The following is a 72,089-nucleotide window of genomic DNA, read 5'->3' on the forward strand; positions in this document are numbered from 1 at the left end:
AGACCCCTCACCTGAAGACTTGGTTGGGAGGTCAAGGGATCTCCAATTACTTTGCATCAGTCGGCCGACCCCAAGCAAACGGCCAAGTTGAAGCCTTCAACAAGTTAATCTCAAACGGCATAAAAAAGAAAATTGAGAGAGATGGCGGTCTATGGGCGGATGAATTACCACACGTCCTACGGGCTATCAGAACAACAGAAAAAGGGGCAACTGGAGAAGCCCCATTCCTCATGGTGTATGGGGCAGAAGCTGTCTTGCCCATTGAACACTATGAGCCGACTCTTCGGATTGTGCTATATGATGAAGATGCAAACTGGGAGGCCATGCACCTGGCATTGGACTCACTCCCAGAGCGCAGGGGCAATGCTGCCTTGCACCATGAGATCTACCGCCTGAGAATGACTCGAGCTTATAACAAAAGAGTACACAAGCGCCCTTTAAAAGTTGGGGACTTTGTGTTACGGAAAATGGAGGCAATCGGTAGGGCGAATGAGCAAGGGAAGTTAACCCCAAATTGGGAAAGCCCCTACCGAATCTATGAAGAAGTAAGAGGCGGCACCTACCGCCTGGAAACACGAGACGGCAGGAGGCTACCCAGAACTTGGAATGTAGATAACCTGAAGAAGTATTACTTCTGAAATTTTGTAAAGTTTTTTTGACTTGTTAATGAAATTTTGCCTTCATTTCCTACTTATCTTTATTTTAAGCACCGACTGCACGAAGTGCAGAAGGACCATGCTCATAGCAATGAAGGATGCTGCTTGCACTATGTGCTGGCAGATCCTACTAATGACAACGTTGGAGTATCTATGGTACCGCCTGTATAACGTGCAGGCGGACTAAATTTTTTACTAATGACGACGTTGGAGTATCGCGTGCACAATGTGTAGACGGCCAACGTCGAGATTTTACGAGCTATCGCTTGCACAATATGCAGACGACTAAGCACACTCTTAAACTTAATATAATCTAGGGACCGTCTGCCCCAGCAGCAGATGCCCAAGAAAGGACCCGACTGCACCAAAACAGTCGTCCTAAAACCTATCCTTACGCCAAGTTAATAACTTAGCAGCTAATTATTCTTTATTCAAAGCTAAGTCAATGACTTCGTGGCTATTTATTCGTTAAGTGAGGCCAATGGCCGGATGAACATTATTTAAACTACCTTCTGCTCCAACATGAGTACGACTGTCTGCTCCAACATGAGTCAGACAACCGGCGACGTCCATTAGGGCGAATTCGTCGAGGAGAAGCATCTCCCATTTGGGTGGCACATTGCTCTACGAATACAACAAGCGACCCTACCGAATGCGCTAAGGCAGCGTTCGCAGTCGTTTGATTTAATCTAACTTGAAATCTAAAAAGCACTAAGTTTTCCGACTGTTCTAGTACAGACGGATGATGGTTACTGTTTCAGGATTGGAGGCTACTTTTTCCGCCTGTCCTTGTTATGGGGCAAGGCAGCCGAACCAATTCATTTTCAATCAATATGTTAAGATAAACGACTTAGCAATTTTCCTATACTACTCGAGGCCTTTGGCCGGATGCATTTAAGAAACTATCTGCTCTTTGTGGCCGCCTGTCGCTTAGTTTGGGGCAATCACCATAGTGATTGATTGACTTAGAAACCATTCATACTCTTTAAAGTATAAAAATTTCTATGTCAATCAATCCATGCAACTGAAACCAAACGACATCCGGCCAGGGGCAAGAACATTCGCATACTATACAGGTTAAAATACTTGGCCAAAATTGTATGCATAAAAATTGAAAGCTTTGAAAATTCTTAAAGCATAAACATCAAACTGAATAAAAACCAGTTAAACAAACCGGATGCTTCAATAAAAGGCGGCCGCCCAAAACGGGCGACTGCTAGAGTTAGCCGGCATTGCCTGAAGATTGTTGAATTACCCGAACCCTTGGTTGATAAAATACATGATTACTCGGCACGCAGGTCGGAAAAGCAGAATAATTGGCTCTTCGGCCGCAGAAAGAGAAAACTTAAAAGATCAGTGGAGCTTCTCAGCATCAGCATCCGCCCTGTTCTCTGGCGCATGCTCCTTCGACTCCTCATTCTCCTCCTGATCATCCTCCTCGTCCCTAGAAGACGATTCGCCTGACGAGCTGGACTCCTTGGGGGCATCCTTGGTAGCCGCCTCTTTCTCGGCCGCCTCTTGAGCTTCCCTAAGGAGTCGGTCATTGAACTCGTCATTTGCCTTATCAAACTGGACCTTCCATGTCTGATAATCGGCTGATGACTGCAAAGCTTCCCAGGCCGCGCCTCGTTGTCATCCATCATTTGTTTGACCAGGGCCTGTTTTTCCTCCTCCATCAAAAACCTATACTTGGTCCGGAGTTGGTTCTCCTGGTTTTGCAGCCGCCCTCGGAGTCTCTTGACCATCTCCCCAAGGTTAGTCACCTTGGTTTCCGCCTCCTTGAGGGTCTCCAGCTTCTCCTTAAGGCCCTTAACCTCGCCTTGGAGCTCCAGCACTCGCTGCTTAGCCGCGTCCAAGTTCTGCTGGACTTGCAGATTTGCTGACGCTTGGAAATACAACATATCAAGTGTCAGAATCTCATTTTGGGCAATCTCAAACTGAGCTTTGTCCAGGGTAGAGGCGGCCCGAGCATTCGCTGCCTTTACCTCCTTGGTCTTTTCGTTGAGTAGCCCTTTAAGACCACTCACTCGCAGCATAGCCTGCAGTCGTCAAAGCAAGAGAATTTATCAGAAACCATTCGGCAAAAACTATCAACCAAGTCATAAGATAAAGTCTTACCTCGCAAAGAAGCGCCAGTATGGCGTTGAGGTCAAGGGTGTTGACTCCTTTGACGGCAGCTTTATCCTCAGGATCAAGCGTCTTGAGCATCCGCCTGGCCATTTGAAGGACAGTTGGCCTCACTGGAGCATCTGTCAATACAAATACAATAAGTTGAGATTTTTGAAGACAGTTGCATTTTTTAAAATGTGTGGTCGGATGGTCGAATTGCTTACCTCCTTCTCCCCCTGCGGCTTCGCTGCCGCCTGTTGTGCCGCCAGCAGTGGTGAGTGGCTGCTTGCCACTCTTCGACGCTCGATGCTGAGCGTCCGGCTTTGTGGGAGTGTGAGTGGGGGAGGAGGCGCCCGTTCCCTTCTTTGGCTTGGAGGCAATGTGTTTCTTGCGACTCCGGGAAATGTCGCCAGCCGACTACTTGCGCAGTTTGGGATCCGGCTGAGAAGAGGGGGCAGGCTTTGATGAGCCACCCTACAAAGAACTCTAATGTGAGACTGAGAAAAATTACACCAAGTAACATTAAAGAAATCTCAAGGTTGAGCAGCTTGTTACCTGAGGAGTTCCGCTTGGCGGCTGCTCATCCGCTCGTTTGAGGTTCGAGCGGTAGAAGGCTGCAGGCAGCCGGCTTTTTATGAGAAGGAAGTTTGGCCATTGCTATGTCCGCAACAAACGACAAAAAGAGTTAGCAATGAAATGAATAAAAAACAATGCGAGTAACAAAGCTGATAAATTCAAGCGGCCATCTACCTCTCGGCTTCTTTGTACTAAGGCCACAGGCGGCCAAGTACGTCCCGTCCGAGAGCCACTCGAATCGGGGAATGTAACTTTGGGGAGTAACTTACTTGACCCCCGTTTCATTATTCGTTCGGACGGCCACAGTAAAAAGGCCCTGATTAAAAATTTCCTCCTGGGCCCACCTGGGAACAGGCAGAAGGGCTTTTTTCCCAGCCAGGAGGGGCGGATACTGAGTCCAGCGGTTGTACCGCTTGTTCTTTTGGAAATCTGGGGAAGAGACTATGTAAAACTTTGTTCTCCAGTCCTTCCATTTGTTCTCCTCCCCAGGGTCATCATATAATGGGTATTGCTGGTCAGAGTAAACCAGTCGATCCCGCTTGAATTTGGAGTTCTGCTCAAATAGTGCATGTGAGCAAACGCCTCGAAGCTAGGCTCCACCTCCAGCATCTCACAGGCAGCAACGTAGCCCAAAATGTTGACCCAAGAATTGGGGGCTAGTTGCCAGATACCCAGCTGGTATCCGTCCAAGATCCTCTCCACAACCGGATGGAGAGGGAAGCGTAGTCCTGCCTGGATGGCCGCCTCGTAGCAGCCGAAGCACTGGTCACCATAGCAGGCCATCTCAGGCCAGGTGACCGTGTCTATAGCATCCGGCACAGACAAAATGAACCCATGTCCCATGACATGGGTAAAAAGAAAATTTGCAAGATCATCTTTCATGATCTTCCGCCTGCCTTCGGCAACGTGCAGATAATAAGGAGCACGCTCATGCCGCCTGGAAGCAGACGGCTCCTCCCAACCCTCTCCTTTTTCAATGGAGAAGGACTCCCGGGCAGCCTTAAGATTTGACTGCGCCTCCTCCGAGTCAACGGAGATGCAGTTGGAGGATGATGACGCAGAGTCATCATCAGAGTTCTCTTTAGAGCTGGGGGCCTGCCGGCTGGTGCCAGCAGTGTCCTCCCCCAACTCAGCATCCGGCATCGATCCACTCGGCTCGGGGTTCTTATATTCTTCATCACACTCCTCCAAAAATGAGTCGCTGAGAGTGCTGACGTTGCTAGGAGGTTCCTTACTAATTTCGGAGACAAGCCCTAATGGAGCTGTCCGAAAAAACAGTCTCACTTTCCGAATGGTACCAAGAACCATCCGTCCTATATCTCCTCATCGTCTGCTTTGTTCTAGCCATCGTGTCCTGCATGGGCACAGACACTGTCGGATTTGGAGATGTACTCAAAGGAAAGTTCTTGAACGAGCATCCGGCACTCCTAGTTCTAGATTCAGCCGTCCCAGGTGACCGGCTGATCGCTAATCTAGGTCGTGCCGGGTGCGTTTGGGAAACCATTTTTAATAAAAGAAAAAATGCCAAGAAATAAGTAAAGAAAGGATCGGGCAGTTACCTTAGAAGAAGGTAACGAGAGGCGTCGGTCTAGGGCGTCTATTTGAGCAGGCGAACTATGCTGGCCGACTGTCGGATGCTGAAGAAGTCAAGAGTCTTTGCAAGTCAAAGTTCAAAGATTCTCCCAAAGATTCACGCAAATGTGAATCAAAGGGAGGTCAACCCCTCTATTTATAGAGGGGGTAAAATGTTCCAGGGTAAAACCCTAGAACTAAGTGAACAGTAAAAGTAAATTTTTGGCCATTTATAGCCTGACACTTGTCACAGGCGTCATGTGCCAAGCACGTGACCCCTGTGAGGGGCAAATGTTTTGGGTATTTTATACCCTGCCAAGTGGCCCAACCAGAGTCTGACATGTGTCACTGGAAGGGGCGCCAGCTTGGACCTTCCAGATGGTGACACGTGTCAGGCAGATATAGCTCCTGATTTGGGGTATTTAATAATCCAAGTGGACCAATGAGAGAGCGACACGTTTCTCCCTAGGAGGCGCCCAAATGGCCTCTCCAGATGCGTGACACTTGTCACTCAGATATCCCTTTTGAAAAGACGGCCTTCAAGGCCCAAACTTTGAGGCACCGCAAAACGGCGTGCCCTAATCCCTAGGTCATCAAATCCTAGGGAGGGCACACTTCCCAACGACCCTATAAATAGGGACACTTCCCTCATTTATGATGGGACGTTACATTGGCATTAATTACAGAGCTGTCGTTCTCAAGAAACAGACAGCACCTGAGCTTGGAATCCGAGCAGATAACTTAATTTCCGCACGTTTTACTCCGAATAACATACTAACTTAATCTTCGGAGGCGGACCACCGACCATTCGGTGCTCCGTTTGCTTTGCAGGTACAGGCGTCCTTGCAGAATCCAGTCTAGAGCTGTAACTCTCCCGAGGGACATAAAAAACCCCGAAACAGATATTGTAGGAGGTCTCTGCGCTTGCAAGACTTGGCTTTGAAGTAAGAGCTCCGGGTGTGAGCGAAGCACGCGACAAGGGTAAGATTGTCTTTTCTCTCTTTCTTGTTATTTATGTCATTTAGTTATATTAATTGTGAGCGGGTCTTGGGGTCGGGTTTTGTTCCGCGGTGAGTTAGACTTACCGAAACCCAACAGCGATATCGGAGCCTTGCTCATTTATTTTTGTAACTAAAAAATTTTCAAGGGTTTAAAAAATGGATTTAATTTCTGGTTGTGTTGCTAATTAGATTAGTAGCTCGATTTTATTAATTTTAATCTTGTTTTATTAAGAACTTTGGCTTCAGAACCCAGATTTTCGCCCAAGACTAGTGAGTTTTGGGTGGAATCGATATTCTGGAAACATTCTGATCTTTGTAGGGATGCGAAAAAGCCAAATTCTGCCCAGAAATGCCTGTTTTGAGGGATTTTTCGTTTTGACGAAAAATTTCAAATCTTTTAAACCTTGAATCTTAATGGCATATTAATTGTGATTATGCATTTGGTTCTTTCCTTAATGCTTCTGCAATTTTAGACCACTTTTGAGCATAATTACTTGGTAGTAATTGACGCTTAATAGTTGGCTCAAATTTTCACATAATTGCAAATAAATTGCTTTAAGTATGAAAAGTTTGTATCTTGAGGCTCATAAGTACTAAAGATTCAATCTTTAATTATTTTAAGTGATTGGAACTTTGTGTTACCAAATTCCATGTATGTTTATTGAACCTTTTTGATTTAATCATTTATTAAGTTGATTGGAATCATAAAATTTCAATCTTGTGATAGAATTTTAATTAATCTTCATATTAGAAGATATAATTTTTCAAGGATTCACACGTTAAAGTTGGAATCTTTATTTGAATGTTTATGTTCATTATTCCAACTCCCCTTTAATTTTGTCAAATCTCATGATTAATTTATTTTGGTTAAATTAATAGTGAGAAATAGCCCTTTCATTTTGTTGCATCAAGTTGAACCAAATTTTATTAAAGATTAGTTCTTGAAATTAATTTGGTTTTGTGCACTTAAATGAATTTAATTAAGTTAGACTTGTTTTATTTCATTTTTGCTCATTATATTAGTTCTAAAATTAATTTAGAATTAATTATATACGCCACACAAGATCGGGATAAAATCCCGAGGCAAAAGCACCCAAACCGAAGCACACAACCCACGCAAACCCCTCGGCCAGATGGGTTGCTCGTACAGCCCGCATGTGGCTGCCAAGGGCTACGGGGTGGTGCCTCGGGGAATGCGGTGCTCACACAATGAGTGTGTGCGTGGCTGGTGCAGTTTGGTGTGGAAAGGGGATGTGCGAGAGAGTATCATGGTGCGGCAGCAGCACAATAGTTGCAGTTTTGGCGCGCCGTGGTGTGCGGGCTACCAGGCAGCACCCAACAGCTCCTCGGCACACATGACTAGAGCTGCTAGGCAGTGCCCAGCACACACGTGCGTATGAGGACCGGGGTTGCTAGCCTTGGCCAACCCGGCACACTTTACAAACTTCTCTCGATTTTAATTTTACGATTTTAATAATTTAATTATGTTTATTCATTTTAATTAAATAGTTGGAGCTAGGCCTCGGGTTATGAGTGGCATTTGCAAAATATTTTATTTGGCAAAATTTTGGGTTTACCGGCTTAATTAAGTTGGATGCGGAATTTAGTGGGAGCTTCAATTTTTTTTTTTTTAAATTGCGCTTAATCACATAATCAGTTAAACAACTTTGAATAGTTTTAATTAGGCGTGTTAATCGGATTAACCACCTAAGTTAGTTACTAGTTTACGCGTGTTTATGCATTGTTAAATGTTCATCGTTGTAAAATGCATGAGCCATTCACATATAGTGAATGGATGAATGGAATGTATATTCTCTCACAGGTTTTATAAAATGGCCACTAGTGGGGCCCAATTAGGATAGAAAATACGGACTGCGTTCCGTCATGAATTTTTTGTAAATCTAAATACGGTATGCGAACCGTTGCGTACTTTTGTACCTTAATATTTAGATTAGTCCTAATCGTAGATACTAGTAGTTGCATTATTTTGGTTATGTCTTGAAGACGGAGTTTCTTGGAAGACAAAGACATGTAGTTGCAAATCAAGATCCTTGAAGGCTTGAAGACTCAAGGGGTCATGCTAGTTGCCAAATGCATCATTTACTTATGTTTTCGATACATATTTATGCTTATATATATGAATGATATGTTAGATGCATGTTTAGGATTTCGAATGTTGTGATGATTAATTAAGTTCACTTAAATCAACCAAAGTAGAAACCCTAGGTCCCTAAATATTGAGTAAAACTTTCCATTCCAAAACAACACTTACCGACCTAATGAGAGTAGTGATGGGCTACGCCAAAGCGAGGCATCACTATAACTCTTAGGAACGTAAGGTATGTTGATGGGTTTGCCAAAGCAAGACATTGCATACATGTTGGTTTTGGTTATACTCAATGATATGAGTGATGGAGTCCTAACATGTCGTGGCAAAGGGGATAAATTGTTGACAGAGCATTAGATGCGACGATTTATCTAACAAAGAGTGGCTTAAAGCTATTAGCAAAGAGTTGCTTACCTTAGAGTAATAAGTGTTAAGACAAGCCAAAGCATGCTTAATCACTCATTGATTCTTTGGATCTTGGAATCGCCTTATTCTCGCCAAATAGGGACAATTTTAATGCGTGGATAAGACGCTTAATAAGATTGAAAATTTGCATGAATGCTTTTAAATTTCAAAATTATTATGTAATTTTCTTGATAAATGGTTATACTTTGCACTTATATTTGTAGAATTCCAAATCAAACTATATTGTTTTTAATGATTGGTAAAGGAAATCTTGGAGAATAGTTCTCAAAGAAAGGAAATGCATTTCTAAAATACAATTCTCATAAATGACTTTTATAACTAAGTCCAAAAGGACGGTTAGACATCATGTATTCAAAATACTAGGTAGTTTTGATAAACATGAAGTATTGAATTGAAAACTCAAATTGTCAGAAGTTGACAACCAACATATCTTTTCGTTTCATACACTAATGAGTACAACTCATTGATGTAGTAATTCTAGTACGAATTAAAGGAAAAGATGAAACTTTGTTTTACAGCGCACTAGATGCTTAATCATGCCTAACAAAATATAAAATTCAAAGATACTTAAAGAAGCGGTTCTTAAAGATTATGAGATGAAGTATGATAAGAAATATAGGAAACAAGGAACTAAGAAAAGGAATAAGATTCCATTTCTACTAAAGAGTTCATGTTATAATAGTTAACTTAGCAACTTATTGTCTTCACAAGTATCAGGTACTCCTTGAGTGTTCCACTTTGAAAGTGACCTCAAACCATTAAAGTGAAGCTAAGTTATTGTCTTACAAGTTTTGAATGAAGCAAGTGGTGCTACATTAGTTGTAAGGTTGTATGCTTTGTTTAAAGACCTTTTAAAGCTAAGGTTGGAATAAAATGGTTATTATTATGTTCCATAATCAGCAAATAATCCGTTTACACACGCAAAGACTCAGATTCGAAGTAAAGAGCAATAGTTGCGAATTTATTTGAATGGCATGGTTATCTAAACCATGAGTCAAGAATGCTTAATTATGAACAAACATTTCCCTAACATGAAAACTCACAAAGTTCAAATCATAGGAATGATTTGTGTTCCGAACATCTTTAGCAATGTCATATTAATAAGAACGTACTCAAGGCTATATAGTCTCTTGACAGTTGATCGATTCGGAATCATTCTAAGACAAGCAAGTCTTACTTGTTGAAACCGACAAAGTAAAGAGCTATTGTTCTTGGTATAGACAATTGACTCCGAAAGCTAAAGAGGATTCAATTACTTTAACGTTTCACGAAGAATTTGACATAATATGGCTATATTCATCAAATGTGAACAAAACTTGACCTTGAGTAGCTTAAGAGTTCAATGAAGTACATAATCGACTTGGCAACATATCAAAACGTCTTGATTAGATCGAGCGATGTTTGATTGAGCCAAGCGTGACCATCTCAAAGTAATGAATGAAAATTTTCATATATAACTCTGCAAAGATCATAGTATGTCTTCACGGAGACATCGATGTCATTTGAAAATGACTCGAACGATGATGGATCATATCCCTTCCTATAAAGTTCTTAAAGATTTACACAAATGACAAAATGTTACACTAAATAAAATGTCGAAGCTAAGAAAGGACGCCATATTCAGTTATGGATAGAAATAACTTCTAAACGTCTTTTCAAGTATATGTCTAAAACTCTTAGCCACAGTGGGAGCTCACCAGCTTAGCAAGAGTTAGGTGACTCGGTGAGAGCTTAATGGCTCATTAAAGGCTAAGATAGCTCAAGTGGGAGCTAACTGTTTTTTTCACAACGAACTTTTACCTAAAGACAATATACATGTCTCTTTGTAAGAATTCAAGTGAGACTACGGGCATTACCTCCACAACCTAATTGAGAACATAATGTTTGTTGCTCTAAGTGGTGTCTTTCTGGAAAGTAACACATTTCCAAAACGACAAGTGGGAGAAAAATGAACTTGGTGACAATCGAGATTAGCAACAAACTAGAACTGAGAATCTCGGAAGACCTTAAAAGGGTTTCATGAGAATACTTGATCACAAAACCTCTTAAAAGACCTTACAAGTGCCTTAAAAGAGAATTCATTACTCACAAAACTTTTGAAAAGTTGGAGTAAGATCAACATAATCAAAGGGCTTTAAAAGCGCCTTGAAACTCAATGTTTGATGCAATTACCCCGTATAGGTATAGAATTCACCAAAGGCTTGCATTGAACTCTAGAAGTTTATATTAAGTTAGAAATAAACCTAAGACTTACAAGCATACTATTTACTTTTAGTTAGTAAGGGAATAAATATCTTGTAAGATAGCTACGAAAAATCCAAATTTCGAATAGTGGTTAGAGGCCATAAAATCCAAAATAGACTCCATGTTTGAAAATCATATTTAAAACTTGATTAATTTTCATGAAGGGTGAAAGACCCATCGATCGCAAATAAGTTTTCAAGGAGAAAACTAACAAATGTGGAAATGTATATGCATACATAGCTAGATTGGTTGAAAAGGATATAATTAAATTCATGGAGTTGATTTTAATAAAAACCTATTCACCAATCAGATGGCTCAAGTCTTTTCGTGATTATTCTAGTAAAATTGCACATATGAAATATGGCAAAATAGATACCAAAACCGCGTTCCTAAAATAGGATTTTTGGAAGTGACTATGAAAATAGTCTAAGGATTTTGAAAATCTAAATAATGTTATATTTGAAAGCAAGCTCAAGAAATCCATTATGATATTGAAGGTAGCATTGCATAAAGTAATTGGAACGTGCTTTCTCATAAAGTTAATAAAAAGGATTGGCTTATGAAGAAACATATAAATTCTTATGGATAAGAAGTTTAGTGGGAGCAAGAGTCAATCTTGTAAGGTCCAACAAGAAGTTTATGAATTCTATTGTAAATTAACTATCAAATTCTAAATGCTTAGATTTGAAAGTATTTTCAACAATGGATCAAGCTAATGACGATACTTAGTACATATTGGGAATTAAGATCTATTGTATAGACTTAATAAAATGTTTAAACGAGTAAAGGAATTTATCGTGTTAAACATGAATTGAAAGACTTTGAAAGGCTTTCGACCCATATGTATAAAACTATGTAAATGTTTGAATTAAGTTTAAGCTAAGCTAAATACTAAGTCAAACAAGAAAGATTCTAGTAGAGACTTTCAATAGTATCACATAGCAAACAGTTTAGCAAGACTCAGTGAAACTGGAAGAGCTAAAATGTAACATGGATGGAATAAGATTGAGAATCATTCTACAATTAAATCCATCATGTACACTACAATATGGAATCGTCACACGACTTTCTTGCTTAGAGCATGTGAAGTATGTATATAGTACCAATCAACTTGAATCTATGTAATAGATCGTTAGAATATGATTAAGAACATCCAAAGCACTTGGATGAGTATGAGGATGAGTTCTTGACGCATGGAAATAAATATAATCTGAGCATTGATGTTGCAAGCACAAACCTTAACAAGGATCATATCCTTAACAAGGATGCCATTTGTAAGGACGAGCTAAGAAGCGTCGTGCCTTGAGAATGGTAACATGGATGTGCATCCATGTGTAATGGGCGGAAATTTAAGGTAAATTTCCACGATCACAAGTGATTCGGGTATCCCAAATCATTGTGAGCCATTTGGAGTGAAACCCAAGCAAAGCATCATCAGGAAGTCTACTAAAATATATGCTGAGAATATTGTTGCCTTAAAGGCAATAATAAGGAAGATGTTAAATGGAAATTTCGTTGTTGAACGTTAATGATTGTTGGTTGTCAAGTTGAAGATCTCAATCATGAAAATGAGTGGGAGCCATCACTTGGACAATAAATCCTAAATCACAGATAATACATAACACTCTCAAATTTTATCATCTTATTATGAAAGTGATCAATAATGAAGATGTTAAGATTTGCAAAGTAATTATAACTAAACCTATGCAATAAGTGAACGACAACATTCACAATTGCACGAAAGAAATCAAACATATTAAAATATGGGTATGATTTCTGTTAATGTTTTGTAAAGAGTATTACTCTTAAAACCTTTGGAAAAACCATTTATCATAAGATGAAACTTTGAAAGGTTTCATAGTGGAATAAAAAATTATTACTAATTATTCCATAAAACTAATTAATTGTGGTTTAGAATTAAATTATGAGTCCATTCGATTTTGAGAATATTCAAAATAGGGTATCAAGATCAGTCTTGGATAAAGAAACACCTATTAAGTGAACATTGAATATTTTAATCGAAAAGTATCCCTAATCAAGGTCATTTAAATGATGGATGATTAATGACCACTTAAGATTAGTGTGTACGTAGTATGATTTATAGCACCATTTCTTGTGCTACAAGGACATGATTGTCATAAATCATTTGCACAGGTATTGGTTTAGAACCATGCCGGATCGACCTATGAGAGTACTTTAAGAGATTTAAAAATCGTCATAAGTCCACCTCTCATTATGGCTATCGGAACCTCTTTCCTTCACCATGAGTATTGTGAGTTCTCTTGTTTAAGTACTAGTTCGCTTTGATGTTCGTCAAATGTCTGCCGTACATGGGGATTATAACGGCAACACTCGGGCGGCTAGGTCCTCTTAGTAAGAAAAGCTGACAGTACAAGACTGGGAATGTCCCCCTACTAACCATAGGGAACATGTCTTTGTTGTTTACAAGGCCTCTCAAAGAGCGAGACTGTAAATGCATGGCCATGCTCAAATGGATTTTAAGAAATTATCTGCTTATTGACAGTCGAACTTGGATTTCGAGAAACACTTCTGGACGTAATAAGGATGACGAATAATGTTACCTTATAGTTTATGAAGAGACATTAAGTGACATAGGAAATAGGCTATACACAAAAACCGCACTTGTCCGGAATGACAAGTGGAAGATTGATAGGAATGGTGTCCTTCGAACAAGTGTATTATTCCGATAGTGGGTTCGGAATTATTAGAAAGCTAATTATTCAGTGAGGTCAAGTGATCGGAATTCCACGTTGGAGGCCGCTTCCGATCAGTGATATTAATGTATAATTAATATTACAGCTTAATCTTAACTGAACCCTTCGGATCACACCCAAGCAACTTTACGACCCAACACGACGAATCAATCCGGAAGGAATTAATGAGTCGCTCGAGTATTATGAACATAGACATTGGATATCGAGCTAGGAGCGTCGAGACCTAGCATTGCAAGTCAAGTCAAATTAATAAATCGACGAGACATAAAATAATCAAACGACACGACATATTAGGCTAACACGCACTTCCGCAAGCACCAAGCAGCTAGATAGGGCTTGCATACTTGCAAGGGCACTTGCGGGCAGCTAGCAAGGCATGCTGGCCAGCCCGCATCGGTAGCCAAGCAGCGCACAACAACCTTGCGGGCTTGCGGTACATGTTGGTTGGGCGAGGCCCAGCAGCGCACAAAGCAACCTTGTACGCTTGCGGTGCATGCTGGGTGGTTGAGGCCCAGCAGCGCACAAAGCAGCCTTGTGGTCTTGCGGTGCGTGCTGGCAAGCAAAGCCGAGAAGCGCACTAGCAGCCCGCGTGGCTTGCGTGTGGCTGCAAGGCCCAACCAAGTCAAGGAGGGCCTTGACCAGTTTTCCTTGGTGACCAAGGAGGTTGACCGGTCATGCCCTCTTATGATTGGTGGGTTTGGTGGCTTGGGGATCAAGGTGGACCAGTCCTACTTGTGGTCCTTACCTAACCACTCCCATGTGTGTGCCAAGTGTTGTTTGATTATTTGCCTTGCAATTTAATTAAATTAATTGCATTTTTCTCACACTATCATTTCTCCCACATGGAAAGATGATGGGAATTTTGGAGAGCCTTTGCCTTTAAATACAAACCTTAGGAGTTAGGATTATTCACTTGAGTAGGAGCTCAATAAGGCATCTCCACTTGAGAGAAAACCTTTAAGTTCATATAATACTCGAGTAGTGTTTTGGTCTGACTTGGCTAAACTCCAAATACGAGACCGGTTGGGTCGAGTTGCGGGTGGATACCCTAGGAGGTCTCCGCGCTTGCAAGACTTGGCTTTGAAGTAAAAGCTCCGGGTGTGAGCGAAGCACGCGACAAGGGTAAGATTGTCTTTTATCTCTTTCTTGTTATTTAATTATGTCATTTAGTTATATTAATTGTGAGCGGGTCTTGGGGTCGGGTTTTGTTCCGCGGTGAGTTAGACTTACTGAAACTCAACACTATTTCCCAATCGAAACCAACCCAAAGCCCAATTACCAATGTTCAAAGTAAGCCCAAACCAAAAACAATATTACCCAACAACAAAAATGATACAACAAATTTTGTTTAAAAAAAAATGATACAATTACAAAATTGTCAAACACTTCCACTTCAAATAATTTTACTCTTCTTGATCCCACTATTGATGGAAATATTAGTAAAATATTAAAAAACAATGATGAGTTAAACATTGAGATTTTAAAAAGAAATCCCACAATTTCATCTTCTCTAATCTCACACGTTTCCCCTTCTCCTTCCCTTTGCTTCTCCTTAGAAAAATGCAGCCATGGTATCGGCAACAATAATGGAAATTGAACCTTCCACCACCAATTCAAGCCTTTTAAACTCCCCTTCTCAGATTTTAAACTCACAGAAAAACAAAGCCAAAGACAAAAATACCTTAATTTTAACTTCCAATGGAGAAAAACAAAGGAAAACTAACCCCAATCCGACCTCCTCGACGCTCGGCGAGGATAATCAGATGGATATCCAACACTCCACCGTCTCAAACACTGTCCAATAACCTTTCATTCACTCTTAATCAACCCCTAAATCTCTTGGGAAATCCGATAATCAGGGCGGAACCTCTTTCAATGAGGCACGCATTCTCACCCTTCCCTTACCCACCAACTCCACCGCCTCACTTCCCTTTCAACCATTCTTTGACTCCAACCATGACCCCCTCTTAAATCCGTCAAATAGTCCAAACACCTCCACTAGTCCCGAACCCTCACTTATGGTCGTCGATCGAAACTCCGCCAACGCCGGAGAAAATTTCAATGATATACAACACCTTACTTCAAATTACCAAAACAATGAGCATCCAACAAATTCCAATTACACCTCCTCCATCTTAAACACTGACCCTCCGCCCTTGGTATCAACAATAGTAGCTTAGCTAAATTACCAACATCATGAACTAGTTCCACCCAATCCAAACCCTCAAATAATCTATCTATCATCAGCAATTAGCGAGCAAGACCTAGAAAACCCCGATCACCATATGAAAATATTCACAATCAAAAGGGAGTGGTGGGGCTCCAAATAGATGTGAATTTTTGGGAGATGATCAACACAATCAGGGAGTTAGATTCAATGGTGATTCCATTGAAGATGCACGACATAGTATTGATGGATCGCAGCAAAGCTTGGAAAGAGTGGGACAAATTTGACCCTTTGTTCTCAAACGATAAACTAGTTCCTCCTTATCCTGACCTCAATATGAAAATTGTATTGTGGAATGTTAGGGGAGCTTTTAGGAATGAATTTATCCCTCATGCATGGGATGTTAATTCTGCTCATAAGCCGAGTATCTTCATCATTCTTGAGACTAAGAGTGATGGAAATCGTGCTTCTCAAGTTTCCGAATTATTAGGTTTCGATGACTTTAAATTTGTTAAGCCTAATGGTCTTCGTGGGGGAATTTGGCTAATGTACAAGAAGCATACCAAGAACTATTTCCATGCTCTGTTTAAGTTCACCCCAGAGAGTAAGGAAGTGCTTTTTATTGCTGTGCATGCACCCTCTTCACCCTCTAAGAGACATAGACTTTGGAATGACCTCAAGTCTTCTCTACCACCTGATGACACTCCATGGTTATTTCTTGGAGATTTGAATGAGGTGACCAATCCATTTGAAAAATCTGGTGGGATTTGGTTTAGGCAAGCTCAATGTGCAGATTTAAATCGATTGGCAAACGCTGCATGCTTGGTGGATTTGGGATTTTCTGGTAACCCCTTTACTTGGCATAATGTTAGGGAGGGTTTAGACTTGCCGGGGAACCTGAGTTAGCTGAACACTTATCCTAACACTCAGGTATTACATCTTCCTCGTACTTATTCTAATCATAATCCTATTCTTATTTCTTTATTTGATAATCGAAAAGGAGGCCTCTTTTCCTTTAGATGTAAGGCTGCATGGTTGGAGCATCCTGATTTCAATAATTTTTTGTAAATAATTGGGATATGCATCATTCGGATTTCATAAAAGGTAGGGAAGAATTCTTATCTAATATAAAAAAGTGAAACCATGATATTTTTGGTAATATTTCTAATAAAAAAGGAGATTGATTGCTAGAATTGATGGTATCCAAATTGCCCTTTCTAAAAGTTATTCCCTTTTCCTTATTTCTTTAGAAAAAGATTTGGTTTTGATCTCAATCATATTTATAAAATTAAAAGAATTATATGGGCTCAAAAATCTGATTTGGATTAGAGAAAGAATGTAGATTGTAATACTAAATATTTTCACTTAATAGCTAATATCAAAAAGACTAGGAGTAAAGTTTTAACTTTACAAGATGATAATGGTTCTTGGATAACTGACTTAGCTATTCTTAAATAAAGGGCTAAAGACTATTATTTCAAAAGTGTTCCCATAGATGACACCCTTTTAAATTCTTATAGTTTTCCTAAACATATAGATCATTCTATTTTATCAGACTTTGATCTCCCTCCCTCTATGAATGATATTAAACAGGTTCTTTTCCAAATGGATCCAATTAAATCTCCTGGGCCTGATGGCATTCAACCTATATTTTTCCAAAGAAATTGGAATAGTCTTTCTTCCTCCATAACATCCTTTGTTCAGGACTGTTTTCAAAAAGGCTTTATTCCTAATAACATAAATGATTCCTATATCTCTTTAATCCCTAAATGTGATAATCCAATTACTATGAAAGACTTCAAACCTATTGGTCTTTGTAATACTATTTACAAAATCATTACTATATGCATCTCAAATCGCTTAAAAATCGATTATGAATGGCCTAATTAGCCCTTTTCAATCTAGTTTCATTCCTGATAGATCCATTGAGGAAAATATTATTATTATTAAATAAGTTACTCACCATTTCAATAAGGCCTCTAAGAAAGCTAATTTAATGGCTTTAAAAATTGCTCTTTCGAAAGCTTTTGATAGTTTAGAATGGAGTTTTATTAAGGATACTCTCCTAAATATTAATATCCCTCCTAACTTGGTTAATCTCATTCTTAGTTGTATTTGTATGTACTCCCTCCATTTCTCTTTTATGGAATAGGGAGATTACAAACTCCTTCTCTCCCTCGAGAGGAATCCTTCAAGGAGATCCTCTTTCACCTTATATCTTTGTTCTTTGCTTGGATCAACTTTCTCGTATGATCCAAGAAAAAGTCAATGATGGAAATTGGAAACCCTTGAAAATTGCTAAAAATATAAATATTTCCCATTTATGCTGATGATGTTTTTTTGTTCGAAAAGGCTACTAACTCTAATATTAATATTATGATGCAAGTCCTTGATCACTTCAAATGCATCTCAGGTTTATCCATAAATATTCAGAAATCTTCTGCTATTTTCCCTAGGAAATTGAATTATAATGTTAGGAAGTCCATTTGTAACATTTGTAATATTACCAATACTTCCAATTTTGGAAAGTATCTCGATATTATTATTAGTCATAAACGTCTAAGTCATTTAGATTATTTCCCTCTCCTTAATAAAACTTGTGCTAAAATTAAGGATTGGCAAGCTAAGCTTTTAAATATGGTAGGAAGATGCACTCTCATTAAATCCGTTTTAAATTCTTACCTTGTTTATGCCATGCAAACTAATATTCTTCCTGCTAGTGTCCTTAGGGATCTTCAAAAGAATTGTAAACAATTTCTTTGGAATCGTGTTAATAGATCTAGATATATCCCAAGAACTAATTGGAATGTGGTTTGTGATCCTATGGCCAAAGGTGGTCTAGGTATAAGAGACCTTAAAAGATGTAATTTATCTTTTATGGCCGAACTTGGGTGGAAGATTTTAACTTAACCTTCTAAATTATAGGTCTAGATTCTAACCAATAAGTATCTTAAATATAGCAACTTCCTAGACTATAATTTAAAATCTTCAGATTGGATTATATGGAAAGACATCCTTGTTGGTAGACAGACCCTTAAATCGAGAATAATAATTAATATTGGGGATGGTGAGGATACTTCCCTTTGGTATCATCACTGGATTGGGGACTTCCCTTTATATCTTTACCCCATGTAGACACCTGATTGTGTCTCCCCAAAAACCAAACCCAAGGATGAGTACTTTTCACGTCATTAATTATCGAACGAGGTAAAATGTGAAAGAGTCTCATGATTCCTTTGTTTTTAATAAAAATATTTCTTTCTGTTTTCGAAAATCTTTCTTTTCGTACTCTATTTATGAAAAACGTCCATCCCAGTTTAGTTTGGTCAATAATCAGGGTCCAATAATTGTGTAGTTGGATAGGAATTGAAAAGACCTTTCTGACGATATATTATAAGCCCAATTCCGAGTTATAACGAGGAAGTTATGGCTAAAATACTAAACTGGGCCTAAAACGAGTTTTATGTGCGACCTAATGACCATGTAGAGGGTCCATTAATCTTAGTTATATTCCTAAACCAATTAGAATTAATTAGAATCTTCTATAAGTTTCTAAAATAATTTAATTATCCTTTTTGAAAAGATATGATTAAAGAGTTTGAAATTGAATAAAACTCCTCTTTTTGAAAGTCCTAATTCTATTCGAAATGAAAGACGTTCAAAGATAGTCAAATATTATTTTCGTGCCTCCTAATTTTCATCCAAATCTGAAATGGTTGGATAGCTCTTGAAATTATCTTTCCAATGATATATTATAATATTAATTCCGAGTTATAACGAAAAAGATATGAAAGGAATACGAAACTCTATCCAAAACTGACACCCTCCCACTATTTCGGTCATATATTTTATTCTACAAAAGATTTTAATCTAAAATTCCAATTGGATTTGAAAGTAGACTTCAAGATCTTTCCAACTACATATTATATGTCTTATTTCAACATCTAGATCAAAAGATATGATAAAAACAAAATACGCAAAAAACTGTCTTATCGCGACGCAATAATTTTGTCGCACTGCGGTGATCCTATCGCGCCGCGACAGATCAGTTTTATTCCGATTTGAATTTTAATTCTTTTCTGATTGTTTTCGGTCGTTTTTCTCTATAAATAGGGTCTTTTTCCTCCGGTTTTGATCACCAACAATGACCAATAATCATCTATTCTATTCTTTCTCTCTCTAAGCTAGAAGCTTGTTCTTTCTCCCTTTTTCTAAGTCTTGCCTTTTCAAATACAATATTCCTCCATCACGAGACTTAGACACACCTATCCAAGCTCGAAATTGCCTTCGCCCTAGACGTGAAAGGTTGATAATTTCCGAGGGTTTGGTCCCAAATCCCTATTTCAATTATTTAAATTAATTGTGTGATTTAATATTTTTATTGAAGTTACTAACGTGTGTATTGTTTTGATAGAAAGAGATACGAGGCAACAAAGTAAGTAGTTTCGTTGTTCTATTTATTTAGAAAGCATGCTTAGATTATATTAATTCCTAGTATCATGTTAGGATTCTTTTATTGCTTTCTAGTATCATGATTAGGTTGCTTCCTATTTCTAATATCATGTATGTCTCTAGTAAAGTGTTAGGGCTAAAGTTTTGATCTTTATTGTTTAGTGACATGCTAGGGTTTGTTATTAATCATGTTAGTATCATGCCTAGGATCTTGCTAATATTATACTTTGATGAAAATATTATTATGATGATGATGATTTGTTGTTTCAATATTATTGCTTGATATTATTATTGTTATTGCTTGATCACACCCTCTCTTACAAGTTTAAAGAGAATTTGTACTTAAAATCACGCTTAATAAGATAATTAATAATTTTATTTAGGCTAATATGATTTTAATTCAAGTGATTGCCAATAATAGAATTGTTTGTGCATTAATATCAACCAACATAGATTAAACAGGTTTAGGGTCAATTTATTGATTGTATGTTAGTTAAAAAGCACACATGAATATGAGAAGAATAAAGTAGAGGCCTGTATTTAGGGGAAGTTCAATCTCTTTTAGGTAGGATTTGTACCTTCATCCCCGAATATCCAGTCATGGTTCCGGACGACTATGGAGTTAGCGATTTTATGGATTGCGAAGTGGTGTAATCTTCACCCTGTGAACGGTTTACAAGTTCCTAAAACTTGTTGGTGACTCTTTTTCTCTAGCTTCCTTCCCTTTGGACACCACCATGCTTAAGTGTATGATCACAGTGGAGCTCAAGTGTGGGATGCTTGAAATATTCCCTACAACCCAATATTAATATTCCTAATTCTAAAGGTTATTAGCGTGTTTCTAATATCATTAGGAATAACTATTGGTATTAGAATGATGTTAGACATTTAATACCTAATTCTATTTTCTCCATGATCCTAGCTCACCCTCTCCCCAAAGCTGGTCAAAGTGTCTGATAGATTGAAATGGGCTTTTGATAAAAATAGAATCTTTACGATCAAATCTGCTTACAACTCTACTTTACCCCCTTTTAATCTTAATACTTCTTTTCTTTCTTCTTTCTCCTGGAAAAACTTATGGAAAATCACTGCCCCTTATAAATATAAAATGTTACTTTGGAATCTAGTAAGAGATATTTTACCTTCTGGAACTACTTTAAAGAAAAAAGTAATTGCTTTTGACCCCATTTGCATCAGGTGTGCAGCCCCTTTAGAAGATTCGATTCAACATCTTTAGAAACTATTCAAACTCTTCACCTTTTCGGTTTTTGATCTTTGAAAAACTTAAGCCTGCTGGTTTTGATTTAATTTCCTTTTACAACACTAATCTTCAAGATTGGTTAACTTTAAATCTAAGTAGCAATAATACTTGGAAGTGTATTTTTGCTGTCGCGATTTGGCATTTTTGGAAAACTAGGAGTATGGCTATTATTGAGCAAAAAATGCTTTTCATTCAAACTACTTTTAACAAATTCCTAGTGGATTATTTCTTCTGTCTTAAATTAAAACAGGGACATTTGGATACTCCATCTTCTTCTGCTGCTACTCCTACAAGAATCTGGGCTTCTCCTCAAAGAGGTCACTTCAAATTGAACACCGATGGCTCTTGGCGTAACTTGGATAATGCAGGTGGGGGAGGTGTGATTAGGTGTGATAAAGGCATCTGGCAGGAAGGATTTGCGATCAATTTCAATGCTATGAGTGCTGTTGCCGCTGAACTTCTTGCAATTAGGGAGGGTCTGCTTATTGCTTGGAAGAGGGAGATAAAAATCCTTGATTTAGAAACGGATGCAGATGCTCTCACCAAAATGTTGAAAAGCCCAGAAACTTTCAAAGATTCTGATCTAGGGAACATAATTAGAGATGTTGCCTCTCTTTTGGGTAGAAACTGGGAAGTGACTATCTTTCATGCTAGAAGAAATGTTGACAATGTGGCTGATATGTTAGCTAACATTAGAAGGACCAAAGTTAGGAAGGGGAAGAAGGAAACATTTTATTACCCTCCTGTTGCATTCTTTGAAACTTAAGCTTTGGAGATTCCAGAGTAACATGCTGTGGTCTAGCTTCGTGGACTATGAAGATCAAGTAGCACCTTTTGCTCATCAGTTGCTTTGGATCGTTTATGTTAATATTTTGATTGCTACTTTTACTGCTTTCACTAGCTTATTTAGTATCTCTATAACTAATCTCCTAAGTAACTGTAGGAGGATAAACTTGCACTATGCTATCCTTATTTTGCTGAAGTGGTTAATGCCACTTTAATATAATATATATTTCCCCTTTTGCATAAAAAAAGGATTGTAGGCTTCAAGATTAAAGCCGAGTGTGAGCATTCAGGGAGTGCCAAGTGAATCTAAGTTAGGGACTTAGATTAGGTAGGATAGGGTCCCATCGAGTAGCAGGTTCAGTTAGGAACTTGTGAGAAAGGTTTGAATTATAATAGGTTGTAACTAGGATTGTTTTGGCTTATTATAGTGGATTGAGTTGGTGTGTGAAATCCCTTGGAGGGTCGAGATTTTACTTCCAGTTGGGCCTTGGAAGGTTTCCTCGTAAAATCTTGTGTGCTTTGCTAAGTTCCTTTTATATTTAGTTTTAATTCTACAAAAGTAGTCACTAGGAACTCAGATACAATTCACCCCTTCTCTTGTAGTGTTCGTCTCAACTAACAATTATTTTTTTCTAGCTTTTGGTTGGGGAGTTTTCTCTCTATTTTTATATTTAATTATTTTCTTAGATTTACATCATATGGGATTTCTTATGCTATAAATATTGCCTTAAAGATCGGTACTTCTTGAATACTTGATTGCTAGCTTTCTGGGAGCCATTATCAAGATTTGCAAAGGTGCGAACCTTTATACTGTAAACAAATTTGTTCAAGAGAAATAGGGTTACAAGTTTTTTCCTTTTTTTTTCCATATCTTAGGAGATGTTCATTGCATGGTAGTGCTAGTCCCCATACCACGTACATGTTCGCTTGATTAAATTTTGGGTTCATTTAAGCTAAGGAGTCTCTCTTCAAATTTGATATCTCCTTACTTATCTCTTTTTTGTTTTATTATAATAATTTTTATCTGTTCAAATCATCACTGACCTTTTCAAAGATCTCAGCTTTCCCAAAGGTTAAGTCTCCTCTATTAGAGTCTTTACATTCCTGTTATCTATCCCCAACACCAAAGAGCAATAGGGTATGCTTTTGTTTAGTTTAATCACACAAGTTGTAACGTTCAAAAGCCTCAAATGCAAATTTCTAGCTGGATCTTAGAGCAATATCAGAAACATTAATGCTCTACAAGTAGCAGAAATTGCAAAACTTATGTATATGTTTGCTTTGTATACTTTACAAAAGCATTACCAAAGCCATTCCCCTAAACTTACAACCCATATACTCCATACCTTGGAATATCTAGTTAGTAAACGAACCGGAACTGGTTCATTACCTAATTATTCAACATATATTAAACTTAATATATATTTAAAAAAACAAAAAAAAAATGTTGAATGTATCTAGTTAATAAAATAATAATTATATTATTAATGTGTAACATATAAATGTATGTATTATTCGCTAAAAAAATAGGTTAAAAGAGGTATTATAATTTGTATGATATTCTAATAATTATATACATAAGTGGGTACTGGTTAAAATAAGTATTATAATGTAAAAATAATTTCAAAAATAAATTGTAGTATAATTACATTTATTAATGGTCAACATGTGCATTGGTATATGTGCCGCTTAAAGTATTGCAATCTAATATATATATATATATATATATATATATATATATATATATATATATATATATATATATATATATATATATATATATATATATATAAAGGGGAGTATTTTCCCGAGTTTTTAGAGAGTCACGTAGGATTTAATTTTTTCAGCGTGCCATGTAGTATAATAAATTTTAGTGGTAGCCAATTAAATACGAGATTATTAATTTCTTTTAGAATCAAATAATTTAAATGACACATAAGCAAAATTGACGAATGAGATTTCCCATTTTAAATTAATTAAATATAAAATATTATCTTTTGATATGAAGAATTTTATCTAAATATATAACAAATTTTAGCAAATAAATATATATTTAAAAAAAGTTATTTAAAAAAGGGAAAATTCAAACAAACCGTGCGTCGCACGGTAGGGCTGGCAAATGAATCAGGTTGGGTCGGGTTCGGGTTCGGGTCAATTGATTTTCGGTCAGCTACCCCCAACCCGAACTTGATCCATTTAACTTTTCGGGTTGAAAACCCCAACGTGAACCTAATATTTTCGGGTTCGGGTCAACCCGATATTGACCTTATTTGACCTGATTTTTTGTTTGGTTTTGAATCAAGTTTCTTTAATTTGAAACTGACTTGATTTTTTTTTCTTCAAATATTAATCTAACATTAGGTTCAGTGATTCAAATAATAATCTGATATTAGGTAAATCATATATGAACAAGATAGTATAAATTTGGTAAACTGTAAAAAATTTTTCAAAAAAACAATAATAGAAATTAATAACAGAATTTTTAAGTGTATTTTCTTGCAATTTAACATGAACAAGAACCAAAATCTAAAAGCAAAACAATACAATAACATTTAAAAAATCGAAATCAGCAAATTACAATAAAAAATGATGAAGGCTATTGAAAACTAGCAACTTGAAGCTTGATGTCCATGAAGGAGAAGAAGACATGAAGGAGGAACACTTGCAACTTGCAAAGGATTTCAGGAATTGATTTCTTAAGAGTTGAAGAGAGAGAAAAAATGAAATATGAAAGAGAAACTGAATTCTAACGACTGATGAGTGATGAGAGGAGTGAGAGTTTGAAAGAATTTAGGGTTTTAGTTTTTATATGGACATATATGGCTATATATGGGCTTGGGTTGATTTTATTAGCTTTCTTTCAGATTTTTTACTTATCAAGGTTCGATTATCATGATTCAAAAATATTTTCGGGTTAAGTGGGTCTTTTTCGGGTTGGAATTTCCAACCTTAACCTAACCCATTTATTTATCAGGTCGGGTTCGTGTCAACCCATTTAACTTTTCGGGTCAAAAATCTCAACCATAACCTGCTATTTTAGTCGGGTTCATGTCGGGTTTTTAGGTCGGATCAGCTTTTGCCAGCCCTATCGCACTGGCTTGATCTAGTTATTATGAAATGAAACAACTAAAAAAAAAAAAAAATCCCACCTGACATGACCTGCATCCAAAATCAAACTGATTGAAAAACAAAAATACATCTACCCGATTAATCTGATCTAAATGACTCGATTGCCACCTGCACCGTAATACGAGTACTTGTATTACGGAGTACGGGAGTAATCTAGGAGTAGTAGAGAATCCTTTTCATTAAAAATTGTGCCATCTCAGGAACAAATACCAAACGAAACAAGAGAGAGAGAGAGAGTGATCAGTGATCATAAGAATCAACAAAAATGGAGACCTCCGGCAATCTGACACCGTTATCGGAGGAATCGGAAGAACAATCTCAACAATCTTCTTCACCTTCTTCAAATTCCGCTTTCTCTAACATTCCTCCTCGTCATCCGCTCCAGTAATTCTCTCTTTCTCCCTAAATTTTCAACACTTTAATACAGTATGATTTTTGTTTTAATTTGATTGTTCAATGCGAAGTTGCTTTAATCAAATTTCTTAATGTTTTTCGCATAAATTTGTTGGAAATATTGACTGTACTACTTAATTTTCGAAATTATTTTGATTTGATATACCTGCATATTTTTTTTTAGTGTTCAATAAAATTTTGATTTGTTAATATTAAAAAGAATTTATTTGTAGCATGGACGTATTTATTATTCTTGAATGTTAGTGATGATGTTATTGGCTTAGTTTAAAAATCTTTAGATGATTTAGGTTACTATTAATTTTTGAGGCATTGATAGTTTTAGGCGAAGATATAGAGTGTTGGTGATATTTAGTTAGAATTGAGTGCAAAGTTATTGTAATGGCTTGGTTTTCAATACTGTTACACATCGTCAAACCATTGTACTCCGTGGTTGTGTTTGTTATTAGGAGCTAAAGTTGGGTTCTTAACCGTGTCTGCATTGAAAGCGCTGACATATTCAGCTGTCTATGTTCGGATAACTGTTTTGCGTTACTGATTCGATTGTGTTATTACTTATTCAGCCACACAAATATTTTGCATTAATCTGCTTAAATAATGGATATACATATCTATACTATTTCTTAATGTAGGAGTAGTTTCCCAAAATACTCGCCGTTGGATTGGACAAGCTATTTTGATCATGAGGATGATATTTGCATACCAGACACCGAAAATGTATGAAATATCTTTTTTTTTTCTTTGTAAATATCGAGTTGAATAAAATCACTTCATTTCCTTTTAGTCATTTTTGATGTAGATTTTTCTACTTATGTGTATTTTTTTTGTTTGATAACAGGTCTTTCATGTATATAAGGCTGGTTCAGAAGGGCCAGTTATATTTTGTTTGCATGGAGGCGGATATTCTGGGTATCTAGAATTTCAGAATTTTTCTTATTGCAAAGATACTTATCAAGAAATTTTGCTTCTTTAATTTGTGATGTGTTGCTTCTGTTTTATGCTTCTATTATTTTTCTTATATTCATACAGACTTATAGTTCCTATTCTTTAGTTTGAACGAAACATATGAATGTAATTCTCATTTGGAGTTTAATACTTCATTCTTATTAGATAATAGGGCACATTTTTTTTTTTTATTTATTTAGTCTGTTCATAAAATATTGAGCCATTTTCTAAATAAATTAAGTCAAACTTTGGATAGTTATCAAGTATAATTTAGTTACATTTCATTTCTTAACATTTAAAACAAATCAGATGTTGCCTAACATTTGCTCTCTTGAATTCTTGGTTTTTGACACCTCATCTATTAAAAGACTTATGGAAGCAAATTATTGATTCCTAGTAACATTATTGCTGAAATACATGGATGAATATCTTTTGTTTTTCTCACTGTTTGTTAATATGAAAATCAAGCATGTGTAGAGAGGGAGAAATTGCAATTAGGAGGAGTCTTTATCTCCCTTAGCATATGCCTTTCTCCAGCATTTCAAATTCTCCTTTTTAATGTTGTTAAGTCGCATACTATAACTGGTGCTTTCCTTTACGTTGGCCTATCTAATTTATGATATACATTTGATCAGGCTTTCCTTTGCATTGTCAGCGAGTAAGATTAAGGAAAAAGCTCAGGTTGTGGCAATGGACTTGAGAGGGCATGGAAAATCAGTTACAGATAATGATTTGGACTTATCAATTGAGGTGATAAACTTGTTGCATATGATATACATTTCTTCTAATAGCAAAACTTCCTTGAAATAAGTTGCATATTGTCATCTGTAGACGTTATGCACGGATGTGTTGGCTGTTTTGAGCACCATGTATGGAGATTCACCTCCAGCAATCGTACTCATTGGCCACAGGTTTGTTTTTGATTGCAAACTTTGCTTCGTATCAATCTTTATATGTGCAAATTATAATTGTGTATATTCTATAATTGCGTGTTGACTTCTCTATCCTATGTATTGAGATTAATACTTGGCTCTTGCATTTTGTTAGACATTGAATTTTGGCTCATGCTACAAATTTTTATTTCCAATAGTGTAGGGGAGTATAGAGGACACAGGGAATTCATTTATGGGATGGATTTTTTATGACCAAAGGGGGAGGGATGAGAGATAAGTCAGATAACTCCATTAATTGCAAAGATGATATTACATTCTATTGTGTCAATTCAAAAATGGTGTTCTACTCTAACATCCTTGAACGTGGCTGTTGTAAAGAGCTGCCAACAGGCTAAGTGGTCAAATTAACGATTTAAGCATTGAACTCTGCTATGCCCTTTATTAGGACGGGGTCATTAGCATCTATGGAGTATCATCCCTGGTTTGTACAAATCTTGTAGTACATATATAAAGTATTTACTACAAGTTGATCAACTTACTACGGTTCTGAAACGTGTGGAGAGTAGTTATTGCCTCATCCAGACCTTCAATATTGGTGATGCATGCTAGATTTGGTTCTGGCCGCGGGGCAGGGGGGGGGGGGGAATTGAGAGTATGCTCTGAATTTCATTAGGGAGTGTGTGAAGTGGCTAGCTTGTAGGAGTAATGAATATGGTGATGATAATGTGATAAAAGGGGCTGGGTAGAGAAAAACATCCGGAGAATTTTATTCGATTTGTTGTTTAGCAGAGTTCAATTGTTCATGGCCTTTCAATTGTCTTGATTACCCGTTTCACCACTCACTGAATCTCAGCAAAAGACGTACCTCTCTCCTTTAATCTTCATTCTCTGTTTTATATTCATTTTCTTCGCCTTAAGTACTCTGGTTTTCCTGTTGCTAGCTTAGTTTACATGTATTTGTCTATATGAATTAAGGAAGAATTGCCGTGTAAGACTACCAACAGGTTTCCTGCTCCTTTATTTTAAGTGTTTTTGCTTAAAGAATTAATCAAAAATCAAGTAGGTTAATGTAGCCATAAGGTTCATAAGTTAGGATCATAATAGAGAAGAGATTTATAGATATCAGTTTGCTTGGAAAAACCAATTCTTGTTTCATAACCCTTACTCTCTGCAGGGCAAGTAGCACTTTTTAACTACTTAATTGAGGAACAAAACCAAGGAAAGGTACTAATTCAAGGCGTTGTCCCCCCTGTCCTTAATTGGCTTTGCCTCTGTTCCCTCCCCCCTCATGAGACATACATGAGCCTTTTTGTCACTCTCTTCCTCAAATTTCTTCCCTAATACATTCATTGATTATCCACTTTAAACCTCTATATTGTGATATTTTCCTCTTAGAATAGAATGTCCATCTCTCCTTCACTAGATTTCCATACCAGGATTCTAGGATCTTTGTTCTAAAATTTTAAATTTAAAATGAAGTTTCTAACTCATGACCCCTCTATTACAATTTTGCAATTACCTCACTAATTCTAAAAGATCCCACCTTTTTTTTTCTCAATTCCACAGAGTAAGCTTTCTATCAAGTTTAAAGCATCAAGCTGACGTGAATTTAATGGAGGAGTTAAATGTTTTTGGATTTTGATTCACAATACATAAGAAGAAATTTGATAGAGAATTTCCGTTGTCAATCAAGGCCCTCTTTTAGAGCATGTATAGGTGCTTCCGTGCTTGTGTATTTTAATCTTTGTTGGGTTTTTGTATAGATTACGTGCCTTTTTCAAGACATGATTCAAAATTGTGTTACTAATTTGGGGCTTCATTTACATATAGTTTTTAAATGTATTGAATAAGGAAAAGGTTGAAGGGAGTTGAGGCCTATGATGATTTCAAGTGATATTGTTGGAGAGGCCAAAACCATTAAAAGTGATGATTTCATCCTGACAGTTAGGATGTTTGAGAAAGCTGAGTAATTGCTTAGAAAAGTACTGATATAAGTTTGAACTAAGTGTACAATTATATGCTCCTTCCATCCCTGTTTATTTGACATACTTTGATTGGACTTGGCAATGCAAAGTTTCTTGCCATCTACATTTTTAATCATTTATTAATAATAGTTTAAAAAAAGCTAATATATTTAAAATATATATCAAGAGTATTCTAATTTTAATGTGTGTTTTCATAGAGATGGTGCAAAAATTCAAAGCGTGTCCACTAAAAAGGGATACAGGGAGGTGCTAGATATTAGAAATTTGATTTGATAGCTTTATAGAGATGGGTACCTTTCTGTTTCAATGTTTTTCTTACCTAAAAACATGTTAGCACTTGCCATCGATAATGTTAAAGTTGTAAGTCTTCCTTAGTACTCAATTGTTGTGGCTACTAAAATTATTAATCTATTTGTTTTTTTGCTTAATGTGATGTTCCGTATAATGTTAAGACATGTACTTTATGTTTTGCGGGTATGTACCTTATAGCTATGACACAAACCTTAAAATTTTGCAAAAACAAAAAAAAATTTATTCACAAACTTTGTTAAAAATATTAAAAAAATAATAAAATAAAATTGTAGGGCATGTAACTTATACTTTTCTGATATAACCTTGTATGTTTAGGACATGTATATCTTATACTTATTCTGATTTTAATTAGACGCATTAGTTTTTATAAATGGAAGTTTCAATTTAAATGCATCATTGTCCCTTTTAGTTAAGAAATTTCTCTATCTCTCTCCTATCACATGGGTGTCCTCTTTATTTTTTCTCCTTATCTTTCTCTACTCTAAAAATCGCCTAGGATTCTGCAATTACAAAAGTAACGCATCTAAAAAAATATAGAGGAAGTATATATGTGTAATTAATAGCCTACGTACCATGTACCTTATGTGGTTCTCACGGTTCTCATATTAAGATGGTGTATATATATTTTTCTTTTGTGTTTTTGTTCACGAAGCTAAATATGCTTGTTACTAGCTTTCTTTGGTACATATGCACTTGTTTGATACATAGACCTTTGGTCATGATACGATTATTGATGTCATGACAGCATGGGAGGTTCTGTTGCTGTGCATGTTGCTGCAAAGAAAACATTACGTAGCTTGGCTGGACTTATAGTTGTGGATGTTGTTGAGGTTTGACATATATATGCTGTATATTACTTTTGGTATTGCTCCTGAATATGTATTTATATCCAGCCTAAAATCATGTAAATTTCAGGGAACAGCCTTGGCTTCATTGGTCCACATGTGAAAAATTCTATCAAGCAGACCGAAGCATTTTGCAAGCGTGGAAAAAGCTGTAAGTAGATTTCCATTGTCAGAAGATCTACAATTTATACTTTAGATGCCGCCATTCTGTCTTAAATTATTTTCCTGAGCAGACCCATCTAATCAGATAATTATACTAAACTTTCATGATCCACTGAATTGAACTGTTATTGGTGAATGTGAAATGAACCTTCTTTTTCCTTATTCAATTCCTTTCCTGTTAGCAATCTTATTGTACCTACTGAATGCAAAAGGTGATTAATGTGTGGTTCAAAAATGGGTAGAGAAGAATAGAAAAAAGAGATATGGCTGAAGTCCTTTGCGGAAACAAACCATGGTAACTGGTGTTAATGTGATCGTCTATGACTCATTAGCTTGAAGGCATTATTGTATCCGTCTCTAGCAATTAATACTTTCTTTGTAGCTTGATGGTCTTTGTCTATACCTCTCTTGTATTTCCTCTGTTTTCTTTTTTAATGCAACACACGTTTTTGAAACGTGTATAAATTAGAGAAGGGTTAGGTACTACTCCCTCCATCCCATAATATAGTTTTTGTTTGTGTTTTGTCACAAGATTTTAAGAAATAGGAGGAGAAAAGATGAAGTACATTAATAAAAGTGAAAGTACAATTATAGACAAAAGTTAGAGAGAGAAAGTGGAATAAAGTACAAGTCATGTGCAAAATTCAAGGGTAGTTTAGAAAGTATAATAAATAAAGTTAAATAAGTGAAGGTATAATGATCTTTACTTACTATCCAAAAATAGAAACGGAAACAATATTTTGGATCTCCAACATAGGAAAATAGGAACTATATTATGGGACGTAAGGACCGAGGGAGTACTTGTAGTCTTGTATAAATTATTTTGAATAATTTATCCATTTACATTGCTCAATTTCTTTCTCAAAGTATGTTGCCTTTTTTGAGCTTGCTAGACAACCTTAATTTAAGGATGGTTTGCCTTTTACTTACCTGTTTCTTTTATTACGTTTGCCAATGCATACTTTTAACTATTAATAACTTTAATTATCAATAAGTAAAATTGTAAAAGTTAGATATTATAATAGTATTTTTTGACATGATTCTAACAAGATCCCGAGGGGATGTGAATAGTGTAAAAGTCAAACTAGGTCAAGTAAAAAAGAACAGAGGAAATATGTTCTTTTTAGTTTGTTGAGTGATAGTAGCCAAACCAGATATCCACTCCGATCTGAAAAATTGTATATTCGAAAATTTCGGAATGAGAAAAATCCGATTTGAATCTTGACCAGAAAAAAAATCGGATCTTCAATCCGCCATTTCCGAACATTGAAAAACTGGATCGGATATCTGTTTTCTTTACCAGATAATTTTGGATATCTGAATTTTTAAAAAGCGGTGGTTAAATTTTTATTTTAAGGAAAAAAAATTAAAATCGGATATTTCAAATATCCGAAAATTTCAAAAGCTGATCTGAATCTGATCCAAAAATTTCCCCTGAAACATAAAAAACTGGATTGGATGTCCAAAATTTTTGATCAGATCAATCCATTCATGGATTGGGTCAATCAGAATATCAGATTGGATTTTTTGCCCACCCTTATGGGTGTAGGATGCAGGTATGTTAAAGACAATGGATAGCTGGAAGTAAGGTAAAGTGTATCAGTATTGGGGATATATTTTGCTTATAATTACTGAAGATCCTGACCTAATGGAGGAAAGGTCCAAAAGTTAGGAGCTTAGGATACTTGTGCTGCTAAATGAAATCATTTAAAAGAAACAGATGGTATCCATGATTGCTGAGCATTGTGGAACACTGGCTTTAAGCTAGCTAGTAAAGCCTCAGTACAAATACTGCCTGTCAGAACAGTCGCATTGAAGTTTTGTGCAGCTTATGGTCCTTATAAAATTATATCACCTTGCTAGCTTTTCTGTTTGTCCTTATAAAGTTTCTTTTACTGCACACATCCCATTAAAGACCTCTTTAATATCTCTGTATTCCTATTCTGATTCACGATATATATTTGAGAGACACCTAAGATTGATTATTAAGTACAAATCCTCTGAGCCATAGCAGTCTCATGATTGAATTTTGTTACCATTTATGTCTGATCCTGATTTTAAGTGTTTATCTTCTGTTTTGCTCTATGTTGGACAGATTGAATGGAGCGTTAGAGGTGGATCTTTAAGAAATATTGATTCTGCCCGTGTGTCAATTCCTGCCACATTAAAGTATGATGAGTCAAAGCAATGGTAAGTATGATAAAGAACACTAACCCTTTTCCAAATAATTAATAGGTTTCTTTCCCTTGTTCCCTTTTCTTTCAATAGAAAACATGATTGCATGTCCTAGGATCAGGAAAAGACAGATATACACAATATTATGAATGAAAAGATACTGTAATTAATAATTTGTATGATATAGGTATGTGGCTATATATTTTACTGTCTTCCGGTTATGTGGTTGCTGGAGGGTCAAATAAAAGAAAATATTTCAAATCTTTTTGTATAGTCCTAGTATTTGTATGTGGCTGTGATAATGGTATGCTGTTATTAGGAATGAGTTGAATGCTTTGAAATCAAAGGCCGAGGATGGTTATCTCACTTGACATTTTCTTGCTTTATTGGGCTAATAGTGAATCCTACTCATATGTTTCCTTCACTGTGATATGATTCGTTATCTTTGGATATTCTCTTTGCGGTTTGTGTAGAGACTTGGGTCATGCTTTTGAAGTTACAGGAGTTTTAAAGCATCTTTGTAGGGTAGTGGGAAGAAAGAGAAGTTGCTTGGAGGAATGCGGTGATGGCTTTTTTTATATACTACGTATTTATTTATTTTATTTTTTCTGGTGTCTAACTGGAGCCGAATGGCCGTATGTTTAATGGTGCTGTTGTCTTGCATGATCACTTGTGAAATAGTGATTTGATGACTTTTTTAGCTTCTATATGGGGGCTAAGGCGACTGGAACTTCCTTATTTATTTATTTATTTTTTTTGAGGGAATCCAGAACTTTCCTTATTGTTCTCTTGATGTAGTTTATCTTCTACTTTCTGCAGTTTTAATAAAATATCTTGATTGTAAATTGAAAGAAAAAGAAAGAATTGGGGTTAATGGATTAATACAACAAAAAATTGTGAAAATCTACTTTAGTGTTGTGTATGTGTATCTGTTTCTTGGTTGGTAAATTTGTCTCGAAGAAAGTGTTTGTTTCACACCTAATGCTGTATGATGATCCGGTTATGATAGACAGATGCATGCTGGATGAAAGTCGTTTCCTTAATTGCCCATTATAGACGTAAGATAAGTGATAATTTGAGAACTGAAGCTTCTTTCATTTAAGTTGATATGCTTTCCATGACGATTCATGGTAGCCAACCCTAAATCGTTTTGGGACGAAGGCTTTGTTGTATACTTACCATGACTACAACCCTTAGCCCTGCTGCATTAGTGTCAGCCCAACCCTAGTATAGTCTCGAGAAAAGGTGGGGGATTCTGTGAAGCAAAATCAGACCTGGCATTTTTTCATTGACAAAGTAGACTTACCTCTTCTCTTCGAAGTATCATTTTTCCAATTTGTTACCCCTTTTTCTTTCTTTAACTCTATTTAAAAGGCTGTTGTATATTGAGATATGTAACATAATTGTCATACAAAATATTTCATTTGGAAATTCACTGTTAAACTGAATAATTTTGCGATTGAAGGCTTTGTCCTTTATCGGAATGACATGGATCTTGAATTTTTGTGATCTAATGGAGTCCTGCAATCAGAAATATAGGATAGGTCAAGGAAAGAGAAAGAGCAGAGAGTGTATATGCTACATGTTATAATATTCTTATAGCTCTTATTAACTGATTATTTGCTATATTTCAGTTATGTGCATCGAGCTTGTCTGGAAGAAACAGAACAATATTGGAGAAACTGGTATGCAATTTTTATGTTCTTTATTAATATGCATGTATGGATGAGCGTGGGCTTGTCAATATTAGAGAATAAGATGATATGGATTACTCTCATTTGACAGTTCATGTGCTGTGCTTGTCTTAGTTTTGTGGAGAAGTGTGCTGGTTTCCATGTCTTCAACCCAATGCATTATGCTTATTCTATGATGTTTAAATTCAAAAACCTCCTATGATAATATGGCTATCTCTATGGGAAGGGGAAAACTGTTTTTGCGCAGTCGTTGCTCTCATCTGTTCTCCAAATACCTCATTTTCCATGTCCCCAAGTGACTGACTTCTGACACACATCCGAACTTTGAAGAAGCAAAATTAATGACCCAGTACAGAAATGAAAAATTACTGCTTGAAGTTAATTATGACTGATTGGCAGCTGTGTTAGGCACACCTTTTATTAGTGATAAGACTGATTGGCAGCTGTGTTAGGCACACCTTTTATTAGTGAGGACAATTTCTTTTGGATGGAGGAAGTATATATTTATGTACAAATAGGGAACAAATCAGTGAGGTATACGAGAAGTTGTCCTGCTAAACAAATTGATTCTTCGGGACTGATAATTTCTTGTAAGTCTTCTCATGGTAGCTTAATCTTGCCATCCCCATACCCGCTTTTTGCTTCAGCCAATTTCCTTGAAAGACTGATATTCCTCTTGGGATTCGTTTGTTTGATGGAAAACCTATTCTAGGAAAATGACTTTCCACAGAAAACAATTTTCAATTAAAAAAGTTATTGTAAAAATATTATTTTGGTGGAATCCTTACGAGACATACTATAGAGCTGAAGAGGAAAATGAGAGTGCAAGGGAGAAAATTGATAACAGGAGAGGATAGGGATATTGGAAGTAGGGAAGAAAATGTGGCATTGATTTCTTTCCAAAGGAATATATTTTCTTCTATTGGAAATCTATTTTCCACCCTCGGGAAAATTGTTTTCTGCGCCCTTTACGAACCAAATAATAGAAATTGAGAAAATCAATTTCTTAAAAAAAAATTTCATTCCAAACTATCTTAAGGTGTAAGCTTTCATATGGATGCTAGCTTTGGGTAGGATTTTAATGATATGGTCCATAGATGGAGTCCAAGATCGGCAATCTTGTTGGATCTGTGTTTTCTTTGCTGTGTTAACTGTGAATCCTTGTATACATGCCTTTCCTCATTGTCTAATGGCTTATCAACTTTGTAGAAAGCTGTTTGTCTTGTGTAATGAGTCATGGGCTTTACAGGTTTTCTCCTTTTTAATGTGGAGTTGTTACATATGAGCTTTAGGGGGTTTTGGCCTTTTGGGTGGTCAGGAGAATTGTTAGGGTGCTTTCCTTTATGCAGATTTGTTATTTTATTTGATTACTGCAGAATTTTTTATTTTATTTTATTTTTATTTTTTGGTAAGTAAGAATAGTATATGTCAAAAAAACTGTACAAATATACAACTGTACAAGCCTAGCAAACCTAGGCCACTCCTAACACCACAAGACCCTAAGGCCAAACCCCACCTAGATTCTGGAACCCAAAGAAGCCACCTTCTAGGAAGGGTTCTCCTAGGGAACCAGAATCAAACCTGAGCACCAGAACCCCTGCTATCTTCCAGGAAGGGCACAGGGATCAGGAGACAATTACTGCAGAATTCCTATCTCTTCTTGAGGCCGTGTTTCATGTAATCAGCTTTGGCATAACGTTTTTTCTAGCCTCATTTTGAGATAGAGCTACTGGGGTTTGTAAGAGTTATTCAATTTGGTGTTTGAGAAACACTAACTCCGTTTCCCTAATATTGCAACAATTACTATTTTAGGTCACAAATATTGCAAAATTATCATATATGCACACGCTTTCTCTCTATTTTTCTCCTTATCACATGGGTCCCTATCTTTATTTCTCTTTTTCTCTCTCCCCTCATTTTAAATTCCGTGTCTTCCCCCCTTGTTGCAATATTAGGGGAACGAAGGAAGTATATAATATTGATGTGATGTTTGCTTTCAACTGAGGACAGCTCTTCCTGGCTTCCTGCTTTGTCAACTTATTCTTCATTCTTCATTCACATTACTATATTTTTATTTATTTTTTTCTTTATAAAGGGAAAAAAGTAGGTACTTCTTCATAAGTTAAGTAATTCACCTGTCTTTCATGTAATCAGGTGGTAAGTTAGCTAGTTAATTACTGTGTATTTTATTCCAACCAGTTAGTGGTAATTTTAAGTGAAAAATGGTTACGATTTGGTGATTTTTTGTCTCCATGAAATTTGAACACTCTTGGCGAATCCTTTTACGATTGCTTTCTCAACTAATCCTAAAACTACATAACTTATACCCATTCCAGTTTATAAATTCTTTTTTCATTATAAAAATCTAGAAAAGATATGTATCCTTCCAGCTCTACCTTGTCGCACTTCAGAGATTTTGTCAGGTTTTAGATATCTTCAAAACTGTTGGTGACATCTAGTTAGAAACGCAAATTCTAGGATGGTTGCATGGGATTTAATTTTTTGCACTGTTATGGCTCTATTCTAGAATGTTGGGCTTCTAAGAAGGAGCACATTAAAAAGATAGAGGTTATGGAAATGTGCATGCTAAGGTGGATGTGTGGGAACACTCTAAGAGATAGAATCAGAAATGAAGTTATTCGCAAGAAAGTAGGTGTGGCAAGCATTGCAGATAAACTAAGGGAAAATTGTCTGCGTTTGTTTGGGCATGTGAGACGGAGACCCGAGGGTGCATCGGTTCGAAGAGTGGAAGAGTGGGACCATGGAGGGATTAAACGAGGGAGAGGGAGACCGAAAATGACTTGGTTGGAAGGAGTTAGAAAGGATATGAAGTATATGGATTTGCACTATGTTAATCGGACACGGCTAAAATCATGAAGTGTCCGTGTCGACACGACATGACACGGACACAGATACGGAACACGTGTCCGACCCTTCACTCGGCCACTTCCATTAAGAGTAGAGAGGAAAAAAGAGGAGAAACATGAAAGAAAAACACATTTTGTTCCAAGACCACCATTGATATAGAGAAGATGGAGAGAAGAAGATTGCCATTTATTAGGAGAATTACTGAGGAAAGAATTAAAATTAAAAAAAAATAGGGGTGGGCATAATGAAAAATCTAAAGCTTTTGTAATATATAAGTTATTTACACAAAATTAAGTGACATATAGACGTGTCCCTGTACCCGTGTTTAGATATCGGACAAAGTCCCCGTGTCCTAAAATTTTGGAACTTGCCGGATCGGACACTTGGACATGTGTCCGTGTCCGACACCCGTTCCCGAGTCCATGTAACATAGGATTTGCATGAGGATGAAGCATTGGATCGTAAGGGATGGAGGAGAAACATGTATGTCAATGACTACATGGAATATGACTTGGTTGGAAGGAGTTAGGAAGGATATGAAGTATATGGATTTGCATGAGGATGAAGCATTGGATCGTAAGGGATGGAGGAGAAAGATTTATGTCGATGACTATACGGAATAATCAAATTTGGTTCATGTTAGCCGACCCCACTTATGGGATTAAGGCTTTGATTGATTGATTGAAAACCATATGAACCCAATTCTCTCCTCACTGATTTGTAGTTACTCTATTTCCTCCTTGAACCATGTGTCAAGGACAAATGTTGTGATCATAAAATATTGGAGTAATAAATAAAAAAAAAAAAGAAAGTTTAATTTAGGAAATTAGAGAACTGCCTGACATAAAAATAATTACTGTATTTTGGATACCCCACTATTAATATTTGCGGTGTTTGTTTTTTCAAAAAAAATAAATAAATAAAATAAATAAAATTGCATGCTAAATAAACCTGTAAATTTTGTTTATTCATATTCTGGTTTCTGGTTTGATTAAAAACTTTTGATCAAAATGAGATAAGTGATGAAGAAGCTATACAGTAATTAAAACTTGAAAGAGTAAGAACATGTAGTAGAGATACAAGAAATTTCCAAATCCATTGATGTCTACAATGGTGCATTCTAACTATAAAAGTTTTGGCGAATTAAAGTTTCATTGTATGCTATAAGCTTTCAACCTTCTGTGAAGACTGAGCTTGGCTCTAGATTCTAAAATGCATTAGCCAAACACTGCCAATACACCTTGCCAATCCCACTAATTATCACCAATTGCAATCCATTCACCTTGCCAAGCACAGCCAAAATGTTAGGTGGGGATGGGGATGGGAAGACCAACATCCGCCCCGCCCCATTGAAATCCCCATTTTTCACAATTTTTTTTTTTTTTTTTTTTTTTTTTTTTTTTTTTTTTTTTGTTGGTAAATGACCCATTAGATTTAGGCACACATATCAAGGAAGGGTGGAAATAATGCCAAGACAAATATTCCAATTGTCTGTTGTGATAAATCAATTTTTGACTTCTCTTTAATGTCTTGCAATACCAAATTGCTTGTAGCTCTTAATTAACTTGGTTTAAGGTTTATTTCTTGTGCCAAAAAACTTAGTATTCTTACAAGTCATTAAATTGAATGGATTTGTACTACAAGTCATTAAGTGAGTTCTTTTTGTCGTATCGTAGTGTTAAATAAAATTTTTCTAGACCTAGTTTTAGCCAATAATTAATGGCTGACATGTTTTTAGGTGTCTTGCTTTCCACTCTGTAGTTTAACACATTCGATTTAAGGCTTTGAAACTGTGATTTTGACAATTAGGCTGACCACCAAGTACATACCAATCAACGTTTTGCTATTGAATATAGTAATTCCTTTCCCCTAAGTTTCAGATTTTGAAAACTGCGCAACAAGATTGTGTGGAAAGAACATTCTTTGTTTGTCTTTCATATGTCATTGTCATCACAAACACTTTTTCGCTCTCCTGCATATTGAATATAGTAATTCCTTTCCCCTAAGTTTCAGATTTTAGTCTGAGATATTGATGTAATGTCAGGATAGTTTGTATATTATATTTCGTAAGTAAAGAGTGAATTTATTGTTCCTTTTCCTATTGCAGGTATGAAGGCCTTTCAGAAAAGTTTCTGTCATCTCCTGTTCCAAAGCTCCTGTTGTTGGCAGGAACTGACAGACTTGACAGGTTTAGCTGAACTTTTATATGTTGAACGATTTCAGAGTCACTTATAATATTTTAAATGGGTGATCATATCATCATTTACATGTCAACTTTCATTTCTATGCACCATAATTCTCAGTTTTTGGGTTCTTTTGAAGCCATGAATGACAATATAATTATGTGATTAGTTAGCTTTTGGATTAATAAATGTTTTTAAATGGTTTATTATTCTATGTTTCTTTTGTTGTAAGTCAAGGCTCAAGCCGCTTTGCTGTTGTAGGTGTAATGCTGTGTTCAACTTACCCCCTTACTGTGCCAACTAGACAAAATTAAATTTGAGGCTAACATCTGTTTTTAAAATTAGGCAGCGTCATATTCATATATACTCCATCCCTGTTAACTGCCACAAATGGATTTGGCATTAATATTTTAGGCACATAGACTTATGGAGTAGTACAAACGTGACCTTTATTATGAAATATCTTATTGTTAATTTATACGAAAGGGAGGAATTGAGCGTAGTTTGGTGTGTTAGATGGGTGTGTATGTGTAATTATACATGGGGATATTTATATTGGACCTTAAATTGGGAAATTTAGCACTTACAATGAGACGGAGTGAGTAATTATTAGAGCCAGTAAATCTTGAGCAAATATCTGACTTTCAAGAAATTATATCTTTTGGCGTAAGTTTGATTTATGAACCATTTATTATATGTAGATTGTTGTGGAGTACTTTTTTATTGGTTGGGTCAAAGGTATGCATACTTCATTATACCTTCTTGAGAATAAATTTGAAAGCAGGTTTTCTATTTTTTGGTCAACTGTATGAACTATGAAGTATGCTGACTTGGTTCCTCCATTTTCTGAACTTTTTACTGATAAACATACTGAAAATGTATTCTGATCTGCTATTACAGAACTCTCACTATTGGTCAAATGCAAGGCAAGTTTCAGATGGTGGTAGTCAGACACACAGGGCATGCCATACAGGTCTAATACATGTTATGGTGTTTATGTAATTTGACTACCATGTGAGAATTTTTTTGTAAAAAGTTGACTGTTATTGCAGGAAGATGTTCCTGATGAATTTGCAACACTCATCCTCAATTTTATCTCTAGAAACCGGATAGGCCCCCATGGCATTGAGGTCGGTATTTAAAACATATATGCTTCCATTGAAATTTTTAGAAAATTTATATGGCAGACCAATTATTTAAATAGATCCATTTATTCTTCAACCTCTATTCTCTAACCCCTTCTCAATATGAAAACCTAGTTTTTCTTTTATGTTCTAGGAAATTCTACATGGTGGTTTCTAGTTATTGTACATCTAGTCATCTATACAGTGGAACTTTTTTGGCCTTATTTTTTAAGTGATCCTCTATTTTTGCATGTATCTCCAATGTGTCTTTATAATTGTTATATGGCTAATTTTTAGTGTTTTATGGTAAACCTCTAGCTTAAATAACTAACTTTCCTCCTAATTATTTCAATCATCCCATCTAGCATGTACCACCGCCACCGCCACCACCACTGCTAGTAGTCATCCCCATTCCCTACCCATACCCAAAACCACCCAAACTCACCTCAAACCCATCCCACTCACCCATGTAACCAACCAACCACCAACCAACGAACCCAACCTCAAAACCACCGCCATCCACCCAAAACAACCCATCTCACCCCAAAACTACCCCCACTCACTTGAAACAACCCACCCTTACCCGAATGGTAGTACTTGTATATTATTTAACTTAAATTTTAACCATATAACACCAAAAGTTAGCCATAAAACAATTCTAAGGGTACGTTGGAGATACGAATGAATAATATACTCTTTCCATCCCTTAAAGATTGCCCCATCCTCAACTCACTTTATAAAAAATTGTATTGAGTGAGTAGGTAGATTTGTGTTTTTAGTGTGTGAGGTAATAAAAAAGTAGAGTGGAATTTTGGAGACTATGCTAACTAATGGAAATGGAACAATTTTGTAAGGACTACCCAAAAGGGAATATAGGGAAATATAAGGGGTAGAGGGAGTCGGTAGGAACGAAGGCTAATGACGTAATAGCGTCAATTTAATTATGTAATTAATCAGCAATCTCTTTTTCAGTTTGAGTGCTGATACAATAATATGGAGTAGCATTTTGCATCTTCTATTACATCATTGGGATGTACTGTGTATATCTTCTTCATGAACAGATGGTTTTCTTTTAATTTGATCTTTAATTGGTTCTCATGCAGATACCTGGTCTTCGTAAGCCATCAAAATAGCCAGCTTAGAGAACAGATAGTAATGGAGGAAAACAGACGTATACTTGGAGGGTGGCATCTGAACTGAAAGACTCACCTGAAAAATGTAGTAAATGGTACAAGCTAAATGCCCTGGCCGCAGTATCACCATGCAGTATGGGGACCTTTCTTAGAGTTAACTATCTAAATCATTAGCTTGTTGTGAGGATGCACATTTGCCTTGGTAGACATGTTTTTCAATGCGTGTTAAGGGCAGTAGCCGGGTTGGGTATCTACTAGTTTCACTTGCTATAGATACTTGCATTAAAAGTGTTTGTTGTTAGGTAAAGATATGGATATTGTGTCCCAACATTGACATCAAGAGGAAATAGAACTTTTTGAAAGATAGTATGTCAAAGTGATACCCCAGGTCTGTAAATACCTACATTTGTCAAAGTGATAAACTGATAACCATTTTCTAATGTGCTACTTCCGTTTTTTTTTTTCATTTATCAATATTGCCAACATAAATTTTTAAAATTAGTAAAAGCGGATATGTATAAAATTTACACAGATGATTTAAACAGATTTCCACATGATTTATCAAAAAATAAAAAAAAAAAAATAAAAAAATAAAAACATAATTGTTTTATCGTAGCTATAAATTACAACAAAACTAGTCTAAGTATGATTTGTGAATTCAATGTAAGGACTTATTCTATTCACGAGATCTCATCTTATTTTAATAAAGTCTAATTTGGTATGATACGAATTTTAACTATTTGATCTGGTCTGAATTGATTTATTAATTTGACTAAACTTTAATCGTATTTTAATACTAATTTATAATTATATCCGAATATTTCTAGTTGGCATTAATGGAGTCAAGTTGTCATTAATGGAGTCTTGGGAGCTTTAATTCACTAAAAATTTCAGCGGTAAGTTCACTAATCATGGATGATTAAGCTTAATTGGTTTCTCCTTTTCTCTTCTATGGTTCTATGGCTCTCCTTTCTCTCTCCTAATTCTCCCATCTTGAATGATATTCTCTTTCTTCTATCCTCCATTAAAGCTTAAAGTTAAACATATACACTCAATTAAGTGTATAAAGCAGCACATCATCTTCTAAAAATCGATCATTCATTGTTACCTTATTGATACAATATCTACATTGACCTGGATGATGCGACGTAGAGAAATTTGAGGAAAGAGAGATTAAATTTGGTAATGAAGAACAACACCTAACTTCAGCAATTTAATTCATTCGATACTAAAAGACATCATTTTGATTCTATATCTCAAACATTGAAGAGGAGTTGGAAATTTGAAATTCTTGAACTTGAATTCTAGTATTTCCAAACATGATATTTGGAATTGAATTTCCAGATTTCAAAATCCAGAATTGAATTCTTTCATTTCAAATGAATTCATGATTCCACTACATAAATTAGTATTTTCCTTTCAAATTACATCAAAGTACCCCAGAATCACCTGAAAAATGCCATTAGGTAGTAATCATAATAAATAATCAGTTTTAGTAGTAGTTAGCAACTTCGTTATTAGGAGTAATAAGTAACAAACCGTCCTCTTTTGGGTAGTAATTGACAAATTTTCTTTGAATATAATTAAAAGTCAAACAAATTCAACAGGAAGAGACAATAGTAAAGGGGGAAAATGATTTGTTCAAAGGTCTAGTGAACTAAAAAAGACAATAGCCATACCTAGCATTTGACTAGGTCAAGTTTAACCCATTACTAAAGTCATACTGTCAGATTCAAAAAGTTCAAAGGTTGCAATTCTGCATTCCAAATACAAGGTGGATTGCATTACTAGTAGTAACGCACCGCAAACTGAAGAATGAATGTGTTTTCTAATCTGCTGGTGCATGGTGGGCAGCATGCAAGTGAAAATCAGGATAAATCAAAAGAGGTTTAACATGATAATGTGTTGCTTTATTGAGCAGTCAAATACACGAAACATAAAAAAAAATAAGGCAATATAGAGTTGGAAAGATGATTACTTTGTCTCTTGGTAATCTATCCAGATTACCACAAAAAAAAAAAATACAATTGACAAACACAATCCATATGCCTTGCAACTACATACTCCCGGAAGTTATAGATACTTTGAGCAGATGAATCTCAGCATGCATACACTTCACTGCAACCAATAACATGCAATGTACATCAGGTGGTAGGAAAAAGAGCAAAAAATGAAAACATGGTATTGAACTGTTGATGGATCTGACCGACTCATGTTAATGTTTGCATACATAGTAGAGGAATAGAATCAAAAGAATGATATTTCATTGAAGACAATTTACATCAAGTCACAAGCACATGATTGAAGTTATAAACCAACTCAAAGGAAGAGTAGAAGATAATAACCAATGGAAAACTTTGACTTTTAGCGAACTCAAAACTGAACTAGAACAACAAGAGAACACGGCCCATATAATCAGATGCTTGATGCATATTTTATCCAATTCATTTACCCTTAGTTAATGTAGATTCAAATGGCACCAGCCAAACCATCACATAGACTACAAACACGTAAAAAGACGAATTAAGACCAACAAGGAAGGGAAACTAAGCTCTGCTATTGCTAAGCCAAAGGCCTAGGCCCACCACCCTACAACTTTCTACGCAAGGAGATGGTGCCAGTTCACTAAAATTAAATATATAGGTCATAACAGTGGACAGTGTGCTCTACCAACTCGATTAAGAGGATTTATATGCCCTTTTCAGGTTTCCTGTAATTGGGTAAATGCAAAGCTTCTTACTTTAATTAATTGTGTTAAATCATTTTAGCCAGAAAATGTCAAAAACTAGCAATAAGCACATTCTTAAACTCTAAGAATGCATGTCATAATGGTACTCTTTACATATAGTACCACCTCCCAATAAATTTAAAAATTTTCATCCCCACCCCCAAGCCCCACCCAAAAAAAAAAAAAAAAAAAAAAAAAAAAAAAAAAAAAAGAAGAGCAAGCTGGCAGCACGGCTTCATCACTTGCCTGGCAGAAGTAGATAGATAGAAATATACCATAACATGCTTCTAGAGAATCTAGACAAACAAGATTAAAAATAATTAATTAAAATCATAAAAGTGCAATAGCAATTACAAACAAGTTACAAAATCTCTACAAGATTACATCCCGTTTGTTGGAGTTCTAAAAATTCTTCTTGCCACCAAAATATTAGAATCTTTGTTAATGTCTTGCATTGTTAGCAACTAAACCTCTCTGAAGATAATGCACAACATTTAAACCTCAAACATATGACAAGTCATCTAGTAATTATGAGTTCTTCTGGTAAAAATTATCCTTGGTGCAAATCTTCCAATGGCCCAAAAATAATTGTCACCCCTTTTTGCTTCAACCCCCCAACAAAATTTGAACCTTAATAAATCTCTATTTAGATAAGCACACATAGGATCAATTGCAATGTGAAAGAGTAATTGCCAAGATGAAGGTAACGTGGTAGAAACTACTTAAAATTACTAAGAGCCCTTTTGTCTTCGTTTTTGTTAACTGATTATTAAAATAAAAAAAGAAAAGAAAAAAAAGAAGATGAAGAAGAAACTAGAACAAGTGGTTGCTAGATTTCAAAATCATGATAACTCTAATATGTTTGATGAATTTTATTCTTTTTTGAGATACCGTGCACCAATGACTTTCGGAAACAAAAAACAATTAAATACTTTAGTGTCTTTATGCAAGGAATCAGCCTAAACCAGATATCCGCTTCACCTATACTAGAAGGCCCAAGAATTAGCCAGAAGTTGCTGAGTTGTCAGGTGGTTAAATTCTGTTTGGGGAAAAAGGGTAGAATGGTAATCTCTAGATAAGTTTGTTAGGAGTTTGTTATTTTTCACTGGCATGCTTAAGTTTGTTTTATGGCTTAATTTTTGGGGTATTAATAGGTGATTGGTGTAAGGGGAATGTATCAAGAAATTAATTAAGAAATTTGTTTTGGGAGAGCTCCTTCCTCTCGAAAGAAGGCTTGTATTGTTGAATACTCTGTTCAATAATATACTATCATTCCCTTGGCTGCCATTAATCTCTCTCTCTCTAGCTTGTTATCTTACTGTTTTCATACTAATCTCTAGCACTTTAGTGATAACAAACGGATTCTAAACTATTTGTTTCAATTTTCTAATACTCTGGAAAATAGCACAAGAAGATAAAAAACAATTCTCTTTGTTATTGATAAAGTTCTCATCTTCATGAACCGGGCATCCCAGTACTAATATAACCAATATAACCAGTATTCCATCCATTCAAAATCACATTCAACTGTTTTTACTCCAATAAAATCCTAAATTTCTACTCCAAAGAAATCCTAAATTTCTGCAAGGCTGCAACACAAGATTAACAAAGATTCTTCAAAGAAAAACCTTTGACACGCTCTTCTTGGTATGACATGGAGATAGTTCCATTAGACATAAAATTAAATATACTTGATTTAACTAATATTACACAATAGCGAAGCATTTTACAAGAAAAAGGCTCTATAGACATAAACAAGCAACCTACCTTGTCTTCAAGCACCTCATCACCTTTGCTTGAAAAAAAAATAGCATCTCATCACCTTTGAGAATCTTTAAGCTAATCTCACATACTAAATTCTCAACTCAACCAACAAAACAAATTTACACAACCAAAATATATATTGTTGTCTTAAATGATAGCTTACATTTGTTGGTTTGTAATCATCACAATCCTAAGGAACCTTAGGGGTAACGTCTATAAGGTTGTGAAAATTAACTACTGCAAAATGAATGAGATTCAGATGATGGCCTTGAACAAGCTTGGGCAAACTGAGGGAAAGGGATAAGAGAGAGCAGCAATCAAAGAGATAAAAATGATGTCACACTCTAATCATAGTCCCAAGCAGAGCCTAATACTTCCTCAAACAAAGTTCAAATGTATAACCATAAGATGATCAAAGATCAGGACATCAATAATCTGCTTCTAAACTCAAACCACGCTACATGATATAACTCACTACTCCTTTAAAGCATTCAAATATCAAAATTTCTCACTAGTCCACAACACATTTAGAATGTAAATGTCAATAAAACCCAATATTGTTACTTCTAAGTTCGAACATTGACACGAGCATGTCTTTTCATTTCACCAAGCATTTACAGGGTTTTTTATTTTTTATTTTTTATTTTATTTTTATTTTTATTTTTATTTTTATTTATTTATCCATAATGGTAAGAAGAGGGTAGATATCATTCAGTACAGTGCCAAACAAACCTAATACTCGGCCTATATACCACAAACAACAAAAGATGATGCGAAAAAAGTTCCAATATCACACACAAATACATAATACCCTAATGTCACAGAATAGAACAACAAAAGATGATGCATACACCCTCAAATGTTAGATACCAAAGCAGAAACATCAATCACTATAAAAGAGTTCGCGAAAAGCCGAAAACCTGAATATTTATTTAGTAGTCCCCTCAAGGACCTCGTCATAGGGATCCCTACGACCGGTTACATTGGTAATCTGAGCATCCCAAGCAAGCTGAGAGTTATGACGCTCAAAGGTCCAAAACCCATATGGCCTCAATGGCATACTCCACATTTCCTTGGTTTTCTTGCACCGATCTTGCAGCGTATACAGGTGATCCCTGAATTTTCTATCCCTTTCGCTCGGATCTTCCATCAACCTCAAAATCAAGTTCTCTGCAAATTCCATGATAAAACCCATTTCTGCAACAATCACAACGCACCCATTCAAAATTCAACTCACCATGAATTTGACAATCCCAAATATTTACAAAAATTCAAGAAAGTGATTGAAAAACAAATCAATACATCCAGGCCCGTCCCTGAGGCAGGGCAGGAGGGAAAAGAGCTCTAATTTCATAGTTGAATCCTAAGAATAAGGGTTGTGCAATACATTAGCAACCAAATTATCTCATAATTTTAGGGATATTTGATTCAATTATCTCATAATTTTAGGGATATTTGATATGATGATGACAAATACAAACAACTTACCTCGGAAGCTGCTTCAATGGGGGATACAACAACTAGATTCAACGTAGAACGTCAACTGCGCTTCAATGGATATCTGATAGAGAGCAATTCAATGGGTTGGACGCCTTGGATCCCTTTTAAAAGCCATGACCCATGACCCATGACCTGCTCAGTTATTAAGGGGTTAGATCCGGCTAATAAATAAATGGGCCGAGTCTTTATACGGTTGTCCAATCATGGGGCAGGGTAGATCTTATAAAAGTGTATACCCAATGGTTCAATTGTAAGGATTTGCTTGTAATATACTCCTTCGTTTTTAAATACTTGTTCCATTTTTTTTTTCGGCCGTTTTTACATACTTGCTCCATTTCCTTATTTAGAAAGCTTTTATAATATTAAATTAATTTTCTCTCACCTAATGGACCCACCATAATCATATTGTATTATTTTCATATTCTCTCTCCTCCAATTCTCCCCACTACTTTTGATTTTTACAATTTTTTACACCTACCCCACTACCTCTATATTTTATTACTTTCTCCAATTTCTCCTAAAACTCCGCACATGGAGAAATGGAGCAATTATTTAAAAACGAAGGGAGTAAATGAAGTTTCTAGCTACATGCTTATCGTAGGAGAACAAAAAATTGAACAACATCCAAACTAATGTAGCTCAAACAAGCTACATGCTTGATTAAAAAATAGACAAATAAACGCTACTCATATTATAACATGTGTACAATTATTTATTTATTTTCTAAAATTTTATTTTATTTCAAACTACAAGATGTTGTAGCTTACCATTGAAACACTTTGTTGCTACAAAGTGTTGTAGCTTAAAAATTGATGTGGAATAACTTACCATTGGTGATGCTCTAAGGGTTTAGACTTTAGAGTAAACTAGTTAAAGTACCGTGCAACGCACGATTTTTACTTACACTACAAGAAAACATCTTAATTGCGACGAAAAAAATTCGTCATAAACAATGCAAATTCCATAGGAAAACAAGTTTCCGACGGAAATTCGTAGAAAATAGTTGTCGGAATACCTTTTGTAGGAAATTGGACAAATTCCGACGGAAATGATTTTGTCGGAATTTAGTTTGACCTAAACTGAAGTTCTATCGCAATATTCCGACGGAAAAAAAATCCGTCGAAAAATAGATTTTGCGACGGGAAAATTCCGTCGGAAATGGGATGTTCCGACGGAAAAATTCCGTCGGAAAAAGGATTTTGCGATGGAATTTTTCCGTCGAAAATAGTATCATTCCGACGGACTTTTTATGTCCGACAATTGCGAGGGTCATTTCCGTCGTTGTAATATGCAGTTTGCGACGGATTTATTTCGTCGGAATCACCTGTAAAACCGTCGGAAATAATTCAAAAAATACAATTTCAGATTTGTATTTTTGTTTTGAATAAAATGATGTAAAACCTGAACACCTGCAGAAGTTTCTGTTTAAAATAAATTAATTAACGACCTAAGAAATTATATTTATTTACATATATATGTAATTATGTCCTAGTACAAAAGATAATCCGAACTAATTTAATGTCCATACTAAACAAAAGCTATGCTAGAGTGAAGCTAAGCTAAACAATCGCCGGGGTACCCTGGCCTGCTCCGCCACTATCTGGGTCGTCCCTAGGGTCTCGATGCTGAGGACGAATGGTGGAACATGAGTCGTTGTTAGTGAAATGACTCATCATCTCATCCATACTCTCCTTGTATCTCTTCTCCATTTCGGCCATTTTGGATTCAATTTGGCTTTGCATCTCGACTTCCATTTGAGTTTGGAGAGCTTGCACACTATGCCCCATTTGATCTTGCATCTGAGAAATGATAGACGGCGTGTATTGTTGTGAAGAACTGGAAACTCGATAGTACAGCTCTGCACTTTTGCCAAGTCCCTTCACGCGGCCCTTCTTATTGCGCCCACCCACTGTCTCCCAGTACAACTCATTTGGACTCTTCCGAATCCCTTGACTCCTTGCTTCTTTGAGCTTCTTTTGGTAGGTCTCCTTTAATATATACATGATATTAAAAAAAAATTGTTAAAAAAAACGATCAACAACATAAGTTAACGGTTCTTATTCTTGAACATTCAAGCAAATTTAGCCAACAATGTTTTCTACCTTGCCCATTTTCTATGTTTTTAATCAAATGAACTCATTCTTTCTTCTAACATGACAATAATACATAGTTTTAGGTGCCTATGGCTTGAAATCACATGAAATGAGCACTTAACACATTTTAGGAACCATTTTTATCCAAATTCAACCAATTTTGGCCTATATGGCTTCTACCTTGCCTATTTTCTATATTTTTAATCAAATGAACTCATTCTTTCTTTTAATATGACAATAATACATATTTTAGGTGCCTATGGCTAGAAATCAAAAGAAATGAGCACGTAGCACATTTTAGGAACCATATTCATCCAAATTCAACTAATTTTTGGCCTATATGGCTTCTATTTTGCCCATTTTCTATGTTTATAATCAAATGACATTATTGTTTCTTCTAACATGCCAATAACACATAGTTTTAGGTTCGTATTGCTTGAAATCAAAAGAAATGAGCACTTAACATAGTTTAAGAACCATATTCATACAAATTCAACCAATTTTTTTGGTCTATATGGCTTCTACCTTGCCCATTTTCTATGTTTATAATCAAATGAACTCATTCTTTATTCTACCATGCCAATAATACATAATTTTAGGTTCATATGGCTTGAAATCACATGAAATGAGCACTTAACACATTTTAGGAACCATATTCATCCAAATTCAACCAATTTTGGCCTATATGCCTTCTACCTTGCCTATTTTCTATGGTTTTAATCAAATGAACTCATTCTTTCTTCTAACATGCCAATAACACATAGTTTTAGGTGCCTATGGATTGAAATCACATGAAATGAGCACTTAACACATTTTAGGAACCATATTCATTCAAGTTCAATCAATTTTAGCCTATATGGCAAATGAATTGGTAAATGCTCCATGGAGTTGAAGAATGCAGGAGGGAAACCTTCTCAAGCTTGCAAAGGATCTCAACTATGTTTTTTTCCAATCGCTCCATGTCATTAACTGTAATTTTGTAGCGACACAAATCGCGAAAGTATTGGCTTATCTCTGTAATTGCATTCCATACATGGCTAGGAAGCAATTATCTCAAAGTAGTGGGCAACAACCTCTCTATGAACACGTGAAAATCATGGCTCTTCATTCCATGTAGCTTACATGCTTGAAAATCAACGCATCTGCTCAAATTAGAGGCGTAACCATCAGGAAACCGTAGCTGTTTGACCCACTCACACAAAACCTTTCTCTGAGCCTTATCAAGAGCGAACGGAGCCTTTGGCATGAATTATTTTCCTCTATCATCCTCTTGAAGATGAAGCTGGGGCCGTTTACAATATTTAGTAATGTCATTTCTAGCTGATGGCGTGTCACAAGATAGCTTTTTTACGTCCATTATAGTGTGAATCAAATGATCAAAGAAGTTCTTTTCAACGTGCATGACATCTAAGTTGTGACGAATGAGCAGATGTTTCCAATATGGAAGCTCCTAGAGAGTGGTTTGCTTGAACCACCCTTTTTTGGCTTTTTTGAGACGTTGCAGTGCCTTAGAAAGGTCTTTCACACATTACCATAGTTCCTCTCCTGACATGATGTGAGGTGGTGAACCTTTTTCAACTTTTTTTTACGAAATGCAGTTTTATTATTTCGAAAAGGATGATTTGTCAGAAAGAATTGGCGATGGTAATCAAACCAAGAAACCTTACCACTGTGTTCGAGCCATAATGCTTTGCTTTTCTCCATGCAATATGGACAAGCCTTTCTTACCACTTGTGGTCCAACAAGATAACATACCATAAGCCGGGAAGTCACTAACGGTCCATAGGATGGTTGCTCGAAGATTAAAATTCTATTTTCTCAAAATATCGTAAGTATTTGCGCCAACTTCCCACAATTGTTTCAACTCGTCTATGAGAGGTTGCATGTAAACATCCAAGTTGCCCTTAGTGTTTTTAGGACCAGGAACGAGCAACGAAAGGAACATGAATTGTCTTTTCATACACATTGACGGGGCAAGTTATAAGGGGTCAAAATGACAAGCCAACAAGAATATTGTCCCCCAAACTGACCATGTGGAGCAAAGCCATCCTTACATAGGTGATGGCCGTGAGAACGGTCGCACATTCCACACTCAATCAAACACACTTATAAACAAACATCCTACAAACCAAGCATAATGATAAGTAAGAGTTCGGTCCACAAGGAACAGGACATGGTTGCTAAGGATCTTAACACTTAAGCTAGTTCGAAATCTTTGGTGATTTGGGGTTCGTCAAGTAGACAAACAAACTATGATTCTAATTCGATGGATTAAAGACACTAGGGAATGGGATCCACTCAACCAAGGTAATTAGGAAAACGGGGAGGAAAATAGAAAAGATATAGCAAGGACTATATGTAAGATTAACCTCATGCAATTAGAAAACAACTCACACTACCAAACTTAGATTCCTCATTAGTTTAGCAATAGAAGATACATAATCAAATTGCAATAAGTAACGACATACTTAATTCACATTCCCATGTCAAACTAAGCATATTTTGCTATCAAGCTCCTAAGTCAAGGGTAGCTAATCCTATCATGAAGAACTAACAAGCAATCTCATACAATCAATTTAATTGCAATATAAACATCAATGCCTCTCCGACATTTGCATAACTAACCCAAAAGGTTGAGCTTCACCCAACCCCAGCAAGAAGACTACTCATAACTCATATTAATCAACATGCAAACAAGTATTAGGGTTCTAACTACTTCAATAATTGGGGAAAAGTGGTTAACAATTGAATAAACTATCATCCAACAACAAATTATCAAGAACTAAGGAGATTCAAGTAGCATGCAAATACCAAATAAAATTAGAAATTAAGTAGAAGAAGGTGGAAGAAATTACTAATTGAAGCTTCAAATGTTGATTATAAAGTGCCAAACCTTGAGAATATCTCTTGAAATTCACTATTACAATGATTGAATTGATGAAAACTAAGCTAAATTATCAAAGAGGAATGCTTCAAACTAAGAGGGAATGCTAAATACTGTGCTACTGCTGTCTACCTTACAAAAGAGATAAAGGGGAAGTATTTATACTCCCCGAAATATATAGGTAAATCCGTCTAAATAAAACAGATTCCCAACGAGGAGCGCCCGCTCTCAGCTAGGAGCTCCCGCTCCTGGATCTTGCATGCCCTCTCCTGCTAATTTCAGAAGAAGACAGATTCAAAATACTCGGGGAGGAGCACCCGCTCCAAGGGCTCTGCACGCCCGCTCCCCTATTCTCAGTATATGGCAGATTCTTCTTACTAGGGGAGGAGCGCCCGCTCCGAGGAGGGTGCACGCCTGCTCCTCCCTGCTTTAGTGTTGGGGCAGAAAGTTTGGAGGATCTAGGAGCGCCCACTCCTCACTGGATTGGATTTGGGCAGAAAGTTGCTTAAGTTGAGGAGCGCCCGCTCCAAGAGAGGTGCACGCCCGCTCTTCCTGGAGTGGGCTCTCCTTTCTTTGTTTTCAAGCCATGAACGCCATTCCGCTCAATTGATTGCTTGCCAAAATGATTATAATACCTGCAAAACATGAGCAAGCATACACAAAGAGGGGGCAAGGCCAAGACACAACTTTTATATACAAAAACGGGTTAGAAAGAGGGGAAAGGATAGCAAAACCGGGTTAAAATTACCACAATAAGTGGTCAAATAAACCACTTATCAAATCCCCCCAAGCTAGCCAAATGCTTGTCCTTAAGCAATTCACATTGCCCAAAAATAAAGCAAAAGATCAATTTGCTCAAAGAAAAGCACATGCATAGATACAAAATTCCTTAAGAAATAAAACTCGAGCATGAGGGATATTCCTAAGATTAACCACGATCATGACTAGCCAAGGCCTAGCTAACCTTCCCGAAAATACTCAACTTAGGCCCATTCAACACATCTTACCGCGTCCCCGTCACAAAGTTCAAATCCCCCCTAATGGTAGTGTCTCATGACTCCTCGAAGGAGCCATAAAACATAGATAAAGCGGGTTTTAAAACACTCGACATCTCAATGAAAAAGTACCCTCTCCATATGCTTGTGAATCAACTCCCTCCATCGACAAAGGCTTCTACTACTCTACTAATATTACAAGACTCAAGGATTTCGGCACAAAGTTAAGGCATAGAGAAAATTAGAAGTGTTTTGCAATTAAAGCCAAACTAAGATGTATATAATTAAGAACAACCCTAAAGAGGTTTCTAACTTTGACCCATATTACAAACCATGAATGTACTTGAAACAAAAACACACCCCCAAGCTTGTTTAATTGCTAGGGAGGTGGCTATTCATCACCTCCGTAGCAATAGACTAAAGATTGAACTAAAGATTTAATTTCTAGGGAGGCGGCTTTTTTTTTTAGACAGTTACAACATAAACTACTAATTACAATAGACTAAAGATTGAACTAAGGAAACAAAAATGATATGCCTTAACTTTTGTGAATAAATAATACATAACAACCTTTATCAACGCTAAGAGTAGTTTAGGCCGCGATCTTGGGAGTTGAGACTCAAGTTCTCGATCTAGGTACTAAATCAAAGAGGTTCCTTGCCACTCATACAAAATGTAGTAGGCTTGAAAAATATTAGAACCTCACTTTTGGGGACAATGTGGGATTAAATACTACCTTTCGGGGTTCAAATTCCTTTGAGATAAGCGACACCATGTGACCACAAACCTAGACTTTAAGTCTCGTACATTCGGTAAGGTTATTCTCACACTAGCCTAAACTAGCCAATTCTATGTTCAACCAAGGGCATCTAAATCATGCTCGAAATTTTATTACAAAAAGAAAACAAATATCCACCACATACAATCTAATATCATCATTGCAAACCGATCAAAGGCAAAACAAATTCTTTTTTTTTTTTTTTTTTTTTTTTTTTGTTTTTCAAAGCTCATTTTTTGTTTTTTTTTTCTTTTTTTTAGAAGAAAGCTGAAAAATGGGGGATAAGAAAACTAATTAAAGAATTTGGATAATAGGGATTTGGATTTTAGGGAATTTGGATATTAGAGGGGTAAGAAGATAAGAAGGAGAAGAAATTTGGATATTAGGGAAAAACCAACATCATCAATCATCACAAAGCATCATCAAAGAGACCAAGAGCAAACCAACCAAACCATGCATTTAACCATCACACAAGCCAACCAATATATATATATATACCAAAGCTAATCATAGGAATAAGATGCTCCAAAGCACACATATAAGGAGAAGTGAGACAAAAACATCAATATGCAATCGTTCTAGCCTAGGCATGCCATATCATCGTGAATAGAGCAACAACCAACCTAAAGTAGGCATGCAATCTAGAACATAATACAACATGAATCCTACCACAAGTCCTAAAGGCTAAGCTAAGCCTTTCATGCCAAACATTCCACATACAAACTCAAACTTCTCCATATATTGCACAAAAGCATCACATGAAAGCACATATCCTATCAAAACCAAAAACTACCCTAAGCACAAGGACCTCAAGACCTCCCCCAAGCTAGAATTTGATTACCATTCCCACGAAAAGTGAATAAAATGAGAAACATCTCCCCCCAAGCTAAAACTTGACACCGGCCTCAGTTTTACAAATGACGGGAAGGAAGAGAAGGGAACGATAAAAACAAATGTTTAATGGCTACTCCCAATCATCCCCCTTAGGCGGCGATGGAATGTAATTGTAAGTTGGGTCTACATCGCCGGAATAGGAGGGTTGATCCACGTAAGGAGGAAGATCAATATTGGGGCTACTTCGGTAGTGACCGAAGTCCGGTGCACTACTAGTACCCCAACCACCATTATACCCGGGTGAAAACCCGAAGTATCCCCTTAAGGGGTGGTTATCGATCTCCTCGGGAGCCATATTACCACATGTCTCGGGGACGTGGTAATAAGAAGGTTCCCCCCTAAAATCACAACCCTTGGGTTGTGTATAGTCGTAGGGAGGGAAGGATTGTAGCTTCGAAATGTAGCTACGAGGTCCTTGCCAATAGGAGTAGGTGGGTTGGTTGTTGTTCCAACCAGGCACCGACCCCTCTTGGACGGGGCGGTGAGGATAGTTGACATAGGGGAGGAAATCTCCCCTCTCAACTTGGTTTTGGTAGGACATTTGGGAGACATAGCTTTGATATTCATTTTCTTGAAGAATTCTTTGGTTGGTTAGGTTTAGATGGTGAAATGCCGATTCAAGGTTAAAGGAGGAAGAAGAGGAGGAGGGGCCACCCATAAAGCTAGGAACGGTGGATATGCTATGGCGACGGGGTTGAGATGGTTGGTTAAGGTCGGGAACATTCCCGGGGAGTGGCTCATTTGGTAGTTGCCAAGTGGTTCCCACAGTGTTCATTACCGCCGCATTTGGGAGAATGCAACGGTGCTTACCCTTGACCAACCAAGAATAGGTGGTCACATTACCCCGGAGTTCCACAAGCATGTGCAACTAGGCAAGTCTGGGAATGTCAAGGACATTGGACCCGTTAACCAGAGTCAATTGGTTAACCCAATCGGTAAAGCCCAAAGCCTTGACAATTATAGTGATCATCCCATCACATTTTATTTCCCCTTTTAACTCCGTACTCCTCTTTATTTCTAGGCACCGTTTTATGAACATGTACCCCATGTTCACGTTGCCCTCAAGATCCCCCTCAAATTGGGAAGCTATGAAGAGGCATTTAATTTTCTCTTTGGTTAGCTTCCCAAGGTCTTGCTATGAGAAGCAAGTGTACCCCATAATTCTCATGAATATACGTAGTACGGGGTGGATAATGTGGCTAGCATGGCTAGCTCGGGTCGTGCAATTGGGGTACCTCGCTATAGTGTTCCACCAATTATACTCCTCATATCTAAAGAGGTAGAAACTATCGGGGTCGTCGACTTGATTATACACGGGCTATTTGAAAATCTCATTGAGGCGAGTTAAGCTTAAAGTTTTATCTTGATTGAATATTTTAAACTTAATCTCGCACTCAATTGGCTCTCCCTCACGATTGATTCGGCGCATGTTAAGGGTGGAAAGAAATTCGAGAGTGAGCGATTCGTAGGTTAGCTCCCTCATTTTGAGGAAGTTTAACCATCCGAAATTCTCGGCCACTCGCTGAATTCCATCATCTATCCCTAAAAGTTGGCAAGTTTCTTGGTCGTAAAATCTTGTTGGAAGGATTTTTCGTCTAGAGAGCTCTTTGTGATAACCTTTAAATTTTTCGGGAATTTTTATTGAAGGAGGAGCATTGTTTTGATTTTATGTTTGGCTTTGGTTTTGGTCTTGGTTTTGGTTTTGGTTTTGGTTTTCGTTTATTTGGATGGAAAGAAGTCTTTCTCTTCTTTCCTCCCGCACCTCCAAATAATCAAAGAATCATTTTGATAATGTGAGAAAAGGTTTACAAAGGTAACTCAAGACACCTCACACACACACACACTAAAACACACCACAAACAACCTCCAAAATTTCAAACCCCGTAAAATCCAAGTACCTGTTTCAACAATTCAAAATATATATATTCCAACACAATCCAAAAAATAATTCCAACACAAAATTCACAACCAACAATAATTCCAATCTACTCACAACAATCCTAAACCACAACAATCACAATTTTCAATTTATTTTACCACAACGTTCAAACTAATTTCAAACACAATAATTCTCAAAATTCCAACAAGTCATGAACCAATGCACACAATTTATCAAGAATAATCAAGAAAAGTGAAGTTTGAAGTAAAATCACAAGAATTAAGAACAAGAGTGAAGAAGTGAGGGAATTTATACCCACAAGAGCATGAAAATACTCTTAAACCTCCAAGCCTTGCTCAATTCCTCCTTTCTTAGCTCCAAATTGTTGAAAGACCCAAGCTTCCCTTCGATTTTAAATGGTGGTGTTCTAGGGTTTGAAATTTTTGTGCTTGAATTTGTGTAAATTTTTTTGTTGTTGGAAAGAGAATTTAGAGGAGAAGAGGATTTTGTGAATTTTTGGTGAAAAATGTAGAGATTTGATGATGACTTTGTAGAGAGGAGTTGAAGAAAAATGTGGCTTTTAGAGAGAGAAGGAGATGGGTAAAGAGAAGAGAGAGGGAAAATGTGAATGAGTGGTGAGAAATGAGGGAAAAAGGGGAAAAAGAGGAAAAAGAATCTGTATTTTTTTTTACCAGGACAGCTCGGAGCGGGTGTAATCCCCCGTATTTTTAAATATTTTATAAATGAAAATTTATTTTATTTATAATATTTATTTGTATTTTTCCGGATTTTATTTTAAAAAGTTTCAAATTATTAATTTGGGTCGAAAATTATTTTAGTACAAATTATTTTATGAGCTTTCATTCTACAATCTATGCCATACAAACAAAGCCTAGTCCATTACATTTACCTAAATGGCCCATTAATTTTATGAGGCCCAATACTCCTACTTACCCTACAACTCTCTCCCCTATAAATACCCCATACATCCCCAAAATTTTTCCCACACAAAAGGTTAATCTTATTTTCTCCTTTGTTTTATTAATTTGTGTAATTATAATTATTGATTTATGGGTTTTGATTTTATTGTTTGAAATTAATTTAATTAGTATCAAATTGTATTTTGATAATTAAACTTTATAATTTCAGATTTTATAATGTCATAATTTTCAAATTTTGTAAATTTTATAACCTAGGGTTTTTAATTATTGAAAATCACGATTTTAGGGTTTTTACGAACAATTGATTTAGGGCTTTTATAGTAATGATGTTTGAAATTTTGGTGATTATAACTACTGATTAGTTTAACTTAATCCCAGAATATTTTGAACACGTAAATTCGTGTTTTAATTCTTAGATTTCCATTCGTTAATATTAATCCCGTTTAGGTTCTGAATTCATCCGATTTTGATAACAAAGTAGTATTGAAAATCACCTTCTCGTGGCCAAATTCAGCCTCTAAATATGATTTTTGGGCAGTTTTAGATTTTTAACGAAGTTTTTTTTATGCTTTAAATTTTATCCTTGAGTTTTAAAGGGTTTTTGATTAGTTTAAAATGCTGGAATTTTATTTAAAGTAGTATAATTGTGATTTTAATGAAAGGGTGTGATTACCCATTAAAAAGGAGTTTAATTAGGGGTTTTTAAATAATTTTAAGATTTTTTTTAAGTAGTCTAAAGTAAATTTAATTTGCTGGAAATTTGGTTGAGTATTAATTTATTGTTATTGGTTGTTTTCTAGGAAGTGATTATTCCCTAGGAGACTTTTAAGTGATTAAAAGTGGCACAAAGGATTGTTTATACGAGGTACGTACATGTCTACTTCGTTGTAAGTAGTATCATGTTTAGGTACCAAAAAGAAAGAACTTAGTTTCATGTTTAGAGAACACTTGGATGGAAATTGTTTGGTTATACATTTAATTAATTCATGTGCTTATGTTTATGAGACATGTTTTGGTGAATTGATTATGTTTGTATGGAATTATGGATGCAAGCATGTTGAATTATATTGGATTAATTGTTTGTATGGAATATTGATACAAGCATATTTTTATTGGATTGGTTTATTAACCACATTTGGATTATTGAAGGATTGGAATTTAATGGTTTAAGTGGAATGAATTTATTAATTATTCCACAAGGTTATTATTATTTTAGTTATTACTCAAGCATGACTTGTTAGTATGTTGAGTAAAAGTGGATTAGGCCGAAATGGCTAGGTGGGTTGACTATGTTCAACAATTTTGGATAATTTGGAAGTTTAAAGGAATAAAAGGTCAATTTGTGATGTGATCACCATTGTCCTAAATAAGATTAAAAGTGAATTGACGTATGATTGTTATGTATGGTCTACTTGAATGAGTCGGTTGTTAATTAAAATTGTAATCATGTAAAGTGAAACAAGGATGAGCAATAAAACTCTGGAAAGTGTGCACTTCTAGAGTATTGACAATTATGGGTTGGGGTACACGGTGGTAGCCCGTGGCTTTCCGAGGCTTGTTTGATCAACATGTCCTCTTCTCTTTTGGTATTTACATTTTTATTTTATAATGAAAGTTAGATGGGATCCTAGACTAACTTTGTGAGAATGGAGTCGCGCCCATTCTTGCATTGCGCTAAACTTTTATTTTAAATGGTCATTTGGGACCAAAATGATTTGGTGGGTTGGACAACCTCGTCTATTGCTTACTCCAAATTAAATTAATAAACTAAATATAAAGAGTCAAGTGTTTGGAACTTGTTACTAAGTATGTTGAGTCAATTGAATTGTTTAAGTGTGGAGTCTTGATTAATGAATTCGTTTTGTATGTTTATTTACTTTAATTAATTGAGCATGTTAGGTTTTGTACGTTGTAGCTTGTATGTACTCAGCTTTGCTGATTGTGTGCTTTTGTGTGTGTTTTCTTTTGGTCATGGCCTTCGCCTTTCAATGACCCTGTGATGATCCAATTATTACACTTGTATTATTGGGGAGCAGTATTGCACAGGTTAGATTGATGATGTGAGGTTCGGGGATTTGACATACGCATTGTCAAGGGATTGGTGTGATTGAGAGTATTTGTTCTTTGTGTTGAACTTATCTATGTTTTACTATTTCAATTATGTTTTGGGATTTTAAATATTAGTTTGGTTTAATAAGGGCCTTTATGGTTTCAATTTGTAAGCTTTGACTTATTGGTTTTCTAAATTATATTATTTTAAGATTTAAGTTGGATTTCCGCTGCAATACTTTGATAAAGCCTTAACGTTTTAACACGTGGCGGTAACATGCCAATGGTTCTCCACTATTTTATTTAAATTAAGTGGTTTGGAAAAAGGGATAATTATTGGGGTGTTACAGCGGGCGTGCTGGGGGTTAGGAGTGCCCGCTCCAGCCGTTAAAAGGCCTACTGTTTTCCTTTCCCAGCTAGGAGCGGGCATGCAGCTCAAGAGGAGCGCTCGCTCCTGCCTTAAAGATAACCTTCTGCTTTGTCTGGCCTGTTTAGAGCGGGCGTGCAAGTGCCTTGGAGCGCCCGCTCCAAATATTAATTTTGCTACGGCATTTGAGTGGAGTGGACATGCTGAAGGGGTGGAGCACCCGCTCCAATTGTAGAAGCTGCCTTTTATTTTTGCTTCCCAGAATGGAGCAGGTGTGTACGTGCTTAGGAGCGCCTGCTCCTTAAATGAACTTGGCTGCGACATTGGACGGAGCGGGCGTGCTGTGTATTTAGAGTGCCCGCTCCTAGTCTTGAACTTGTATTTAGATTGCTAACCCAGATTGGAGCAGGCGTGCGGATCTCTTGGAGCGCCCACTCCAAATCTTGTTGAATGTTCCTGCTTTCCAACTCCATAGACTGGAGCGGCCGTACAGGTCAGCTAGAGCTCCCGCTCCGACCTTGGGTTTTGTCTTCTGATTGGTAGCCCAGATTGGAGCGGGCGTGAAGGCACCCAGGAGCGCCCGCTCTAAAAATGAATTTAGCTACGGCATTTGGTTGGAGCGAGCATGCTCAAAGGTTGGAGCGCCCGTTCTAAATTTTCTTCTTGGCTTCTAATTTAGGAGTCCAGGAGGAGCGGGCGTGCAGTATTGGAGGAGCGCCCGCCCTGAAGCTTCTGGTTTTTTGACGGAGCAAAGGAGCGGGAGTGCAGGCTCTTAGGAGCGCCCGCTCCTACCTGTGCTGAAGCTCACTATTTTGTTCTTTGAGCTTGGAGCGGGCGTGCATAGTGGTAGGAGCGCCCGCTCCAAGCTGTTGACAGCTTCATTTACTCTTTTTTTTTTCTTGCTTCTTTTGGCTCTAAAAGCCTATTTTAAAGCACAAGAACATAAATTCAACCAAATTGTTAGCCAAATCAGAAGTAAAATACTCTTTGTTCCATTATCTCACTCACTCCATTTTTTTTTATTTCTCTCTCTCATTTTTATTTTTTTTCTTTTTATTATTATTATTATTATTTTTACTTGGGTTGCCTTCCGGAAGCACTTATTTAACGTCAATAGCTTGACGACCTCCACACTCAGGAGGTAAGATTACAATGTATTGATTCAACCAAACCGACATGAGCACCCTCGTATTAAAGCTTGGGGAGGCAATGGCCTCAACCCATTTTGAAACGTAATCTACCGCCACAAGGATGTATTGATTTCCATATGAAGAAGGGAATGGTCCCATAAAATCAATACCCCATACATCAAATACCTCTAGCTCAAGTATCGGTTGTTGAGGCATCTCATTTCGCTTGGATATGTTGCCGGTTCGTTGACACCAGTCACAAGTCTTCACAAACCCCTAAACATCCTTAAAGATGTGAGGCCACCACAAACCGCTATGCAAGACCTTCAACGTTGTTTTTTTTGCTCCCATATGCCCTCCACAAGGATCGGAATGGCACGTCTTGAGCACTTTTTGCACTTCCTCATCCGGAACACACCTTCGGAGCAAACCATCTACTCCTCTTTTATAGAGAATGGGGTCATCCCACACATAGTGCCTTGATTATCTTTTTAGCTTCTTCCTTTTGTTCTTGAAGAAATCGGGAGGAAATTCCCCACATGCCAAGTAGTTCACCAAGTCGGCAAACCAAGGAAGTTCTTTCTGATTTAAGATATAAAGCACATCATCTCTTAATTCATCACATATGGGAATATCATCATCACTAGATTGCACATTGTTTAAATGGGAAACATGATCTGCAACTACATTCTCGGCCCCTTTCTTATCACGAATTTCGACATCAAATTGTTGAAGAGAAAGGACCTAACGAAGAAGACGAGGCTTGGACTCTTTCTTTGCCACAAGGTACCTAATAGCCACATGGTCGGTGTAAACAATAGTTTTGGAACCAATAAGGTAGTTCCAAAACTTCTCAAAAGCATGTACCACAACAAGAAACTCTTTCTCTGTTGTGGTGTAGTTCCGTTGGGCTTCATTCAAGGTCTTAGACATGTAATAGATCACGTGAAGCTTCTTCTCTATTCTTTGCCCTAACACCCCTCCAATTACAACATCACTAGCATTGCACATAAGTTCAAATGGTAAATCCTATTTTCGCCCTTGTACGATTGGAGTAGAGATCAAGGCCTCCTTTAATTTGTTGAAAGCTTGAAGACACTTTTCATCAAAAATAAAGATGGCATCCTTTTGAAGAAGAGCATTTAGGGGTCTAGCAATTTGTGAGAAATCCTTGATGAATCTCCTATAGAACCCGGCATGCACCAAAAAGGATCTTACTCCTCTTACATTGATTGGAGGTGGCAATTTTTCTATCACTTCAACTTTTGCTTTATCAACCTCAATCCCCTTGCTTGAAATCTTGTGACCAAGGACGATTCCCTCTTCAACCATGAAGTGACATTTCTCCCAATTTAGGACCAAGTTGACCTTCTCACATCTTGCTAAGCATTTGCCCAAATTGGACAAACAATCTTCAAATAATAGGCCTTCTACCGAGAAATCATTCATGAACACTTCCATCTCGGTTTTAAGCATGTCTCCAAAGATACTCATCATACACCTTTGAAAGGTTGCCAGTGCATTGCAATGTCCGAACGGCATCCTCCTATATGCAAAAGTACCATATGGACAAGTAAAAGTTGTCTTCTCTTGGTCATCTGGGTTTATGGGGATTTGAAAGAAACCCGAATAACCATCAAGAAAGCAATAATACTTGTGCTTGGTTAGTCTCTCAAGCATTTGGTCGATAAAAGGGAGGGGAAAATGATCCTTGTTAGTGGATGCATTTAGACGTCTATAGTCTATGCACATCCTCCAATAGGTTACCGTTCTAGTTGAAATGAGATCACCATTCTCATTCTTAACTATGGTCATTCCTCCCTTTTTAGGGACCACATGAACGGGGGAAACCCATCTAGAACTTGAAATGGGGAAAATGATGCCGGCATCAAGGAGTTTGGTGATTTCTTTCTTCACCACCTCCCCCATTTGAGGATTGAGTTTCCTTTGCCTCTCAATGGAAGGCTTAGTACCCTCCTCAAGTGTTATGTGGTGTATACATAAAGCAGGACTAATACCTTTGATTTTATCAATGGTATAGCCTAAAGCACCTTGGTGGTTTCTCAAAACACCACATAACATTTGAGTTTGACACTCGTTCAAAAAGGAATTCATAATTATTGGAAAAGTTGAATTAGGACCCAAAAACACATACCTTAGGTGTGATGGTAGAGGTTTTAACTCTACCATTGGAACACCCTTACCTTATCTTGAAGTAGCTATCTCCAATGCATCATGACTCGTGATTCCCATGCATACTTGCTCAATGCTTTCTTCCGTACTTCCTTCAAGCATCACTTCATACAATGCCATCTCCTTGCTTTGATCACCTATCTTTTCCTTGTTTAAAAGGACATTCTCAAGGGCATCATTAGTAGTGAGCAAGTGCTCATGCATAGAAGTCACAATAGAATCAATAGTATCAATCATCATACAATTATCAATATTAGAGCTTGGATACTTCATGCTCTCATTCAAATCAAATTCTATCACCTCATCTCCTACTTTTAGTGAAATTTTAGCACTTTTAACATCTATTAAAGCACCCGAAGTAGCAAGAAAAGGTTATCCTAGAATTATAGGAATGTTAACATCTTCATCCATCTCTAACACAACAAAATCCACCGGGATTACAAACTTTCCCACCCTTAGAGGAACATCCTTTACCTTAACCTTTGGAAATTTGAGAGAACGATCGGCCAATTGTAGGGTAATGTTGGTGGGTAGAAGTTCCCCTATCTCAAGTCTTTGATATACCGAATATGGCATAAGGCTAACACTAGCCCCAAGATCAAATAAAGCATTATCAATTTGCATTTTATATATTGCACAAGGGATAGAAAAGTTACCGGGGTCTTTTAATTTCGGTGACATTTTGTTCATGATAATTGCACTACAATTCTCGGTGAGATTCACTGTTTCCACCAACTCATATTTTCTCCTTCCACTCAAAATATCTTTTAAATACTTAGCATAACTAGACATTTGCTTGATAGCATCGATAAAAGGAATTGAAAGATGAATTTGTTTCAATGTTTGAAGAAACTTTCCAAATTGCACATCTAATTTGTTTCTAACAAATTTGTGGGGATATGGTAGTTTTTGCAATTGTTTTGTTTCTCTCTCTTTTTCTCTTTTCTCTTCACTCTCTTTTTCTCTTTTCTCTTCACTCTGTTTTTCAAAATCTTTCTTTTTTTCACATTCTCTTTCTTTTTTCACATTCTCTTTCTTTTTCTTTCTCATGATCTTTCTCTCCTTCTTGCTCAAAATCACTCTCAAGGGGTGGCTCACTCAAGCTCACTTTCTCATTGCTTCTTTTAAGGACACTCTCTTCCAACACCTTCCCGGTTCTAGTTGATATAGCATTTACGGGTCTCTTAGGATCTAGTCCTTGGGGTGGGAGTTTGGAAGTGCTAGTCCCTTCCTTTAAAGCATTGGCCAATTGAGAAATTTGTGTTTCAAGCATTTTATTATAGGTCATGACTTAATTATATTTCTTATCACTAGAGGCCATGAAAGCATTTCAAGCATTTGGTAAGTCGGAATGCCATGATGAGGGCACTTCCTTTGATATTCTTTATACCTTTCCCATGCCTCGTATATGGTTTCACTAGCTTTTTGACCGAAACCTTGGATCAATGCCCTTGCCTTGGCCGTCTTCTTTTGAGAGTAAAATCTCCCTAAGAAAGCCATGGTGACCTCGTCCCAAGTTCTCAAGGAGTTAGGTCTCACTTCTTTCTCAAGCCATTCAAGAGCCCTTCCTATCAAGGAAAAAGGAAATAGCTTTAGTCTCACAAATTCTTGAGTGACCCCATTTACCTTAATCGTGTTGCAATATTTTTCAAACTCGTTTAAATGTACAAGGGCTCTCATGTTTTGCTCCACTAAATTGCCTCCTATAAATCAAATTTATCATTGCGGGCCGAATTTCAAAATTGTTGGCTTGAGTAACGGGGGGAGTAATGCCACTTGAAGCTCTATAAGCTCCCGGAGTTCCCAACTTTCTGCGTCACCCATTTGATCTTGTTGCTCCTCGAAATCGAATTCCCTAGTTGGGGAAGTAGTTAATGGCCTAAAATTGGCTCTCCTTCTCCTTCTATAAGTTTGCTCAATCTCGGGATCATAAGGCACCAAAATCTTCTTATGAGTTCTGCGCATACACTCTCAACAAATTGCAATTAGTAACAAGGCCACAAGTGTAGCCAAAAATAAACACACTCTTTTTGAATTTTTTTGTTGTTTTATGGTGAACTAGACTCAAAATCAATTAGCAATCAAAAACATTGTTCCCCGGCAACGGTGCCATTTTAATGGGTGTGAGAACAGTCGCACATTCCACCCTCAATCAAACACTTATAAACAAACATCCTACAAACCAAGCATAATGATAAGTAAGAGTTCGGTCCACAAGGAACGGGATATGGTTGTTAAGGATCTTAACACTTAAGCTGGTTCGAAGTCTTTGGTGATTTGGGGTTCGTTAAGTAGACAAACAAACTATGATTCTAATTCAATAGATTAAAGACACTAGGGAATGGGATACACTAAACCAAGGTAATTAGGCAAACGGGGAAGAAAATAGACAAGATATAGCAAGGACTATATGTAAGATCAACCTCATGCAATTAGAAAACAACTCACACTACCAAACTTAGATTCCTCATTAGTTTAGCAATAGAAGATACATAATCAAATTGCAATAAGTAATGACGTACTCAAATTCACATTTCTATATCAAACTAAGCATATTATGCTATCAAGCTCCTAAGTCAAGGGTAGCTAATCCTATCATGAAGAACTAACAAGCAATCTCATACAATCAATTTAATTGCAATACAAAAATCAATGCTTCTCCCACATTTGCATAACTAACCCAAAAGGTTGAGCTTCACCCAACCCCTAGCAAGAAGACTACTCCCAACTCATATTAATCAACATGCAAATAAGTATTAGGGTTCTAACTACTTCAATAATTGGGGAAAAGTGGTTAACAATTGAATAAACTATCATCCAACAACAAATTATCAAGAACTAAGGAGATTCAAGTAGCATGCAAATACCAAATAAAATAAAAAATTAAGTAGAAGAAGGTGGAAGAAATTACTAATTGAAGCTTCAAACGGTTGATTACAAAGTGCCAAACCTTGAGAATATCTTTTGAAATTCACTATTACAAGGATTGAATTGATGAAAAATAAGCTAAATTATCAAAGAGGAATGTTTCAAACTAAGAGGGAATGCTAAATACTATGTTATTGTTGTCTACCTTACAAAAGAGATAAAGGGGAAGTATTTGTACTCCCCGAAATACATAGGTAAAACCATCAAAAGAAAACGGATTCCCAGCGAGGAGCGCCCGCTCCTAGATCTTGCATGCCCACTCCTGCTAGCTTCAGAAGAAGACAGATTCAAAATACTCGGGGAAGAGCACCCGCTCCAAGGGCTCTGCACGCCCGCTCCCCTATTCTCAGTATATGGCAGATTCTTCTTGCTAGGGGAGGAGCGCCCGCTCCGAGGAGGGTGCACGCCCGCTCCTCCCTGCTTTAGTGTTGGGGCAGAAAGTTTGGAGGAGCTAGGAGCGCCCGCTCCTCACTGGATTGGATTTGGGAAGAAAGTTTCTTATGTTGAGGAGCGCCCGTTCTAAGAGAGGTGCACGCCTGCTCCTCCTGGAGCGGGCTCCTTTTTCTTTGTTTTCAAGCCATGAACGCCATTCTGCTCATTTGATTGCTTGCCAAAATGAGAATAATACCTGCAAAACATGAGCAAACATACACAAAGAGGGGGAAAGGCCAAGACACAACTTTTATATACAAAAACGGGTTAGAAAGAGGGGAAAGGATAGCAAAACTGGGTTAAAATTACCACAATAAGTGGTCAAATAAACCACTTATCAATAAGCCAAGTCGAACATTACGAGGTTTAGAGGCAAACTCAGGAAAGCAACTATTAAGGTGTTTCCAGGCTTCATTATCGCTAGGGTGTGCCATTGTGACTTGAATTTGAGGATTTTTCGCATGCCATGTCATTTCCTCGGAAATGTTTTTAGTTGCAAAAAGCCTTTGCAACCTGTGTGTGATAGGGAAATAAAATAGAACATTCAAAGGCACTAAACTACCTTTAAAAGTCTTCTTGTATCTGTCGCTGCCACACACCCTACATGTAGATAATTGAGCATCATCTTTCCAAAACAACATACATCCTTTCGGGCATGCATGAATCTTTTCATGGGTGACAGGTTTTAGTCGTATCACCCAATCAAAAGTATTACCTAAAACTACTAACTAAATATAGATAGGGAAGTAGGGTCGAATCCACAAGGAAACTGGTCTTTCTATTCCTAATTAATTAAAGCAATCTAAATTATTAAGTAACAAAGTATTATTATCGAAGGGAAACTAAACTACGAAGATTAAGGGTAAAGAGAAATCAATGAATAAAGGACCTAGAGCATAGGTTCACCAATAAATAATATTCCAGGGTAAAACATGAAAATCAATCATCAATGCATCAATTAATCAGATCATAAAGGGCTTTCGCTACATATTACAATCACAGAATTAATCTACCGGTATTAAATCTCATCTCTCGAATCTCGACTTACCCATTTATAAAGTAATCTGCCTATTGAAACTAAGCCTAAATATTAATTCTCATCTCTCGAATCTCGAATTAATATTGCTAAACTCATACATAATAGACTTGCGCAGATCTAGTTGCATAGCATTAAATCAATCAATAGGAAATTAATCAAGCATTGATAATCAACAACAATAAATTACCCCTTCATATTATTTATGGATCCCCACAAACCCTAGAAAGAAAACTACTAACACATAATTAAATCTAAACTAAACAAAGAAATTAAAAGAGACATGATGAATAAAAGAAATAAAATTACTGAAATTAATAAAGAAGAAATCGTTACCGAAATTAACGTAAATATTGAGTTGAATCAAGAACAACGTATAGAGTTGTAGAGAGAGAAAATCTAGGAGAAGAGGTAAAAGAGGTTAAGAGAGAATAATATAGAGTAATCGTATAAAAACAACCCAAAACGTATTTTTACTAAGCTCCTAAAATCCTAATTAGAAACTAAGTAAAAATCGCCAGAAACACGCGCCCGATCGGGTCAAGGGCCGCCCGATCGGGCCCGCCTTTTTCTTCGTTCTCTGATCCTGGGCTGCCGCCCGATCGAGCCAAAGGTTGCCCGATCGGGCCCGGCTATGCTTGGACTTCGATTGGGCTTTACTTCTTAGCCGACTCCGAATTTCCACTTTGGGGCTTGAATACTCGTTATCCAATGCTCGGTATTTCACATGTCGAGCCTTAATCACCGGCTCGATGACTCTAACCGGCCCTGGGCTATGAAAAGTGGTCGTGCTCCTCCAATGCTCGTAGTCGTTCCATAAAATCCCGGGAAAGTGCTCCAAAAGTGCAATTCCCTACAAAACTCAACCAAAACTACGAAAACACCAATTAGTAATAAAAGTGGCTCTAAAGAGCCAAAAACACTACCAATTATGACCAAGGGACGGGGGTAAAATACTCTATAAAATAGACATATCAAACTCCCCCAAGCCAAACCTTTGCTTGTCCCTAAGCAAAGAGCTCATCAATGAATAAATAAAACATGCCTCACCCCAAATAGTCAAAATCAAGAACAACCAATCCATGGCAAATCCAACAAGCATGCATCAACATCAACCAATCTCATCCATCCAATCACTCATCCTCCCTAACAATTGTCAAATAAAGCAAACCACAAGAGCATATAGAATTCAAGACTAGTGCTCACACACTCAACTCTCATTTATGTGGCGAGTAAGAGATGTACTCGATTGCTCTCCATCCCAACCCCTTTTAACGTGAACAATGCCCTCCCAACTCACACTCTCGTGTGTTTAAGAAAACATGCACTCAACCTAATAGTCGACTCGGAATATGTCAAATCATTCTTTGCATTGATAAACAACTAATTTCACATTCACACAACTCTATGCACAAAGGTCGGAAGGTCTTCAAAACTTGTAATGTAAGGATAGGGTAAAAGGTAGGATAAATTTGGGAAAATGTGAGAGTAAAGCCATGCTCAAGGGGGCCATATCCTATCAAAACCCAAGGTAAAAAACAAGTAATGACTATATCATCACCAAAACAACTCAACTCCACCAAAAATTCACCAAACAACTCCAATCATATCAAAAAAATCCCGACACTTACAATTTCACTCACAAAAATATAACAATGTAAACTTGAGTAAATAACAAACTTTAACTTCCACACTTGAATTTTTTTCATTGAAACTCATCATCTTATTTCCCTTCTTTGGATCAACCTTCATTTAGAACATTTGAACATTAAATAATTTTTCCTTTTTGCTCTTTTTTTTTTCTTTTGAAGTTCACTTATTTTTTTTTTCTTAAACTCCTCTTTTTTTTCTATCATGCTTTATTTTTTCCAATAAATTAAACATTCAAAATCATCAAAAATAAACCACAATCAAGAACAAATAACTCCTCATATCCACCTAAATTGTGCAATTAATATGCACGTCACAAAACTCCCTCACCTCACTCATTAATAGCTACCCCAAGCCAAGCTTGGGACTAGTAACCAATGGGGAAAATCGGCTTGTAATGTGACTAATAAACAACAAAAAGTCAAGGCAACAACAAGGGTAGCAAGAAGGGAACAAATGTATCTACAATCATCCGAAGGTCACCTACAAGAACAAATGCCTTCGTCCTCCTCAATGTGCATAATATTGAGTCATACAAACACTACTCAAAGTTGCAAACCAATACTCAAATTCATTGACATACCAGGAACTAACACACATTCCTAACCAAATCAACTAGTCAACCACTATATTCACAAGTAGTTGGACAAAATTGACGCATGTTACGGTATCCAAGCAATCAAGTATCAAATCATGGCTAACCTATCCATAATGCTCATCATCATATACCAAGAATCAAAACAATTTTCAAGTATGGGGCACAGGGAAGCATGATTTACAATTCATTGGAACGTATTTTTGTATTTTTGATTTTTCAATCTTTTTGTTTTTTTTTTTTTTGTATTTTTCTTATTCCAAAGCAATAAAACTACTCTAGAAAGCAATAAGTCTATACTAGAAAGAAATAAATAGAAGAAAAGAGAGAGATTAATACCATATATACAAATACCATATATACAAGATCATCCCCCCAAGCCAAATCAAGCAATGTCCTCATTGACTTGGGAACGTAGCTAGGAATAGCTACTCCTCCTCATCATCCTCATCCATCCTAGCATAGTCACCTCCATGGCTAGAGCCGGAACCACCATAACCCGAACCACCTGCAAAGTAGTTAGGATCCACATTCCCCCTAATCCCAACAAAAGGAACATCAGTCCCATAACCATGGACCGAAGAATAGTCCACATAGCTACCAAAGGCACAGGGGGTCGAATATCCTCCTTGTAGATATTGAAACCAATCGAGAACAAGAGCCTCGGGGGGAATAGCCCCTCGGCGTGCATAATCATCATACACGGGGTATAAACCCCTCCCTAGCTTTCTCTCCACGTGCCCAACCCGTCTATCTAGAGAACCTACTCTAGAGTCAAGGTTTTGAACTAAACCCTCCACCCTTCCTTGCCCCCTCTCGATCCTATCAAGTTGGCTCCTAAAAGCCGAAAAGTCATGTGGTGCATTGGGATCGATGTTGTAGTCAAAGGAAGAGGTAGGGATATCATGCATGTAGGGTTGGGGTTGTGGAGGAGGTTGGAATTGGGGTTGTGGTTGAGGTGGTGAGTGGTGAGCCTCTCGAGCCTCTTCTTGGTTACCTAGTTCAAAAGTGTAGGTGGACTTACCCTTATCGAACTTGGTCAAGTTTGGGTTAGGCAATGTGAAGGCTTGATCCCTCCTACCCGACTCTCTTTGAATTATCCACTACATCTCACTAGGTTGAGTCATGCTATGGGTAGGTTGGATCCAGTTGAGGCTTCCTAGGTAAGTGAGGTCCATAAGGGTAGGGCCATCTACTCTCCTATGGTCATTGGGTGTAAAACCCATCAATTTCACCGCAATGTGGGTGTCTAACCCACCAAAGTAGATAGGGGTCCTAGCTCTACCGGCCTCGGCCGCCTTA

At 36.8% G+C, this 72,089-nt stretch overlaps 1 protein-coding gene, 1 non-coding gene and 1 pseudogene across 3 annotated transcripts; all 3 read left to right on the plus strand.

Moving 5' to 3' along the window:
* Nucleotides 1–15,803: 15,803 nt before the first annotated feature.
* On the plus strand, nucleotides 15,804–16,499 carry LOC145584063 (uncharacterized). Its single transcript, XM_081641001.1, has one exon. It carries the CDS (start codon nucleotides 15,804–15,806, stop codon nucleotides 16,497–16,499), a length of 696 nt encoding a protein of 231 aa, XP_081497127.1.
* Nucleotides 16,500–25,391: 8,892 nt separating this feature from the next.
* On the plus strand, nucleotides 25,392–42,438 carry LOC145585104 (uncharacterized; annotated as a pseudogene). Its single transcript, XR_014100560.1, has 13 exons — nucleotides 25,392–25,605; nucleotides 26,265–26,349; nucleotides 26,471–26,541; nucleotides 27,213–27,327; nucleotides 27,409–27,488; nucleotides 30,513–30,597; nucleotides 30,683–30,763; nucleotides 32,870–32,964; nucleotides 34,584–34,634; nucleotides 39,619–39,699; nucleotides 40,595–40,667; nucleotides 40,747–40,824; nucleotides 41,922–42,438. The product of XR_014100560.1 is annotated as an uncharacterized LOC145585104 (transcript).
* Nucleotides 42,439–65,497: 23,059 nt separating this feature from the next.
* On the plus strand, nucleotides 65,498–65,603 carry LOC145586999 (small nucleolar RNA R71). The gene has a single exon (XR_014101067.1). It is a non-coding gene; the product is annotated as a small nucleolar RNA R71 (small nucleolar RNA).
* Nucleotides 65,604–72,089: the final 6,486 nt, after the last annotated feature.

This window comes from Chenopodium album, chromosome 16 (assembly GCF_948465745.1).
Source record: "Chenopodium album chromosome 16, dcCheAlbu1.1, whole genome shotgun sequence".
In the NCBI taxonomy this organism is placed as follows: domain Eukaryota; kingdom Viridiplantae; phylum Streptophyta; class Magnoliopsida; order Caryophyllales; family Amaranthaceae; genus Chenopodium; species Chenopodium album.

What these genes read in the sequence shown, in the direction of transcription:
- LOC145584063 (XM_081641001.1), top strand. Translation starts at nt 15,804, where the DNA reads ATGGTGATTCCATTGAAGATGCACGACATAGTATTGATGGATCGCAGC.